Source organism: Heloderma suspectum, chromosome 4, assembly GCF_057233095.1.
Source record: "Heloderma suspectum isolate Gila_16-S chromosome 4, 16-S_ref, whole genome shotgun sequence".
Taxonomy (NCBI): Eukaryota; Metazoa; Chordata; class Lepidosauria; order Squamata; family Helodermatidae; genus Heloderma; species Heloderma suspectum.
The window spans coordinates 298,172,193-298,244,281 of record NC_139461.1 but is presented as its reverse complement, the minus strand read 5'-3'; positions in this window follow the sequence as shown (position 1 = coordinate 298,244,281).

Below are 72,089 nucleotides of genomic sequence, written 5' to 3'. Positions count from 1 at the left end.
AGCCATGATAGGCTACGTAAATGTTTACGTAGCCTATCACGTTTTTGTTTTTGTTTTTACACTTTACTTGGAAATGGCGGCAGCGGCAGCCAGTCGGAAGACCAGCTGCCGAACTGCCGCCGAACTGCCGCCGAACCGCCGCCGGGACCCGCCGCCGCAAGGGACATTTGCACGAGGTAAGTCCCATCCCAGGGGGGGCAGGGGGTGTTGGAGAATTTCCCTACCAATTTTGGGGGGCCGAATGCGTTGGCATTCAGCCTCCCGGAGATTCGTGGAGAAATTCTCCGACATCCCTAGTTCAGTCATCCTACCAACTAGACCCCCCCCACCCCAATGTACTTGAAACATTCTCCAGAGCTGCTTCTGACTCTGCAAAGAGGACGACTCTGCAAGGTCCATCTTCATACCAGGGATCAGTGATGGCAAGTAAACATCACATGACATCATCATATAGGCAGGCATCATCACATGACATCGTCATGTAGGCAGGCCACATGAAAACAACTAATCAGAAAGGGGGCATAATGTGGCAAAGCATGACATCATGCCTCACTATGCAATTCCAGACTACAGCTCCCAAGATGCACCTTGATATTGGGCATGCACAAAACCTTGTACTGATAGAATGAGAGCTCCTATTAAAGCAGAACTCTCATCTGAGCTCACATGGACAAATTCAACTCAGATTAAGTTCTGCCATCACTAGTTCTAATGAATGCATGTCAGGGAGATGGGGGGTGCAACTCAGCCCAACTTTGCATATGGGAACATCTGCAGAAAGCCTTTGGCAGATATTCCAGTGCAGCCTCCCCCTAATCTGGGGCCCTCCAAATGGCCATGCTGGCTGGAGTCGATGGGAGTTGTAGTCTGACATCTCAAGGCTGCCAGGCTGGGGGAAGCTGTTCTAGCACAGCCTTCCCCAATCTGGCACCTTCCAAATGTTTAGGACTATACCCCCCAGCATTCCTAACCATTGGTCATGCTGGCTGGGGCTGATGGGAACTGAAATCCCAAACATCTGGAGGGCTCCTGGTTGGGGAAATATGTTGTAGTGGATGTGCATAGTTCAGGGGCAGTGCCTTCCTCAGCAATCCTGCTCACACACACACACACACACACACACGCCTTAGAATGTCTCAAAGGGACTCCAGGGTTGCATGGAAGATGCACACCTATGTTTAAAGAAGGAAGATGCATATTCTGCACCAGTCTGGAAGGGACTGCTGTTGCCTGCCTTGAAATATATTTCTTCCAAGGGCAACATTTAAAGCAACAAAGAACCTGAAAGATTGGGAGCAACAAAACTGAAAGGCTCCTGGAGAGAATTTATGATTTGCCAGAGGTTCATTTTCCTGGCTAGTATTATAACAGCATCATTGTATATGGGGCTATTTGAGTAGCACCATATACTGCCATTCCAGCTGATGTTTCTGCACATTGCTGTGATAAAGCATTTTAGGCGCAGGGGACATCTATAGTGCACCGATTATTATGATATACCTATCTGGTAAAAAAAAAAAAACCTTCCTCAGTTTCATTATTTTGACAGGCAGATTCCGTTCAAACATTTACAATAGTCATGTGTGTTTGCTTGTTTGCTTGTTTAGAAGGATTTTTTAAGTTAAAGGAGGAGGAAATGATACATTGGAGAGACAATAGCTCCTTTTCCTGCCAAACGCTTTGTCTTTCCAATAGCTTCTGGCCAAGGATGTATCAAACTTTCAAACAGTGTGTGGGCAGGGGGAGAAACAGGACAAGTTTGTGGACTATACCACTTCAGACCACAGGTGGGGCTCATCACATCATGACAGAATTCCCCTCCATAACAGGGGGGAAAGTCCGTTCAGTAGATACTAGTGACAAGGACTGTAGTCTAAACCACTCTCTGACATGCTGTGTTTTAGATCTATACAGGGGCGTTGTTGTTTATTTTATTTTATTTCTATACCACACAACAGCCAAAGCTCTCTCAGGTTTACAAAAATTAAAACCCTAAAATAGCGCATGATAAAACATAATATAAGGTCCTATACAAAACTGTAAAACAATTTAAAATAGTTACAAGACAATTAACAATACAATATCAAGAGATGATAGGACAACTGACATTAAAAACCCAATCATATTCTGTCAAATGGCTGGGAGTAGAGAAAAGTCTTAACCTGGTACAAAAAGATGACAGTGTTGGCAGCTGGTGTAGGCATGTGCAAATCAACAAAACTCGAGGTTGTCTAAGTTCTCTGAGTTCCACCTCAAAGCTTGTTCTGGCTTGAGTCCATATAAGATAGCAAGCTTTGTGAATGAAAATGAAATAATTTTCAAGAATGAAAATCCATGCATAGTTTTCCAAATGTATGCATCATAGAATCATAGAATAGTGGGGTTGGAAGGGGCCTACAAGACCATTGAGTCCAACCCCTGCTCAGTGCAGGAATCCAAGTCAGAGCATCCTCGACAGATGGCTGTCCAGCCTCGTCTTGAATGCCTCCAGTGTGGGAGAGCCCACCACCTCCCTAGGTAAGTGGTTCCATTTTCGTATTGCTCTAACAGTCAGGAAGTTTTTCCTGATGTTCAGCTGGAATCTGGCTTCCTGTAACTTGAGCCCATTATTCTGTGTCCTGCATTCTGGGATGCTCAAGAAGAGATCCTGGCCTTCCTCTCTGTGACAACCTTTCAAGTACTTGAACAGCGCTATCCTATCTCCCCTCAGTCTTCTCTTCTCAAGGCTAAACATGCCCAGTTCTTTCAGTTTCTCTTCATAGGACTTTGTTTCCAGTCCCCTTATCATCAGTCATGCACATCTTTGAAATGTATGCATTCTTCTCCCATTGATTAAAGTGTATTTATGTGGATGTTTTTGTGTCCATTTTCCAAACATATGCATGCTGTCGAACCCTTTTTGGGAGGTTGAATCACATTGCAAGCCCAGGAAAGTACGGACTTCGACTGCAGATTGCATCTGAACCCATGTTCAGTCCCAAAGGTGCAAACTGAGTAAATCCTGATCAAAAATAAACCAAGCCAGGTGGACCTCACTGGGAAGAGCATTCCACAATAGGGGAGCCACCACCAAGAAAGCCCTCTCCCTCACTGCCGTGCTCCAAAACTCCCTTGAAGGTGGCACTTGGAGGAGGGCCTCAATCTCCTTGCATCACGAGTGCCATTTTTGAGAGAAACCTGGGATATTAAATAAATAAATAAATAAATAACTCATCCCCCCACCCCCATAAGTTGGATAAATGAATCAAGGTAAGCTGGAGGTGGTCAAACATGAGATGGCAAGACTGAACATCAACATCTTCGGAATCGGTGAACTAAAATGGACAAGCATGGGCGAATTTCATTCAGGTGACCATTATATCTACTACTGTGGGCAAGAATCCCTTAGAAGAAATGGAGTAGCACTCATAGTCAACAAAAGGGTGGGAAAAGCAGTACTGGAGTACAATCTCAAAAACAATAGAATGATCTCAGTACGAATCCAAGGCAAACCATTCAACATCACAGTAATTCAAGTCTATGTCACTGATGCCGAAGAAACTGAGGCTGATCGGTTCTATGAAGACCTACAACACCTTCTAGAACTAACACCAAAAAAAGATGTCCTCTTCATCATAGGGGATTCGAATGCTAAAGTAGGAAGTCAAGAAATCACCAGGATAACAGGCAGGCTTGGCCTTGGTGTACAAAATGAAGCAGGACAAAGGCTAATAGAGTTTTGTCAAGAGAACATGCTGATCATAGCAAACACTCTTTTCCAACAGCACAAGAGGCAACTCTACACATGGACATCACCAGATGGTCAATATCGAAATCAGATTGATTATGTCCTTTGCAGCCAAAGATGGAGAAGCTCTATAGAGTCAGTAAAAACAAGACCTGGAGCTGACTGTGGCTCAGATCATGAGCTGCTTGTTGCAAAATTTCGGCTTAAATTGAAGAATGTCAGGAAAACCACTAAACCATTCAGGTATGACCTAAATCATATCCCTTATACAGTGGAGGTGATGAATAGATTTCAGGGCTTAGACCTGATAGACAGAGTGCCTGAGGAACTATGGACGGAGGTCCGTAACATTGTTCAGGAGGCAGCAACTCAATCCATCCGAAAGAAAAAAAAATGCAAGAAAGCCAAGTGGCTGTCTGATGAGGCTTTACAAGTAGCTGAGGAAAGAAGGGAAGTGAAAAGCAAGGGAGAAAGGGGAAGATATATCCAACTGAATGCAGAGTTCCAGAGAATAGCAAGGAGAGACAAGAAGGCCTTCTTAAATGAACAATGCAAAGAAATCGAGGAAAACAGTAGAATGGGAAAGACTAGAAATCTCTTCAAGAAAATCGGAAATATGGCCATGAAATTAAAAGATGCTTGCTCCTTGGGAGGAAAGCTATGGCAAACCTAGACAGCATAGTAAGAAGCAGAGACATCACCTTGCCGACAAAGATTCATATAATCAAAGCTATGGTTTTCCCAATAGCAACGTATGGCTGTGAGAGCTGAACTATAAGGAAGGCTGAGTGTCGAAGAATTGATGCCTTCGAACTGTGGTGCTGGAGAAGACTCTGATGAGTCCCCTGTACTGCAAGGAGGTCAAATCAGTCAATCCTAAAGGAAATCAACCCTGAGTGCTCATTGGAAGGACAGATACTGAAGCTGAAGCTCAAATATTTTGGCCACCTAATGCGAAGAGAAAACTCCCTGGAAAAGACCCTGATGCTGGGAAAGACTGAAGGCAAAAGGAGAAGGGGACGGCAGAGGATGAGATGGCTAGATAGCATCACCGATGCAATGAATATGAACTTGAGCACACTCCGGGAGAGAGCGCAGGACAGGAAGGCCTGGCGTGCTATGGTCCATGGGGTCACGAAGAGTCGGACACGACTTAACGACTGAACAACAACAACAGGCCACAAACGGGTTTACCACCTCACCTGCTATTTGTGGGATCTGGGCTGAAAAGCAACATCAGGAGCCAACCCTGCTACCCTCAGTTTATTATTCCACACCCCAAAATCTTCTGCATGCAAAGTAGGAGCTCTGCCACTGAGCTAGGGCCCCTCCTGAGGGACCAGGCTGCACCCATTTTCCCCACCCTACCCAAAAAACTCAGCAACGGTGGAAATGTGTCGATACAGGGAACCTAAAAAGAACAACCAAAGGGCTCTTTAATTTCCTCCTCCTCTGTGCAAAAAAGCAAAGTTTGTCTTAGGGTGGCCATGTGTCCTACATTAGAGAGGACAGTCCTCTGTTTGAACAGCTCTCAGAGGACAGTCCTCTTTTTGAAACCATCCTCTTTTTGAAGGGCTGTCCCATCCAAGTCTTGTTTCAAGGTTAAGAACCATAGAAAGGGAGAGCAGGGGCACTGGAGTTGCCCATCAACAGTTAGCACCTGATCCTGGACTGTAGACTGAACAGGCAGTCACACAGTCACCTGGGTACAATCTTCCCCCATTTGGTGCAATGCATTTTATTTCTATTTAAAATATAGTCATTATTTCTAAATGTGCATCTCTACATATACATTAGGATGTGTCAATGCTATTCATATCTGTCTCTTCTTTTGTCCTCTTTTTTGGTGATGCATTTCCTCTCTCTCTTTGTTGGTGATGCTTAAGCCGCCACCCTATTTATTTCATGTGCTAACTTCCATTTCCCTGTGTCTTGGTTCGTGTACAGGTGGCAGCAGCTGAGATGCATAAGGGGATAATTCTTTCCCAACTATTCAGAGATTGGAGCCAGGGGTTAAAATATAGATGGCCCCCTGTGTTTCAGCATGAGCATCAGTTAACGTGCTCTGTCTCATGCACAATAAGTTTCTCCCTGAAAGCAAACAGACACATGTTTAACCAGACTGGTCAGGACTGCTCATAAGTAGGAGGAAGGAGTCTATGAATTGGCACTGACAGATAATAGCCACAAGCCTCAAGAAAAGAGAGATCAGAAGACGGACAGCCTGATGATCAGGTTGCTCATAAAGCCCACCTTGTAAACTAGGGAAAGTATGTCAGATCCCAGCAAAGCCACATAGATCACAAAGGGTGACTGCACCTCTTGACAGGACACTAATTAAATTGATCCCTACTTTGTGATTTACCTATTTGGAGCTGTTAATTTTGCAAGAGTTAAGACAAGCTGCCTTCATTTTCTCTAATGAAAAATAGAAACTGGAGAGTCGAGAGAGTGTCCTACATCTTCAAGGTAAAGATTGCCACCTACTGGACGGCCAGAAGTGTTTCCAACCAACAAACTAGTGTGCTGTGGTTTTTAATAATTTCATTTTTATTTGAATCTCCAGTGTGAAAAGAGTGCACTATAATGCTATTAATTGATGCTATAGCTCTGTGCAGCTAATGATCACCTTTAGACCTTTTAACATCCCAGTGTTCCATCTCCTATAGTGCTCTCCTTAGAAAAGACTGTTTCATACCTGAGTACATTCACATTATATCTCAAGAGCATCCAGCTTAAATACAGGGCATCATTACGCAAGGCTTCTATCATGCATTCGTGGTGCATCATTCCTGGAAGTTTGTGGGTCCTTTTCATGATGTTGTCAACCTCCAGGGCACATCCAGTGGTATTTCTGGACATTCCATGTTAAAAAGATCAGGGGATAATGAGCTATTTAAATATCCTGGATTTTCCCTACTGTGTACATTTGTTGTTGCACTATTGAAACAACCACTAGATAATGCTGTTTCAGTGAGATCTATGGAACATGGAAAATTAAAAACTTCCCCTTATCAGCAATCATATGGTCACTGTCTAGGAGCCTGCAGTAAATGTGGAAAGGCTTCAGAAGGGTGGGACTGCAGGTTTTCCTTTAATGTAGAGAAGCTCACAGTCACATCTTTAGTTAGAAGTATTATATCTGTAAATTCTTCCCACTTTATTCATTTCACCTTGATTGAATATGACAATTACCTTGTAATATAGATCAATATGTTAGACATGTCACTGTAAATATCCAAAATTTGGTGAACGTTGACATTCACACATGACTACTGAAGATCCCAGATTTATGTCATGAATGTCCAAATATATACCTAGATTTCAGACATAAACACTGGTAATAAATGCTAACAATGACATTTGGGTCACCGTCAACATTCACCATCGTTTTTGGACATTTACAAGATTGAGGACGGGCCACGGCTCAATGGTAGAGCACATGATTTGCATGTAAAAGGTCCTGGGGTCAATCTCTGGCATCTCTAGGTAGAAGACCTCTGCTGGAAACTGTTCAGAGCTACTGCCAGTCAATGCAAACAATGCAGAGTTGTTGTTGTTCTTGTATAGTCATTAAGTCGTGTCCGACTCTTCATGACCCCATGGACCATAGCACGCCAGGCCTTCCTGTCCTCCGCTCTTTCCTGGAGTGTGCTCAAATTTATATTCATTGCATCGGTTATGCTATCTAGCCATCTCATCCTCTGCTGTCCCCTTCTCCTTTTGCCTTCAATCTAGGGATGTCAGAGAATTCTGCGACGGATCTCGGTGCACTTGCATTTGGCCCCCCAAAATCCATCGCGGAACGAAGCCCCTGCCTCCCCCAACCCACAAAAGTCAGGCGGCATATGAAAATAGCGCAAAATGGAGCACTTACCTGCTCCCGTCGGCACCAACTTGCAAATGGCGGACACCCTGCCGCCACCATTCGCTTCCTCTTTCATGCTGTGATAGGCTACGTAAATACATACATAGCCTATCATGGCTAATGCAGGGACGTTAAAAAGGGATCTTTTGTGTCCCTGCGGAGGCCGTGATAGGCTACATAAGTATTTACGTAGCCTATCACGGCAGGCTAAAAAAAAAACAACGCGTACGCAAATAGCGGCGGCTACGGCCGCTGCCATTTGCGTTCCTTATTTTTGGCCATCTTAGTCTATGTAAATATTTACATAGACTATTACAGCCAAAAGAAATTGGAACGCAAATAGCGTAGCAGGCGCTATTTGCGTTCCCCTTTATTTTCGCTGTAGTAGTCTACGTAAATATTTACGTAGACTAAGACGGCCAAAACTAAGGAAATCAAATGGCGGCGGCCATAGCTGCCACCATTTGTGTACGTGGTTTTTGTTTGTTTGTTTGTTTACCCAGAGCCCTCCGCAGCCAGAAATCCGGCTGCGGACAGCTCTGGCCTGGGCCTGGCCGGCTGCTCCGCGGAACCGTCTTGGAGCACAGCCAGCCGGTCAAGGATTCCGGGGGGGAGGAATGGAGCACCTTCCCCCCGTTGAGGATTCCGGGGGGAGGGACGGAGTGCCTCCCCCACCACCATGAAGCAAATCCGTGAAATGGTAAGTGACTTCCGTACATCCCTACTTCAATCTTTCCCAGCATCAGGGTCTTTTCCAGGGATTTTTCTCTTCGCATTACGTGGCCAAAATATTTGAGCTTCAGCTTCAGTATCTGTCCTTCCAATGAGCACTCAGGGTTGATTTCCTTTAGGATTGACTGATTTGACCTCCTTGCAGTCCAGGGGACTCGTAAGAGTCTTCTCCAGCACCACAGTTTGAAAGCATCAATTCTTCGGCGCTCAGCCTTCCTTATAGTCCAGCTCTCACAGCCATACATTGCTACTGGGAAAACTATAGCTTTGATTATACAAACCTTTGTCAGCAAGGTGATGTTTCTGCTTCTTATTATGCTGTCTAGGTTTGCCATAACTTTCCTCCCAAGGAGCAAGCATCTTTTAATTTCATGGCTACAGTCACCGTCTGCGGTGATCTTGGAGCCCAAGAAAATAAAATCTGTCACTGCTTCCATTTCTTCCCCTTCTATATGCCAGGAAGTGATGGGGGCACATGCCATGATCTTAGTTTTTGTAATGTTGAGTTTCAAACCAGCTTTTGCACTCTCCACTTTCACCCTCAACAAGAGGCTCTTTAGATCCTCTTTGCTTTCTGCCATTAGGGTGGTATCATCTGCGTATCTGAGGTTGTTGATAATTCTCCCGGCAATCTTAATTCCGACCTGTGATTCATCCAACCGGCATTTCTCATGATGTACTCTGCATATAAGTTAAATAAGCAGGGCGACAATATGCAGCCTTGTCGTACTCCTTTCCCAATTTTGAACCAATCGGTTGTTCCATGTCCAGTTCTTACTGTTGCTTCTTGGCCCTCGTACAGGTTTCTCAGGAGACAGGTAAGGTGGTCTGGTACTCCCATCACTTTAAGAATTTGCCAGAGTTTGTTGTGATTCACACAATCAAAGGCTTTAGCATAGTCAATGAAGCAGAAATAGATGTTTTTCTGGATACAAAATACAGAGTTAGATAGACCAGTTTTCTGACTCAGTATAAGGTAGCTTCACATGTATGGAATTTGCCAACATTCATAAGTGAATGTTGACCTTCAGTAAATTTCAGACATTCACCATAGCATATATATTATTGGTAATTATTAACATTTTTACAAGGCCAGGAGGAGCGTATCAGAAAACGGTGATATTTAGGAGTAACTAGGGATGGGCGAACCCCCCGACATCCAGTTTGGGGGGTGGGCAGCTGCTGGGAAACCCAGGCTGTTTCAAACTTAACTGATTCCCTCAGAGCCCTGGCGCATCTGCCAGATTTTGTGGGGTGGTCCTCCAGGTTCAAAAAAGGCACAATACACTAATGGTGGCTGCCATTAGCCTATTGTGGGAAAATTACGGCCATAATTTGCATATTGTACAGCATTTGTGGCCGTAAAGCACTTACTTCTACATAAATTGCAGCTATGAAGCACTTACTTCTATGAAATTGTGGCCATAAAGCACTTATGGCTGTGATTTACGTAAAAGTAAGCACTTAGGGCCACAGTTTACATAGAAGTAAGTGCTTTACAGCTGCAAATGCCATAAAGTACACAAATTACAGCCATACGTTTCCCACGATAAGCTAAGAGCACCCTCCATTAGCACGTCATACCCTATTTAAACCCAAAAGACAGCCCTGTGTGAAATCCGGACACCACACGGGTAAGGGGGCCAGTCTGCTGCAGACTTCACAGGTCGGATTCTTGGGAGTCCGATCTCCTTGGAGTCTGCAGCAAATTTCTCCAGCATCCTTAGCAGCAACTCCCAAAACCATCAGTAAAACCTCAGCTGTCATTCTTATTTCCATCACTTACCAGTGAAAGATATTTTCCATGCCACAGATGTAAGTGTGAAAAGCAAGCTTTGTGATACAAACACTGGAAATGTTCCACTGGGCTATCTAGCTTGCAATCCTATATCTGTTTAACTGGGAATAAGCCTCGTGAATGCAATAGGACTTACTTCTGAGTGGACATGTATAGGGTTGCATTGCTGACGTCTTAAGAATTAACAGTAAAGGCCAACATTCAGAGACATTCTCAAAGGCCATTTTTGCTCCATGAGGTCTTTGACATATCCCCTTAATCTTCATCTCCAGCTGTTATCTAGTTAAAAAAATTGTAATTCCATTTACCTATATCCATTTCCTACAGTTCTTGTCTTGCCCTTTCTTCCTTATCTTGACTTCCCCACTGTGCAATTTAGATTTTATGCTCTTTAGGGGCAGTGACAGGTCTCCTCCAGCTCTCTGTCAAGCAGTAAAAAGTGTTGTGTACATGGTTGTTTAGGTGCTTTATTTATTTGTATTAAAATGTATAGGCTACCTTCCAATGGTATCTTGTCAACACCAAACACAGATGGAGGGGGACAACCTAATTGCTCATTGAAGACACATCTAAAAAGAATGAATTTTGTGAAGCACCGAAAGGTAAACAAAGCAGTGGCGGCTAATGGCTCTAATTTTGATGGGGCTGTGAATCCACACTGGGTTTCAGTCAGAACCAGCTAGAACTCTACAGGAGCTATCCAGGGTGCTGAACACACACACCCCGAAGTAGGTTCAGCACCTTGGATAGCTCCTTTAGAGTTCAGGCTGGTTCTTACTAAAACCCAAAATGGAATGACAACTCCACTGAAATTGGAGCCACCAGCCTCCACTGAAAGAAAGAAGGAGCCCGATGAGCCTTCCAGGGTACAGTGTTTCACAATCTGGGAGCTGCAACCAAGAAGGCCCTGTCCTGCATTCCCACTCCAAACACCCCTCTGAAGGTGCTAGGACATGGAGTTTGACCCTCCCATGACCTCAGCAGGCAGGTAGGATCCTGCGATGTTGCTTTATAAACTATAACAACAAGTAGCTGCTTTTGGCTCTCCCTCAAGTCTCACCTAGCTGCAGGTATTCCACCAGGATGCAGAACAGAGAGAGGGAACAGAAGCAGGGCTATCAATCGACTATGGAGAGACCAGCTCAGTATGACTGTTGCTCAACTGTCAACAGCAGCCATTCCATCTAGGGATGGCGGAGAATTCTGCCATGGACTCTGAGGGGGCTGGATTCTTAGAATCTGCCCCCCCCCGGAGTCTGTGGCGGAACAGACCACCCCACCCCGCCACCCCGCGAAGTCCGACCTGGCCAGATCCTACCTGGCACTGCTGGGTCCGAGTACGGTTGGGTCCATCTGTGACCGGTCTTCAGACACAAATGGCATCCTGCCTAGCAGATGCCATTTGCATCCCTTCACCTTCCCATGATAGGCTACATAAATCTTTACGTAGCCTATCACGGTAAAGACCAGGGATGTAAATGGCGTGTGCTATGCCATTTGCGTCCCTTCCCCTTATCGTGATAGGCTACGTAAAGATTTACATAGCCTATCACAGGAAGGGGAAGGGATGCAAATGGCATCCACTAGGCCAGACACCATTTGCGTCCAAAGACCAGCTGCGGCTGGAAGTCCGGCCGTGGCCGGCCCCAGCCGGCGGCTCCACTGAGTTGCCGCAGAGCGGAGCCAGCCGGGGAGGATTCCAGGGGGGAGGACCAGATCGCCCCCACACACACACAGAACCCCTGGGATACTCCAGCGGCCACCATTTGTGTAGCAGCCACCATTTGCATTCCTGCCTATTGCCGAGATAGGCTATGTAAGTATTTATGTAGCCTATCACGGCCTCCGCAGGGACGCAAATGGCATCCCTGTGTTAGCCGTGATAAGCTACGTAAATACTTACATAGCCTATCATGGCCATTCGTGGGAAGGCGAATGGTGGCCGCAGACACGGCAGCCATTCACAGAGCACTGGATGGCCGCAAACAGGTAGGCTCTGTTCCAGGCCCATTTTCAGGGATGGCAGGGGGGGTTGCTTCATTCCACCATGGATTCCGGAGTCCGTGGCAGAATTCTCCAACATCCCTACTTAAATTGACTTTTTCCTTAAATTGTTTTATACAACCTACATTGCTGCTGGCTGAAAACACTGAAGTTTACTGTACTGTACTGCATGGCAAGGCAGTGGGGACTGGTGGCTCCAATGCCAGTGGGCGGTGAATCCGCTCCAGGTTTCAGTAACAGCCTTTCAGAACTCTGCTTCCCCCACCCACCCAGATAGCTCCTTCTGACTGATTCTGACTGAAACCTGGAGTGGATTCACCACCTCACTGACAACAGAGTCACCAGCCTCCGCCTTTACCAGTAATGTACATCAGTTTCCCATCTGTGCCGTATCCTGCAAGAATGGCATTCACATACACCGCAAATAGCATAAGATTGGCCCGGAGGATTTTTTTAGTATCTGATGTGAAAACAGTCTTTGGCTACAATCATATGGTCCCAAGGATGGCATCCCAGGGGCCATCGGATAGACTGGATCTTCCCCTCCGAGGCAGAGCTCTATCTCCGACTGTGGAGGGCAAGATCAGATTTTGGAGCCCACCTTCTTGTCCCAATGGAAAGACCTGCAGCTCTTACCCAGTGTAAGCCCTCTCAGCTTTCTGCCACACTCCCAACATGGTGGAATGTTTAGAGAAGCCCAGGAGCTCCCAATGGGAGACAAATGGTTTGCTTGTTTTTTAATGGAAATGTCGGCGTCACTGGCTTAGCAATGGGATTGCCCTGCCTAGGTTGCCATCCTACACACACTTATGGGAGAGGAAGGGCTTCTTCACATGGACCTTTTATCCTGCTATAGAGACTGGTTACTCAATGAAGTTTGCAGGTCCTTTAGATGATGTCATTAACTTCCAGGGGGTCTCCTGCACTAAATGCCAGCATGATGTAGTGGCTAGAGTGTTGGACTGGGAGCCAGGAGATCCAGGTTCTAGTCCGCCCTCAGCCATGGAAGCTCACTGGGTGACTTTGGGCCAGTCACAGACTCTCAGCCCAACCTACCTCACAGGGTTGTTGTTGTGAGGATAAAATGGAGAGGAGGAGGAGGATTATGTACACGACCTTGGGTTCCTTGCAAGAGGAAAAAAAGCGGGATATAAATGCAATAAATAATCAAACCTTATTCCATTTTTTAAAATATCAGAGATAATGAGCTATGAAATTACCACACTTGAGTTCCGCTTGAGTTCCCTCCATGAAAAAGGAAAAGCCACAATAAGAGGAGCTAGGCCAGAGCGCCATCTAGTGACTGTATAATGAAACATATGGAAGACTCAGATAAGAGGGGAAAGCGGGGAGGAAACACGTGTAAAGGGAGTCCATCGTGATCTTGCATTTAAAATGGAAGCAGAACGCCCCATTTTAGGCTGGTGTAGAGATGCTCTACAGATGCTGGTGTAGAGATCCCACTGCACTCAGCAGGGTCTACCTCTGATCAAACATGCTGTGGATGCTCTGCCAAGCTGTGAAACTACCACCTCTCCAGAATCATCCAGTGACTCGGTGGTTGAGCTCCACCTGGAACCCAAGCCCAGCCATCCCTTCCTCTATTAGCTCATAGGTGATTGCACTGCATTTGAAGGAGTTGGAGGTGAAGGTTAATTTGCACATAAGAAGAATTTCTCTTTCAAGTAACAGTTCTTCAGTGATTAATGTCACTACACTGTGCTGATTTTGCCACCTCATAATTAAGCAGGAGGTATTCAGCTGTACAGCAGTTGAGCATTATAATGGGTTTTGCATTAGGTCTTTTACCCTGCAATTTCCTGCCCTATTTTTCCCACTCTTGTTGTTGTTGGGGAACATAATGCAATGATCTTTTTGATAGCGAGGACTCGAGTCATGACCTCTAAACGTTCCTGGAGGAAGGAAACTCTGTCGCCACTGATGGTTGCCTCTGTCTACCTGCTCAACTGAAATCATGCTCTGGAAGTAAAATTTTCAGTAGAGCATTATCTGTGCAATCCCCATTAACAATAATAATTTTAAAGAAGAAACTGTGAACTTCTCTTCCTGCATCCCCTGCCCCAGTTTTGATAAATGGTGCTGAAAATTGCCCAAGTCTTCACATGAGTAACAAAAACTACAGTAAAAAGGTATGCTGAGGGAAAGAATGGAACGTAAAGGAGCTGATAAGAGTCTGTCTTACGGTGTCTGCCATTCTAATCATTTATTTGCTGGTGGCTTCTGCACTGAACCTAGGGTAGGGATGGACGAAAGTCCCTTACCTGTTCTCGAAGCTTGCTTCGCGGTGGGGGGGAGGCACTTCTGTTCTCCCCCCGAAGTTCAGGTGAGGGAGGGGAGGCACCCCGCCTCGCCTAGCCGAAATTCAGGCCGGGGGGAGGCGCCCCATCCCTCGCCGGTGAAATTCAGGCCAGGTAGAAGCGCCCCGTCTACCCGTCCGCGAAAAAAAAAGTAAAACACACACACACCCGTGATAGGCTACGTAAAGATTTACGTAGCCTATCACGGCTAGATTTCCAAAGTCAGCCGTGATAGGCTACATAAATCGTCACGTAGCCTATCACGGGTGACTTTGAAAAAAAAAATGTCCCTATATATATCGCAAATAGCGTTCCCTTATTTTCGCCGTAGTCTATGTAAATCTTTACGTAGACTAGACATGCCAAAATAAGGAATGCAAATGGCGGCGCCCATGGTCCGCTGCCATTTGCGTACGCGCTTTTTTTTTTTTTCAAAGTCACCCGTGATAGGCTACGTGACGATTTACGTAGCCTATCACGGCTGACTTTGGAAATCTAGCTGTGATAGGCTACATAAATTGTTAGGTAGCCTATCACGGGGGTGTTACTTTACTTTACTTTTTTACTTTACTTTTTTTTTTTTGCAATGGCGGCGGCGGCAGCCGGTCGGGAGACTGGCCGCCGCCCCCACCCCCGCCGAACCGCCGCCAAACCGCCGCCGGGACCCGCCACCGAGAGGGACATTCAGCCACGGTAAGTCCCATCCCGGGGGGGGGCGGGGGGCCGGTGGAGAATTTCCCCACCAATTTCAGGGGGCCGAATGTGTTGGCACTCGGCCCCCCAAAGTTTAGGGGAGAAATTCTCGGCCATCCCTAACCTAGGGATGTACGAAACACTTACCTGGTTTCACCCAGGAATATCCACGGTGGGGGGGAGGCACTCCGTCCCTCCCACTGAAATTCTCCCTGGCTGGCTCCGCTCTGCAGTGACTCCGCAGAGCCTCCGGTTGGGGCCGCCCACAGTCAGCCATCTGGCCGCTGGGCTGCACAGGCAAGCAAATGGCAGACGCCATAGCTAGGGATGGCAGAGAATTCCGCCACAGATCTCGGTGAGGCCGAATACCAGTGCATTCAGCCCCCCGAAATCTGTAGCAGAATGGCCTGCCACCCCCCCGCCCCCTGCGGATCCCCCCCGGGATGAGACTTACCTGGGGCAGATCTTCCGGGTGGCGGCCGCTCCGGCAGCAGCTTCGGCAGCAGCGGCTGCGGCGCCTGGTCTTCCAACTGGCTGCCGCCACCGCCATTTGCAGTCTTGTCATTTTGTTTTTTGTGTTTTTTTACAAGACATGATAGACTACGTAAAGACTTACGAAGCCTATCACATCTGGCTTTAAAAAAACGCGTACGCAAATGGCAGCGGCTACTAGAGAGCTTCGGCTATTGGGCGGTATAGAAATGAAATAAATAAATAAATAAATACTAGGGATGTCAGAGAATTTCGCCACGAATCTCAGGGAGGCCGAATGCCAGTGCATTCAGGCCCCCGAAATCGGTGGCAAAATTGTCTGCCCCCTACCCCCTCCCCGGGATGGGACTTACCTTCGGCGAACCTTCCTGGCGGCGGCGGCTCCAGTGGCGGCTCCAGCGGCAGTTCGGCGGCAGTTCAGCGGTGGTGGAGGCCGATCTTCCGACCGGCTGCCACCGCTGCCATTTCCAAGTTTAAAAAAAAAAATGTGATAGGCTACATAAAGATTTACGTAGCCTATCATGGCTAAATTTTTAAAAAACACTGTGATAGGCTACGTAAATGTTTAAATATTTACATAGACTAAGACGGCCAAAAATAAGGAATGCAAATGGCGGCGGCCGTAGCCGCTAGGGATGTACAAAAGTCATTTACCTTTTAACGAAATTGATTCGAGGTGGGGGGGAGGCGCTCCGTCCCTCCCCCCAAAATCAATTTCGCCTCCCCCCCACCTCAAATCAATTTCGTTAAAAGGTAAGTGATTTTCGTACATCCCTAGCGGCTACGGCCGCCGCCATTTGCATTCCTTATTTTTGACCGTCTTAGTCTACGTAAATATTTACGTAGACTAAGACGGCAAAAATAAGGGGGAACGCAAATAGCATCCGCTACGCTATTTGCGTTCCCCTTATTTTCGCCGTAGTCTACGTAAATGTTTACATAGACTACACGTGCCAAAATAAGGAACGCAAATGGTGGCGCCCATGGGCGCCACCATTTGCGTACGTGCGCTTTTTTTTTTTCAAAGTCAGCCGTGATGGGCTACGTAAACATTTACGTAGCCTATCACGGTGTTTTTTAAACATCTAGCAGTGATAGGCTATGTAAATCTTTACGTAGCCTATCACGTTTGTTTGTTTTTGTTTTCTTTTTACTTGGAAATGGCGGCAGCAGCAGCCGGTCAGAAGACCCGCCACCGCAGCCGCTGCCGCCGAACCGCAGCCGCTGCCGCCGAACCGCCGCCGCAGCCGCCGCCGCCAGGGACATTCGAACAAGCTAAGTCCCATCCCAGGGGGGGCGGGGGGGCACATCATTTCTCCACCAATTTCGGGGGGCCGAATGCCCTGGCATTCGGCCTCCCTGAGATCAGTGGAGAAATTCTCTGACATCCCTAATCCCCCCTCCTGAATATTTGGTGTCTTCCCAGCTATTGTGCAGTTTCTTCCCCATTCTAAAATGTTGAAATTCTTAGTGACTGGCAGTAAGAGCTAAATTTAAGCTAAATTTAAGCTCCTAAGACTCCTACATTTAAGCTCCCAAGTCTCCTAAATGTAAGCTCCTAAGGGCACAAGCCTATCTAAATAGGCGGCCACCTCCGAACTCAGAGGCGACCACCTATCCAAAGCAAGGCAGGAGAAGCATAGGGTAGATCGTTCCTTCCGCACCTCTCTTGCCCTGTTTTTTTCTGCTAGACAGCTGTTTTTGGCTGTCTAGCGGGGGGGCAAGTGGGAGAGAAGGATAGGACATGTTGTACAGACAGATCTGCTCTCCCCGCCCCACAATGCCCCCAGCCCCGCCCCTTTTCAGCCACTCCACGCTCCTCTTCCAAGTGCGGAGTATGGGGCTTCTCCGCTCTGTCTCGGAGGCAACATGGACCTGGTGGGAGGTCAGTTTTCCTGGAACCGACCTCAAAGCGTGAGCTCTGAGGATGGTTCCCGGAAACATGCATATCCTATGGCCGTCTAGCTGCTGTCTAGCAGCCGTAGGATTGTTCCCAAAGGCTCCTAAAAGTAAGCTCTTAAGGCTCCTAAATGTAAGCTCCTAAGGCAGTAAGAGATAAATTTAAGCTAAATTATGCTGGGTTTGGGGTGAGGGGTTTGTTTGATTGTTTGTTTGTTTGTTTGTATGTTTGTTGTTTTAGACCTCCCCCATTTTGCCTTTGACCCCACCCACAACCAGAATGTGGTTCCTCAGAGCATCCCAGAAACTGAATTCAGCCCTTAGGCCAAAAGAGGTTGTGTGTCCCTGCTTAACACTTGTTCCTGGATGGCAGCCGCCACTGTGCCACTGTGGCAATTCTTGCTGATGCTGTTGCCTCCCCACAGCAGCTGCAATGGGGGGTTTCTGGGGGTGGGAAGATCTGGCAGAGGCACTGAATGGAGCTTCTTGTGCACATGCCTAAGCTCACCAGTGCCACCATCTTAATTGCATTGGCCCTGGCCCCAGAATGTGTTCATCAGGGCAGAGGCGGTATAATTAAGATGGTGGTGCATGTGAGTTCAGGCATAGGGGCCCAGAGATCTGCTCAGCACAACCGCCATTGGCAGGAAGCCTGCCCACAACTAGTAACCCATGGAGATGGATACTGGTATCCATACTCCACCAACCCTGAGGGAGGCCTGAATACTAGAAGTGGTCTGCATAATGTACAGCAGCCTTCTCCAACCTGGTGTCCTCCAGCTGTGTAGGACTACAGTTCCTGTCATCCCCAGCCAGCATGGCCATTGCCAATCAGATGTGGCTCAGTGATGATGTCGCAGAGCAGCATACATCATTGTGAAGATTTTCAAATTGGCAGTCAACACAGAAAATGTTCACAAAATGTAGCTTTAGACCAGCTCTGTTCAATACCAATAGCACATTACACAGCAGATGAGGGGAAAGATATGTGGACAGAAGGTGTAACATAGCAGAATGTTCTAAGAAAATATGCGCCCAAGTCTATAAAGCTGGATCCTGCGATGTGCATTTGTTTGTTTGTTTACTTATTTGTACATTTGATCTAATAAATAACTACTATAAAGAGCTGGTGTGGAAGGATATTCTTCCTTTGCTAGCATGGCTCTTCAGTCCAGCAGTAATGATGGCACTGAATTTCAGAAAGGGGGTGGGCTTGGAATATAAATGCATATATTCTGGACACTGAGCCAATTCTGAACTAATCCCAGGGCCCTCCAAATTTCGAACCTTCTGCAAAATGAGCTGGGCCTGTATTATCCCTCCCGTCAAGCTGCCAGTCACACAATTCCCTTTCCCGTCAAAATTTAACAGGTGATGTTTCAATGGCAGCAGAGAGGGCTTGTTGTCAGGCCTCCATTACAAATCCAGAACTGCCATGGCAGCATCCCAGGCACATGTATCCACGGGAAATGTGGTTCCCATGAATCCCATCCTTGATCCCCTGCTCTGGCTCAGAGGAAAGGCACGGAAGAGTCAAATGCAAAGTAGCAGGGCAGAGCTATACTGGCTGGAGCTCACTCAGGAAGAGCTGTTGCCTCAGCAACATGTAGGGAAGGACGGACTCACCTGCTGAGCATGGGCATTTGCCAAGTCACCGCTGCCACCCATTCTCCCCTTGCTGGGCTGCCTGAGCCCTGGAGGGCTCAGCGAACAGTCTGGGAGTGCCTCACAGCTTCCCGCTCCTCACTGCAAGCCTCCATTTTTACGCAAGATGGGGGCTCCGACTCCGTAACTTCTGTACTTCTGTACGATGGCGGCCATGCAGGGCCATTTCCACAACATTAGAGGTGTAAGAGGCCCCCAAATGATGTTTTGGCCTTGCATACTACTTTCACCCTCTGAGGGAGCCCAAGAACATGGTGGGATGCTAATCCTGTATGTCTCAGTCAGGCAAGCACACAGCAACAACAACTCACCAACATGTTGGTGTTTCAAGTGAATAAGGGTAGCAGGACTGAACTGCAGGGTGATAATGGAGTAGGACGGTAATTGCTATAATTCAAATGTCAGGAAACTACTCAACCTATTGTGTCCGCTTCCCTTTCCCTCCTTGTTCGTTTGTGCTTCTCCACCTGCTGTAACCCTGCCTCATTCTAACGGCAGCGTCTTAGCACCCTCTCTTGTTAAAATAAGACCATTTTTCCCCTCACCTCTTACATTCAGAGAGAATGGCAGATCCAAAGAATAATGTTAAAAACAGACTTTCAAATACATTTTCAGCATGGCAAAAAAAAAAATCCCAGCAAACTTTTACTTCCATTTAAGTGTGTGTGTGTGTGTGTGTGTGTATTCCATTCAAAGGAGAAATGACATTAAACACAATCGATGGAGCATTTTAGGGGTTGTTCACAAATGCCAAATTCACCTCCGCAATCCACAGATGCCGGTGTCAGGCTGGTATTGTCACTTTTGTCTCTGATTTTCAACTTCAGATACCTGTCTATTAAGTTAACTCAGGTGATTTTCTGTAGCATCCTTAAGGCACTGGTGGCATACATAAATACTTACAATTTTACATTGTTAAAAGAGGGGAGGAAAAAGAACACGGAGAGAAGATTTTCCCTGAAGTACAGCCCCAGAAACTGTAATGCCATCCCTGTTGATCCCCTGAGATCTAGTCATGGCAAGAAAATCTATGGCACTGCCATGGCTCTTCCTTGGGATCTAGGCCATAGGAGCATAGGAAGCTGCCTTCTACTGAGTCACACTGTGACTAAGATAGCTAGGTCTTATCTATTGTGGATCTGCAGTGTGTTTCCCAGCCCCACGTGGAGATGGCTGTGATTGAACTCTGACTCCTGCCTGCAAAACAGGTGCTCTGCCACTTAGCTATGGGCCTTCCCTTTGCAAGGGGAACAAGGACTGGATCATCATTGCATGCACTGGTTCCTGCTGATTCTAGGTGATTCTTGCTGAAAGGAAGGGAGGTCAAATTCCAGCTCTCCTTTCCTTCACTCCTGTAGCCATTTTTCTTCTACTTAGGGGCAATCACCAATGCAGTGGTGGTGTTAGAAAAAATATAGGAAGGAGGGGGCAGAAGCGGTAACATGCATTTTAATGTGTGTGGTGCAGGAAGATTTCCCCAATATGTTACATTTCCAAAAAAGAAATAATGGTGTATTTCACATTTGTGCTCCTAATACCCTAAAATGTTTTCTCTTCAGCAAGTCCTATTGATGTTGATGAAGTTAACTTGTGACTCCTTTACTAAGGGAACTGCACTGGCTGGCTGTCCATTCGCTACTGGGCCAGGTTTAAGGTTTTGTTACTAGTTTGGGACTAGTTTTGTTACAACAATTTGGGAACAAGATACCTGAGAGAGCACCTTCTCCCTTACCAACCTGCCTGATCACTAAGGTCATGAAAGGGCATGCTCCTGGTGGTTCCACATGGACCTATAGCCCAACTGGAGTCCACCCAGAGAAGAGCCTTCAGTGTGGTGGCCCCCTTCCTATGGAACTCCCTGCCTCTGGAGGTCAGACAGGCTCCAACACTGGATTGTTTTCAGTGCTTCCTGAAAACAGCTCTTTTCCAGGAAGACTTCCTTGGTTAACCAGCCTTGGTTTTATTGGCACTCTGTTTTTTAAAGAATAATTTTGATATCATGTTTCATTCTTTTAATCTTTTGTTCATTTTTTCTCTTGTTGTTCACTGCTGTGGAATCTGTTTAGATGTGGAGCGGTATACAAACATTGTCAATAAATAAATAAATAAATAAGCAAGCTTGCTTACGACTTCAGACTTACTTTAATTTACACTGTTTGAGTCACTTATCATTTGTATGTGCAAAAAAATGCCTTTCTTCCAAGTACCCATGGGGGCGGGGTGAGTTACTCCTCTGGGGCCAACAGTGTTTTTGCCTCCTTTGTCCATCCTCTGGGTCCATCTTTGCACCAGTGGCTTCATTCTAAACAAATCCTTGTCCACACTGTCCTTTTCACAGCATCCAAGCAACCATGGAGAAATAGGCCAGGGGGGAAGGCAGGAGGTGATCTCTAGCTGTTTCTTATACTATCTTCCCTGTAAACTGTGCAAAGTATCCTGAGAGATCACAAAGGGTTACTGTGTGGGCAGATGTCCCACTATATTGCACCAGATCCTGGGCTTATCTGGATGGCAAATAAATGGATAAAGTCACAAGAACACCCTGGGGGCCTTTGCTATAGCTTTAGCGATAAGATGCTCATCATGGCTGAGCCAAAGTCTGTACAAATAAGAGCTTGAAATGTTAGGGCTTGAACAATTAGAATAATAGCATTTAGGGTCGAGGTAGCACCAACTCCTCATCTCCTTGTACAATTCCATGTTCTCATCTCTTCAAATAGTGTATCTCCTTAGCAACAGGCAACACATTTCTTCTTTCCCTAAGGTCATCTTGTTCCCAAATGATACAGAAATGCCCCGTTCAAATCTGAAGGGCTGTTAATATCGCTGTAACTATTTCTCAATATGTGAGGCAGATGAACTATCCTTGAACTCCGTGGTCTGCCTACGGATGCTATTCAAAACGGATGAAATTCCATCCACTGAGAAGCCAGGGCCAAAGCTCACTGAAGTCAATAGAGCCAGATCCATCATAACACGACACTTATTTGATCCTCATGATTCTCAGTGCGGTTTGGTGAGTTGGAGGAGAGATTCGATTCTTGCAGGACTGGCTCAGCACCACATTATTTGGGAACATTTTTATACCAGATTCTCTGCTGTTATGAGAAACCATAATGAACCGGTCATTCTGGACACTTCCTTCTGGCAGCTGGTGCGGGTAAAAAGTGGCATAAAATGAAAGCCTTTTTCATTTAAAGTGTGAATTCATTATTCTCCCTGGGTGACATTTCACTGTAAAGCCCATTTTCCTAGCCCGGGTAGATGAATTTTCAGAGCTCCATTGCTCAGTTCAGTTGTAAGTTCTGGATAATAAATAAAGGATCTGGATGTTTTCGCACAAACACACACACACACACACACACACTGGTGCAGCTAAGTCATTTTAGACTTTGGATTTAATGGTCTAATGGGGCTTCTTCAGATGACCATGTTCATGACTTGAGTTGCGACGCACTCAACTCACATTTCTCTTTGTCCCCAGCCACCATTCCATGCAGCTTGAATTTGCGTCTACTGCCCTCATCACCTGCCACTCTCTCCATCTTCCATTGGGTAGCCCCTGAGCTCCAGGGCTCTGGTCCACTCCTAGCTGTACCACGGTGTGCACACACACATATATGCACACGGTTCATTTCATTTATTGTATTTCTATACTACCCCATGGCCGAAGCTTGAGGAGGACAGTTTTCAGATGTTCCCAAGGAACACAGCAGGCTGGGGGTCTTCTGACACTATACGCCTTTATTAAGCAGATCCTGAGTAGAGCATACTAGTATGGGTGGGTTGCACACACACACAGGAGGACCACACCCCTAAAGCAGATCAACGAAACTTTATATACTCATTACTTTCTTGCTGTGCCACAGGGGCGCAGCCAAAATGTCAGCCATTTAGCCGGTCATGCACTAGACCTTGTATTTGTTTCTGGAGAAGTGGGGAGTGATCTGGAACTCCCAGATCTGGTATATCCACCACCCCCTTGTCATGGTCAGATCACTATCTGGTGACGTTGGACTTTTCGGTTCCACAACCCATCGACAGGGGTGGAGGACCCATTAAAATGGTCCACACCAGGCGCCTTATGGATCCGAATGGATTCCTGAACATGCTTGGGGATTCTCTGGAGCACGCAAATGGCCGCTCGGTCGAGGCCCTGGTGGGTGGCTGGGATGCTGCAATCACTGGGGCATTAGATTGGGTGGCTCCAAAATGCCCTCTCCCCCTGAACAGGGCTCGGACTGCACCATGGTTCAATCCATGGTTATGAGCCCTAAAACAGGAGGTGAGACATCTAGAGTGTCGGTGGCAGAAGTCTCGCTCTGAAGACAATCAGACATGAGCTAGAGCTGTATCTTCAGCCTATCATGTGGCGGTGAAGGCAGCAAAAAAGGAAAACCATGCTGCCTCTATCGCATCTGCAGAGTGCTGTCCCAGGAGGCTGTTCCAAGCCTGGTCAGTCCAGTTGCTCCGGAACCACTGGATCATTCTAAGGCCTCCTGTGATGCCTTGGCAAGGCACTTTGCAGATACAATTGATCAAATTAGGCGTGTTATTCCATGCGCTGTGGATACAGTTAGTGAGCAAGAGGCGGTCTGTGGCAAACCGGTTTTGTGGGATCGGTTCCAGCTTCTTCCTTCTCATAGAATCATAGAATCATAGAATAGTAGGGTTGGAAGGGGCCTACAAGGCCATCGAGTCCAACCCCCTGCTCAATACAATTCTGATGAAGTGGACAAAGTGCTTTCATCTGTAAAGCCGACCACCTGCTTATTTGATCCTTGCCCATCTTGGCTCATTATGAGCTGCAGAGAGGGATTGGGTGAGGGGATCAGGGCGGTGGTGAATGCCTCCCTTGAGGAGGGAGTGATGCCATCAGCCCTCAAGGAGGCAGTGATAAGACTGCTCTTAAAGAACCCCTCCTTGGATCCCCAAGTTTTGAACCACTTTCGCCTAGGGATGGGGGAGAATTTCTCCCCAAAACTTCGGGGGGCCGAGTGCCAACGCATTCGGTCCTCCGAAGGTTGTTCGGGGAGAAATTCTCCACCCCCCTGCCCCCCCCCCCGGGATGGGACTTACCTTTCACGAATGTCCCTCCCGGCGGTGGGTCCCGGCGGCGGTTCGGCAGGTCTTCGTCAGGGGCGGGGGCATCCGCTACGCTATTTGCGTTGCCCTTATTTTCGCCGTAGTCTACGTAAATCTTTATGTAGACTACAGGGACCAAATAAGGAACGCGAATGGCGGCTCCCTATGGGGGCCGCCATTTGCGTACGCGCTTTTTTTTTTTTCAAAGTCACCCGTGATAGGCTACATGACGATTAACGTAGCCTATCACGGCTGACTTTGCAGATCTAGCCGTGATAGGCTACATTAATCGTTACGTAGCCTATTGTTTGTCTTTTCTTTTGAAGTTCGCGGCCAGGGAGACGGCGTGCTTCTCCCTGGCCTGAATTTTGGCCGGGTGAGGCGGGAAGCCTCCCCCCCCCCGGCCTGAACTTCGGGGGGAGCAGTGAAGCGCCTCCCCCCCACTGCCAAGCAAGCTGCGAGACCAGGTAAGTGACTTTCGTACATCCCTACTTTTGCCCAGTCTCGAATCTGCCATTTTGGGGCAAGATCATTGAACGGGTGGTGGTGATGCAGTTGAAGGCTCACTTGGAAGAAGCCGATTATCTAGATCCATTTCAATCGGGCTTCAGGCCTGGGCATGGGACAGAAACGGACTTGGTCGCCTTGGTGGATGATATGAGGAGGGCTTTGGATAGGGGTGAATGCTCCTTCCTTGTTCTCCTCGATGTCTCAGCGGCTTTTGATACCATTGACCATGGTATCCTCCTGGACCGCCTGGAGGGGTTGGGCATTGGAGACACCATGTTACAGTGGTTCTGGTCCCTCCTCTCCAGCAGGTACCAGAGGTTAGCACTGGAAGAGGAGGTGTCGGACCTGTGGCCGCTCACGTGTGGGGTGCCACAGGGTTCCATCCTCTCCCCGATGCTATTTAACATCTATGTGAAGCCACTGTCAGCTATCATCAGGAGGTTTGGGGTGCAGTGTCATCAATATGTGGATGACACGCAGCTCTACCTCTCATTCAAATCTTTACCAGGGTTGGCCATGGAATCCCTGTCTAAATGTCTGGAGACAGTGAGTGGCTGGATGGGGAGGAATAAGCTGAGGCTGAACCCTGACAAGACCAAGGTACTTCTGGTGGGAGACAAGAGGAGGTTGGGGGATGTTGACATGGTGTTGAATGGGGTGCGGCTACCTTTGAAAGACCAGGTCCGCAGCCTGGGGGTAATTTTAGACTCCCAGCTGTCCATGGAGGCTCAGGTGTCAGCCGTGAGCCGGACAGCGTTGTACCAACTCTATCTGATACGGTGGCTGAGCCCCTATCTTCCTGACCATCTACTCCCATCACTAGTACATGCCCTGGTCTCCTCTCATCTAGACTACTGTAATGAGCTCTATGTGGGGTTACCCTTGAAGACGGTTCAGAAGCTGCAGCTGGTGCAGAATGTGGCGGCTCGCCTGATTAAAGGCAGCCGCCGGCGTGATCACATCACTCCAGTGCTGAAGGAGTTGCACTGGTTACCAGTTGTTTCCTGGTCCAAATTCAAGGTGTTGCTTTTGACCTTTAAAACCCTATGCGGTTCTGGCCCAGTCTGTCTCAAGGAGCGCCTCCAGCAACACCAGACAGGCCGCTTAACAAGATCAGCCTCAGATGGCCTTCTCTCTGTCCCATCAGCCAGGACAGCTAGGCTGGTGAGGACGAGGGAGAGGGCCTTCTCTGTGGTGGCCCCCACTCTGTGGAACTCCCTCCCTAGGGAACGCTTCCATTCCCCCTCTTTAATGAGCTTCTGCCACGTACTGAAAACTTGGTTATTCAGGCAGGCATTTGGGGTGGGTTAGGGTATTTTTAAATAATGTTTTAATGTATAATTTTACTGTTTTAAATTGTACCATTGTACATCTCCCAGAGTGGCCAGGTGACCAGCCAGATGGGCAATTAAGAAATTTAATAAATAAAATAAAAATAAAAAATAAAATAAGTAAATAAAAATTCACCCTGCCTTTTCTGGTATATATACCTTCTCAAGGTGCCTTACATATACAACAACAATGCCACACAATTTCAGATTTTTAAAGTAACATTAAAATAGCACAAAACACCAGCCTTAAGCAACAATAAACCATCGCAGCAGATAAATATTTGCTAAAAAGAGAGCTCCATAAAATTGTCCAACTGCAGACTAGAATAAGACTGGCTCCTATGCATGCACGCTCTCTTCAAAGTCTCCAAAGTCACAGTGCATCTTGGGATTTTGTAGCCTTAATGCTCCATGAACTATACAGCACTTCAGCAGATCAGTCAAAACAACGTGGAGATCACTCAGTTGTAGAATGCAAACCCCAAATATTGTTCTGCATTCCATCTTAGGTTGAATTTGGGAGCAACACACTAATTTATGTTTGTGGATCTGAATAATAAACATCAATTGACTCACAAAATGATTTTAAGGAAATAACATGAAAAAAAATGATATATTGCCAGTTTACAGTGAGGGGTTTAAGCCTAGGGCAGAGCCGAGAGAAGGACAGATTTTTGCACTGAAAAGCCCCCCCTTTAATAGGTTTAACAGGAATGTCTTTGAAAGGGGTTTGCTCATTCAAAGTGAGGGCAGTGCTTCCTGGATTGGCCTTGTTTGTCTTTACACATAGCTAACTGGTTATGTAACAGCATCACTACGATGTCCTCCCATTCACTATGTGATCCCTAATTGCTTGGAGTTGTCGAAGTGACTGATGTAAGAAGCATTGCACTGATTCTTCATTGGCATCCTTAGCCCTCAGTGACATCAGTGGATCAGAGGGCATGCTCCTGGTGGTTCCACATGGTCCTATGGCCCAAGTGGAGTCCACCAGGAGAAGCGCTTTCACTGTGGTAGCCCCCTTTCTTTGGAACTTCTTGCCCATGGAGGTCAGGCAGCCGCCAATGCTGTGTTGCTTCTGGTGCCTCCCGAAAACAGCACTGTTCCAAGAGGCATTCCTTAACTGACCAGCCATGTAGGGATGTCAGAGAATTCCACCACGGACATCTGCCCTCCCGGAATCTGTGGCAGAACAGTCTCCCCCCCCCCCCGCCACCCCGTGGAATCCTCCCGGGACAGAGGTTACCTGGCGGTGGATGTGGCGACGACGGTGGAGGAGGGGACGGTGGCGGATGCGGCGGCGGATGCAGTGGCAGCGGCAGCCCCAGCTGGTCTCCGGGCTGCTGCTGGGCTGCTGCAGCCACAAATGGCGGCCGTCGTAGCGGCCACCATTTGTGTGGCTGCCTTTTGCCATGATATTACAGCAAACAGCAGGGGCGCAAATTGTGTAGCAGCCACCATTTGCGTGGCTGCCTTTTGATGTGATAGGCTATGTAAATACTTACGTAGCTTATCACGGCTTGGCAGCCACGCAAATGGTGGCCGGCGCAGCAGCCGCCATTTGCGGCCACAGCAGCCTGGCAGCAGCTGGAATTCTAGCTGTGGCTGGCCCCGGCCGGCAGCTCTTTGGAGTTGCCATGGAGCCGGCTGGGGAAGATTCCGGGGGGACGAATGGAGCACCTCCCCCCACCGCTGATGCCCCGGAATGGATGGGTGAGTGGGATTCGTACATCCCTACAGCCATGGCTTTATTGGTATTTGGTTTTCAAATCATCGTTTTAATATGGCATTTTAATCTTTTTATAATTTTACTATTTTACCTTTTATGTTCACTGCTCTGAAATTGGTTTTAGATATGGAGCAGCATACAGATATTGGAAATAAATAAATGCATACATTTACCGTGGTGAAGAAGGCAAGTAGAATTGTCAAAGGCAAGACAGGAGATGTGATCACAGATGTCTGACATCACATGTGTTTCAGCCCTGACATTCACTGTAGCAGGCCTGTTGTTCCTTGAAGTCAAAGCTTCGTCCAGAATATGTTCTGAAAGCAAGGCAAGATTCTTTTGCTTTAGAACTGCCCCTTGGTCTGTGGGAAACAAAGAAGTTAGGGATGAGATATAGATATCCTGTGTGCATTAGCTAAAAACGTGCTCTTACGTGTTCTGACCCTTCGGGATGGGGCTCAAAAGAGATCAAACCAAACTGAGCAAGTTGAATTTTTAACCACAGTCCTACGGTCTCTCTTCATGAGATTTTCTTTCCTCCCATCCACTCGGTAAGGAATAGACAGCCTTCCCGTCCCTCTCCCTCAGCAACCAGCCACAGACATTTCTGCATGAAAAAGCAGAGCATATCAAATCAGGTGTTTTTAAGTCTAAAAAAAGCCCACGTCCTTAATATTTATTCATCTCTTTGAAAGAGAGAGAGAGAGAAATGAAACTTCAGTGCTTGGTTTTATTTGATTCATAAACATCAATATGCTAGGAACATCGAAAATCCATACTTCAGCCTCACGTTTGCACAGCACGTTACTGTGTCGGGAGGCACCCTGAGGTGTGTGTGGTTGCTAGGAGACGAACAGGCTTCTCTCTGACCCCAGCACCAGGAACCTGCCTTGACTAGGCCGTGAGTGTACACACGGCGGGCAAGAGCTGGAGGAAGCCCCTCGCCTGCCATCGACAGACGAGGAAGCTTTGTATTAAGCATCTGGTTGGCTGCTGTGTGTGAAACAGCACGCTGCACTTGAGACGCCTTCAGTCAGGTCCGGCAGGGCTGCTGTGCCCATCTTCTAACTATATAAGAAACGTAAGTGAACCCTGACACTGTGTTAGTGAAAAGCAGCGTCGGAAAAGGGGTATTTCTAGCAGAAAAGCAGCAGGGCTAGCAGGGTGAAAGCAAGGTCTATAAATGTTTCTCTGACTGCCATTTCCCTGCTCTAAGGGCACAGTCCTATGCATGTTTAGACAGAAAAAAGTCCTACAACTCCCTGCATTCCCCAGCCAGCCATGTTTATTCCTACTCTCTGCTTCCTAGTCTTTCACCCATTACCAACCCATTACCAGTCTTATCCCATGACTATGAGGAATGTTTGGTGAATCCTAGAGTTGGAGGGAGCCTTGTAGGCTATTTATAATCCAACCCCCAGCTTGATGAAAGAAATCCAGAGCTAGGGCATCTGCAAGAGACAGCTGCCCAGCCTCTGTTGGAAGGCCTCCAGCAATTCCCTCTCTAGGTAACTGATAGCACTGTTGAACTGCTCTTTCCATTACAAAGTTTCTCCTGTCCTTCAACCAACATCTACATTCCTGTGACGTAAGCTCATTAGATCTTGTCCTTCCTCTGGGGGAAGCAGAGATCAAGTCTCGACTTTCTTTGACAGCCTTTCAGGTATTTGAAGAATACTATCACGTTCTACCTCAGTCTTCTCTTCTTCAGGCTAATCAGACCTTCAAACTTCCTTCATATGATTCATTCTCCATATCCCGATCATCTAGTTCAGGTGTGTGGAACCTCAGACTCGGTGGCCAAATCTAGACCTCCTAGAGTACCAATCTAGGCCTCTGGGGTTCCTCAGATAGCCACGCCCCCTTTCCCCCATCCACCAATCATTTGGTGGTTTTCCAGGTCATGTGCAGTTTCCCCCCCTTCTAAAAGGTTGAAATGCTTCCCCTAAGGCTTAGTTACTGGCAGTAACAGCTTTAAAATGTGCTACTATTTTTTGATACGTTCCATGGGGTTTTCTTGGCAAGAATACTGGAGTGGGTTGCCATTTCCTTCTCCAGTGGACCACATTTTGTCAGAACTCTCTGCCATGACCTGTCCGTCTTGGGTGGCCCTGCACGGCATAGCTTATGGCTTCATTGAGTTACGCAAGCCCCTTCGCCACAACAAGGCAGTGATCCATGAAGGGATCACTGAAGCTCCAATATTTTGGCCACCTAATGTGAAGAGAAAACTCCCTGGAAAAGACCCTGATGCTGGGAAAGACTGAAGGCAAAAGGAGAAGGGGACGGCAGAGGATGAGATGGCTAGATAGCATCACCGATGCAATGAATATGGACTTGAGCACGCTCCGGGAGAGAGCGCAGGACAGGAAGGCCTGGCGTGCTATGGTCCATGGGGTCACGAAGAGTCGGACACGACTGAACGACTGAACAACTATTTTTTGAACTTTTGGCACCCTCCCCTTTTGCCTTTGACTTGTCTCTGTTTCACGCCCACCTGCCACTGGAATGCAGCCCCCAAGGTCTTCTCTGAAATTGAATTTTTCACATACACACACACACACACACACACACACCCCGGCTGAAAGAGGTTCACACCCTGATCTACCTGGTGGACCCACTCTGAGTCCGTTCCAGTTTGTCTCTAGCCCTACTCAGGCATTATAAATTTGAGTAGAGTAAATGCATGAGGAGGGGAAGCGTGCTAGCCCTGCCCCCCTCCCATGTTTCCATCATCCTCTACTCATGGAGGATGACTTTTAGAAGAGGAGAGCCTCCCATATCTGTGAAAGCTCGTCACACAATTTTGGATAGTGGAAATCACACATTTACTCTGTCCAGATTTATAACACCTGAATAGGGATTATATCATTCTGAAATTGCAGTACCCAGAAGAGGCCATAGACCTCCAGATGAGGTTTGAGTAGCACAGAATAAAGTGGAACTATTACTTCCTGGTTCTGTTCATGTAGCCTAAAATGGCATTAGCCTTTTTTGCAGCTGCATCACACTGCTGACTCATGTTCAGTTTATGATCAACTACAATCCCAAAATCCTTTTCACATATACTACTGCCAAACCAAGTATCTCCCATCCTATACCCATTCATCTGATTGGGCAGGGAGACCTAAAAAAAAAACAAAAACACCTTTCAACTAAAGGCTTGGATAAAGCCTTATAGAAGCAGCCATCTTTTTCTCCAATGTAAGTACACTTGAAAGTGCAGAAACGTGTGCCTCACATGAACAACCGCAACAGCAGTACCACCACCCCTCCCCCAAGGCCAAGTATTTCAGCCCAGCACTAGTATCTTGCAATGTTATTTTGTGATAAATGTAATTGTTGTGAACCGCCCAGGAAGCTTTGCCTATTGAGTGATATAGAAATGTAATCAATCAATCAATAACATTAGTTCAATACAAGGTTTTTTTTTTCTTTTGAAAAACAATGTGTTTCAAAGCTCTATCCGGTCACCACCCTGCCTCCACCAATATACAGCCCAAATCACAAAAGCCCTGTTTGTCCCCAGCTTCTGCTAAACAGAGGTTTACAGCCCCTAAACATGGATCCTTTATTTGCAGCTGTCTTATCTAATAGCCATTGACAGATCTGCCCTCCATGAATGCACCTGTGGGTTGCTGTGTGTGTTTTTTAAATCATAGCATAGTTTTTTGGTGGACAGGTAGCAAACCTGTCAGGTATTTCACACAGCCATGTCTCCCCTGTATCTTTATGGGGGGTGAAGAGGAGCAGGGATGAGAAAAGCATCAAGAATTAGGGATGCGCAAAGCCTTTTGTTCCCATGGATACTTCTGCCTTCCCACCTTTGGGCACTGCATGTTCAAATCCTTGTTGCGCATTGCATGCATAACATTATCAACAGATCACTTACAAGAGCATCCGCTCGGGCTTCCCATTGTCAAGGAGAGCATGAGTTGTTTTGCTTTGCTTTCTGTGTGTGGATCCAATGATGGAAAGATTGTTAAATGTGAAGCCTGCTTAGGACACTTAGCTGCAACAATCCTTATGCAATGTGCTCAACAGAAGTGGAAAATCATATATTTGTGGCTTGCCTAGCTAGTAGCTACAAAAGAAAGAGGCGTGAGATTTTTCCTCTGCTCCTTTTCTTTTTTAAACTGAACAAGTGGGTGCAAATACATTCATACCCCAATTCACATGGTGCAGGGCTGAGCCTTAGCATTGCAGATGGGCCCCACGAGCATCCAAGAGTGAACCCCAGCTTATATTAACATCCTGACCTTCTAGTTCCAGCTCTCCGCATACTGCTGGAAAAGCAATGTTTGAGTAGGTAGCTGCTGTCTGTGTCATTTCATATGCTTCTAAGCCATATAGCTCCCAGAGCTGGGGCATCAGCTTCCCACCCAGTTTCATGGCCCACAGCATGAGAGCTGCATTGGGCTCTGCCAAGCTAGCTAGAATTTAGCTGCCCGCACTGCACAGGAAATAAGAAACCTGAATTAAACAAACACCTCCTGGGGGATTGAGGGTTCAAATCCCAATTAAGCCACCAGTGAAAATGAGCTCAGTGGGGCCATCGTAGCCTCTTCGGCGATTTACTACAATTCATCGTAATTGGCAGCCAGCACCTGAGCAGAGAGGCTAAGGAATGGATTAGCGCATTTGCTGCAGGTCAGGATTGAGTCGCTTTGGCAAAGCCAGGTGGAGAGGTGTGCAATCCATCCACACTGCAGCCGTCACGTTTCTCAGGGCTGATCACGTTCCGAAAGAGAGAGGAAAAGATATGAGACAAGGGATTGCAAGGGATACAGAGGGTTTAAATGGCAGGGGAAGAGAAAGTATTAAAGCAAACAGCTGACTTTGCCCAGTTTGGCTTAGATCCCGTACTGTGAAGATAACACAATCTCTCTTTTTGCCCAACGGCTCCAGAAAATAGCAAACATAAAAGTCAAGTTAGCTGATGTTTAGGGAACCAGCCCAGGAAACAACTCCTGCATCCAGCAGGGGGGAGGAATGTGGATTTGTAGACCATTTGCTCCAAACGTACGCCTTGATCACCAATAACTAAAAATCATTCATTTTCTCACTGTGAAAACAAAGAAATTGCATGCACTGGGGTGGAGTTGGGGGATACGAACATACACTCTTCCCTCTCTCACACTCTGCTTTAAGTAATGAATCAGCCTGGCAAAGTAAGAAGATGTTGCCATTCAGAGGATGGGGGCAGGAATACCTCAAACAAGTAGAGCTGGAGGGCCATGAAGGAAGTTTTATTTTTATTTGAATTCTTCACCTTTCTACCCAGAAATGGCACTCCAGTTGGCCAGCAACAATAAAAGCCAAAAATTAAAATAAAAACATAATTAAAACAATCGTGAAATAAATACATTATAAGAATAAGAGTATGAAAGCAGCACCCAACCCAGCAGATCAGCTTCTATGGTCAAAAGCTTCCTTCTATAAAAACGTATTTGCCTGCCTGCAGAAGGACAGCAGAGAGGGAGCCATCCCAGCCTCCCTCAGCATGGAGTTCCAAAGCTCGGGAGCAGCTTTGAGAAGTAGGGATGTCAGAGGAATCCAGTTAGGGGGTGGACCTTGATGAGCTGGTGTTGGCTTGCCCCCCCGCCCAGACCCCATTCCATCTTCTGCCAGCTGGTCTGATTTCTGATTTAGCATGCAGTGAGTCAGGCCAGCTGGTAGAATTTCTGTAAATATATATTCGTGTGAAAAGACCATTGCACAAATTATGGCTGTAAATTAAGTAATCTGAGCAAATTACAGCTGTAAATTGTGCAATTTGCACAAATTGTGGCCACAATTTGTGCAAATTACACAATTTATGCCCATAATTTGCACAGATCAAGCAAATTCGTAAAATTTGCTGTCATAATTTGCACAAATTGCCATTTTTTTTACCAAAACCAAAAAAAAACACATACAAAGCCCCTGGAACCTGGGGAAACTGTGTGGCTCAGCTCACTAAAGGAGGCCAAATCGACAACACCACAGAAGTCGAGCCAGATTTCCTGGTGACCAACATCCCTCCTGAGAAGGCCCTCCAAGAAGTTCATATTTCCATCCACAAAAACAGCAGTTCCTGCTGCAAAGAATGTGAGCTAAATGTGACTCATAACACATGCCAATGGAGTCATGTCGCTCCAATTTTGATGGGACTATGTATCTATTCCGGGTTTCAGTCAGAACCAGCCAGAACCCTAAGGAAGTAGGGATGTACGAAAGTCACTTACCTTTTCGAAGGGTGACATTTGCGGTGGGGGGGGACACTCTCTGTCCCTCCCCCAAAAAATTCTGGCCGGGGGGAAGGCGCTCCATCCCTCCCCCCCGAATCCTGCCCGGCCGGCTCCGCAAATGGTGGCAGCCGTAGCCACCGCCGTTTGCGTCCCTGCAGTCAGCCGTGATAGGCTACGTAAATGTTTACGTAGCCTATCACGGCTGATTTAAAAGAAAAAAAATGCGCATATGCATGGGTGCCGCCATTTGCGTTCCTTATTTTGACACGTCTTAGTCTATGTAAACATTTACGTAGACTAAGACAGCGAAAATAAGGGGAACGCAAATAGCGTAGATGCTTTTTCTTTTTTTCTTTTAAATCAGCCGTGATAGGCTATGTAAACATTTACGTAGCCTATCACAGTGTTTTTTAAAAATCTAGCCGTGATAGGCTACGTAAATCTTTATGTAGCCTATCACTTTTTTTGTTGTTGGTTTTTTTTTACTGGAAATGGCGGCGGCAGCCAGTCGGAAGACCGGCCAACGACGACGACAATGAACCGCCGACGAACCGCCGCCGGAGCCGCCACCACCAGGAAGATTCACCCAAGGTAAGTCCCGTCCCGGGGGTGCGGAGGGGCAGACCGTTCCGCCACCGATTTCGGGGGGGCGAATGCGCTGGCATTTGGCCTCCCCGAGATTCGTGGCAAAATTCTCTGACATCCCTATAAGGAAGCTATCCAAGGTGTTGAACCATATCCCTGAAATAGGCTCAGTACCTTGGATAGTTCCTTTAGAGTTCTGGCTGGTCCTGACTGAAACCCAAAATGGATTTATAGCCCCATCAAAATCAGAGCCACCAGCCTCCACTGACATATGCCACAGCCTTGTACTGAATAGGTTCATCCGTCCATTTAGACCAGTGTTGTCTACTCCATTGGACTTCAACTGGTTGGGTCAGGACCCACGTTGCAGGCTGATCTAAGGTGGGTTGCAACTGTCAGGATTGACTCTGGGTGCAGGGAGATAGTTAGCAGCTCAGATTCAGAAGAGGAGCAGCCAGAACTGGGGGAGGCCTTTTCACAACACAGTTCAGATATGGGTAGGCGTGCTTCTCAGGTTACCAGCTCCCAGATGGCTCGGCATGAAGCTTCCTCCTTGCCCCCCTCTGTGAGAAGCAGCGAGAAGGAGGAGGAGGGGATTGAGGACTGTGACCTAAGAGACACGAGGCGGTGGCGCAGAGCTAAGAGGGAAGTGTCAGGGGTGGAGCTGAGATGGTCAAGCTGGTTAGCAATGCATGAAAGGCTACGCAGGGAAGCAGCATGTGAGAGGCAGGACCTCCCTCCCTAAGTTAGCCTAGCCAGACAGCCGCCCTTTCAAACTGCAGGCAACTTTCGGTGATCCCATTTGAATCCCCTGGAGGCATTCCTTTGTAGCCAGAGAGTCTTCGAGGATTTGCATCTGTAATGGACCTGTGAACAATGAATTAAAGGCGTGAGACTGAAGCCTCTCCTTTTGTGTGTGTGAGAGTGCTTAAGAATAGAGGGGGCCAAGGGAATCATGACAGCAACAGCCGCATGAGCGCCATAAAGAGATATAGTCAAACACTACAACATGTACATAGTCAAACACTACAACCAGGTGGGTCCCAGGTCTGAAGAGGTTGACAATTACTAGACTCTGACTGGCAGCAGCTCTCCAAAGTCTCAGACAGAAGGAGATCTTTGCCAGCACCCATGACCAGAAACCTAAGAGGCGGAGATGCTGGGGATTGAACCAGGAATCTCAGCTTAAGTCAAGAAGCCAAGGATAGGAATGGGAGAGAAATGTGTTCCTTTTGCATTTTTAGGGGAGCTTCCCTAATTTCCCAGTTTTGAACCAATACATGAACTAAATCTCAGTTATCCTTTGAAAGTCACACTTCTCCAAATTTTGCAGTAGAATTTTTAGGGATGTACGAAAGTCACTTACCTTTTCAACAGGGTGATTTGCGGTCGGGGGGAGGTGCTCCACACCTCCCCCAGAATTCCTAACCTGGCCGGCTCCGCTCCGCGGAAATTCTGCAGAGCCGCCGGCTGGGGCCGCCAGCAGCCGGACATCCGGCTGCTAGGCAGCCTGCAGCCAAAAAAAAAACAGTGTACGCAAATGGCGGCTATGGCGGCCGCCATTTGCGTTCCCTTTTTTTCTCTGTTTTAGCCTACGTAAATATTTACATAAGCTATTACAGCAAAACAAAAAGGGGGGAACACAAATAGTGTAGTGGGTGCATTTGAGTTCCTTTTTTTCCCGCCGTTTTAGCCTACATAAATATTTACGTAAGCTATTACAGCAGGGGAAAAAAGGAACAAAAATAGCGCCCACTACTAGGGATGGCAGAGAATTTCGCCATGGATTTCAGTGAGGCCGAATGCACTGGCATTTGGCCCCCTGAAATCCGTGGGGGAATGGCCTGCTCCCTGCCCCCCCCCGCGGATTCCCCCCCGGGACGAGGCTTACCTGGGGCAGATGTTCCGGACAGTTGTGGCTCCAGCGGCAGGTCCGGCAGCAGCAGCGGTGGCTGGTCTTTCGACGGGCTGCCGCGGCCGCCATTTCCATCCTGGTCTTTGCCGTGATAGGCTATGTAAGTATTTACATAGCCTATCACGGCAAGCCAAGCAAAAAAAAAAGCGTACGCAAATGGCGGCGGCTATGGCAGCCACCATTTGCGTTCCCTATTTTTCGCCGTTTTAGTCTGTGTAAATATTTACGTAGGCTACTACGGTGAAAAAAAGGGGAACACAAATAGCGTAGTGGGCGCTATTTGCGTTCCTTTTTTTTTGCCGCAATAGCCTACGTAAATATTTACGTAGGCTAAAATGGCGAAAAATAGGGAACGCAAATGGCGGCCACCGTAGCCGTCACCATTTGCGTACGCCGTTGGGTTTTTGTGGGGGGTTTGCCCAGCTGTGATAGGCTACGTAAAGACTTACGTAGCCTAACACGACTGCCTGGCTGGATGCAAATGGTGGCCGCTACGGCGGCCACCATTTGCATCCACACCACCCATTCCGTGGCCAGAGCTCCGGCTGAGGACGGCCCTGGCCGGCTGCTCCATGGAGCCACCGTGGAGCAGAGCCAGCCGGGCAGGATTCCAGTGGGGAGGACCAGATCGCCTCCCCCCCGTCAAGGATTCTGGGGGGAGGGACGGAGCGCTTCCCCCCCACTGCGAACATAATCCGTGAAAAGGTAAGTGACTTTCATACATCCTTACTACGCTATTTGTGTTCCTCTTTTTTTTGCTGTAATAGCTTACGTAAATATGTACGTAGGCTAAAACAGCAGAAAAAAGGGAACGCAAATTGCGGCTGCCATAGCCGCCACCATTTCCGTACACTGTTGTTGTTTTTTTAGCTTGCCGTGATAGGCTACGTAAATACTTACGTAGCCTATCACGGCCTCCGCAGGGACGCAAATGGTGTCCCTGCGTTAGCCGTGATAAGCTACGTAATTATTTACATAGCCTATCACAGCTATGATGAGGAAGCGAATGGCGGCTCCGTTTCGCACACCTTTCATGGGTGGTGGCGGGGGCTTTGTTCGCCACGGATTTCGGGGGATCACCTAGATCCGTGGCGGAATTCTCTGAGAATTTTCCAATCCAAAAAGATGTATCAAAATGAGGGCTGTGTGTCAAGGGCTCCTTGGAGGGCTCTTTCAGTCTAATCCAGTAGCCAAGTCCAGACACAGACAAAGGGATTCTTTTCAAAGCTTTATTCTTCTTTTACAACTTACAGCTCTACAGGTAGCAACTAGATCTGAGCAGCAGCATCCCTATGCCCTAAGTTGGAACAGTTGGTCCCCGTTTGAAAGGCAATTACTGGCAGACCCCTGAATATAAGGACTAGGGAGAATCCCTCCCCTTTTCCCTTGGGTCCTCTGGGCGCAACCGTTCTTTGAGCGCCAACCAGGCGCTACGCCTCCTTTCCACACTCTCCATTTGGCGCCGCTCTCTGCGTCTGCGCCGCGCATCCAACCAGTCTGCTATCGGTGCTGGGTCACCCCCTGGACTGCTTTCTAATCTAGGAATGTTGGTGGGAGGAATCTCTGTCAGCTGCGGGCCCTGGGAAAAAGGGGCACGCTCCTCTCCCAGGAGCGACTGCTCTTCCTCCGAATCAGAACTACTCTGGGATTCTATGGGCTCAGTGTCCACCCTGACACTTTGCACCGCTTCAGTCCAACCCCAGATAACAAGGTAAAGCGGGCTGATTCGGAAATGCCCCATCTTGCTATGAAGCAGATCAGAACAGCACCAAGGCACCCCAAACTAGGGATTTATTTATTTATTTTATTTCATTTCATTTCTATACCGCCCAATAGCCGAAGCTCTCTGGGCGGTTCACAAAAACTAAAACCAAACAACACACAATAATGTGTTATTGTATACAGGGATGTATGAAAGTCACTTACCTTTTCGCAGGTGTGATTCGTGGGGGGGGAGGTGCTCCGTCCCTCCCCCCAGAATCCTCCCTGGCCAGCTCTGCTCCTCGGCGGCTCCACGGAGCCGCCGGCCAGGGCCATCCGCAGCTGCAGTTCCGCAGCATAGTGGCCGCCATTTGCATGGCTGCCTTTACCGTGATAGGCTACGTAAATACTTACGTAGCCTATCACAGAAAGAGCAGTGGCGCAAACGGTGTAAATACTTACGTAGCCTATCATGGCAGCCTGGCAGGACGCAAATGATGGCCGCTACGGCGGCCGCCATTTGGGTCCGCAGCAGCCCGGCCGAAAGACCAGCTGCCGCCGCCGGAGCTGCCACCGCCGCTGCCCCAGGTAAGTTTTGTTCCAGGGGGATTCCGTGGGGTGGCAGGGGGTGGGAGGCTGTTCCGCCACGGGTTTCAGGGGGCCAAATGCCAGTGCATTCGGCCTCACTGAAATCCGTGACAGAATTCTCCTCCATCCCTACCCCAAACTGAAGTGGCTTCACCTACAAGGTGCCTTGATCCACCTTGTATATTCAGAGCTCTTCTTATGCCTTCAGAGCAGCCCAGACAGGCTGTCTCCAGAATGTATCAACTTCTGAAAAAGGATGGCACGAGTGTCCAGTTGGGACTTGAAGCCCAGCGAGAAGTTGCTGGTTTGACCCCCCGGATGCCAGTTCATGGACCTGAGCTCTTGCCCAACACGTGGTGTGCTGAGTCAGTCAAGAGCTCGGGCACCCGCTCCCTCTGCAAGGAGAGGGGAAGAAGGTGGCATCTCTCCTCCTTCCCCCATCCTTGCTACAGCAGCAGGGGGACAGGTCAGGCTGGCCGTTTTCCACAAGTTTTCCTGGCCTTACAGAAAATGACCAGCTTGTCCCTTGCCGCCGCCACTGTAGTAGGTGGGGGTGGAGGGAAGAAGGAGGCACCTATCCTCTTCTCCCCTGCCCCACTGGCTGGAGGCCAGGGTGAGAGGCTGGGGGCTGGCCGCTGAGGCCCTTTTTCCCCACGCTAGCCCTTGACACCTGGCACAAGGAAGAAGGGTGACAGCGGCACCCCAGCACTTTTGCCCAAGCCTGCTCTAGACAAGGCCAGGACGAGAGGCTGGGGGCTGGCCACCAAGCCCCGTTTTCCCCACACTGGCCCTCAACAGCCAGCATGAGGAAGAGAGATGGCTTGTATGGCTCACGGGCAGGTGGGGCAAGCAGAGAAGCTTGTCAAGTAGGTCCGGGCTGTGTGAGCTGCGGGGGGCAGTTCATCAAGCTTGCCCCGGATTGAGATGGGCTCATTCGTCCCTACTTCTGAAAGTTCATGCGGACAGGGAGGGAGAGGGGGAGGAGGGAGGGGGACGGGGAAGGGGAGAGGATGCGGAGGTGCCCAATGTATCAATTTGAGAGATATCCAGCCACCCAGAGGGGCAGGGGAAGGGAAGAGGAGACAGAGGAAGAGGAGGAGGGAGGGAGGGAGCTTTGCTGTGAGTCAGCCTCAATTTGCTCATTGTGAGAGAGGTGGTGTTACTGGAGAGGAGAGGACTGTCTGAATGCCATTTGGCTAGAGCAGTGGTCTCCAAAGTGGGTGCATGCACCCCAAGGGAGAGGCAAGATGATCCATTGGGGAGCGCGAGCCGCCTGATAATTGAGCAGCCTCCCGCTGCCCTGACAAGCTGCCATTGTGTGCAGTGATGGTGGTGGCGGCAGTGGCAGCAGCAGGATGGGACAGGAGCCGAGGGGGAAGCTCCATGGCATTTCTCTCTCGGCTCCAGTCCTATCCTGCCTCTGCTGCAGCCCCTGGGAGCAACTGTGCCAGTCCCTGCCAGACATAGCAGAGGAAGCCCTAACCCTTCCCACTCTCCTTTGGCAGAATGACGCCGAGAAGAAAGCACGTGCTATGACAACTATGTATCTCCTCACCCTTCTGTAAAAGGTTTACCTATCCTTCATGTTGTTTATTCATTTAAAAATCCAGAAAATTTCACTGTAGTTGCTTATCTTCCCCCTCCCCTCCCTGCACATGCACACGCACACCTTTTCAATTCTGTCTCAACCATTAGATTGCCCTTTGATTCTGTCTAGAGATAGATAGATAGATAGATAGATAGATAGATAGATAGATAGATAGATGATTGATAGATAGATAGATAGATAGATAGATAGATAGATAGATAGATAGACAGATAGACAGATAGACAGATAGACAGACAATAGATGGATGGATGGATGGATGGATGGATGGATAGATAGATAGATAGATAGATAGATAATGATGATACATGATAGATAGATAGATAGATAGATAGATAGATAGATAGATAGATAGATAGATAGATAGATAGATAGATGGATGATAGATTCTGGGCTCCCCTCCACCTCCCCTTCTCAGTTCCTGTATTCCTTCCCTTCCCATTTTTTATCTCTTTTCCCTAAATAAATAAATACATAAATAAATCCTTCCTTTTCAGTTAGGAAGTTAGTCCCTTGGCTTGTACTTTAGTGTTTGCTTTTCTTTTGCTTGTGTGTGTGTGTGTGTGTGTGTGTGCGTGTGTGCGTGTGCATGTGCTTGTGCTGTGTGGACAAGCAAACAGTGTGTGAGTACACACAGTCCACATTTTCAAAAACAGTGGGCAAAGGTCTACACACATTAAAAGCTATTATCTAAATAATATACTACACCGTGTGTTGCAAAGCAAGCAAGCACAACATGAGGCATCTTCGGGGTCTTGGCAGGGGCAGAAGTGGGCGAGATGCTGCTGTGCCCTCCTGGCAGGGTTGCTGTGTTGCTTCCTGCCTCTGCCAGCCCAGCAGACAACTGTTGTTGCTCTTCGTTCAAGTCAATGTGCCCACCTGGCAGGGTTGCTGTTTCTGTTTGCTCCCTGTTCACCAGCCAGTGTTTTCCCAGGCAATTCAGCCAAAGGGACTCTGAGGTACTGACTGTGAATAGGAAAGGAAAATACACGGATTGAGAAAAAGGTGCACAAAACTGTGTCTGAATGTTCATGCAAACTTTAAAAAAAAACCAAAGTTTGGTACAAATTGAACTTAAGATAGGAAAAAATGAGAAACTGTGAGAAACCAATATAAACAGATTTGTCCTATCCTGGCTAAGAATGGGCTCTGGGCCTTTCTGCATACAAAATAGGTGCTCCACCACTGAGCTATTGCTCCATCGTGCTTAAATCTTTTCCCCATGGTGTCAATTATCTAAAACCATGTTCTTATTTCTTCTGAAACTATGCGCTCCCCTTCTCAGGTGCTGGAGCACATCTCCATGTGATGACCTTCCACCCCTAACAAATCTCTCCCCATCTTTCATTGGGTGTCAACAGGAGACAATGCAATGGGCAGTAGATGGAACCAACGTGGGTACAGTGCTTTGAAAATGAGTATCATTTAGAAGTAGACAAAGAGAAAGATGTTGAACCTGAGCAAAACAGTCCCCTTATCCCCTCTTTTTCATTCTGTACCAAGCTAATGAGTGCCATCTTCTGGCCCATTTGTAGAATGATCTGTACTGATAGCATTGAGCCATTAATGTTTTCACACACTCAACTGCATCTATTCAATAAATCTAGCCTGATTTTTTCTAATTTCGTGTACCAGTTGTTGCTGTGTATGTAACTAATACTGGAGTACATTCTCCAGCTGTAAATATTTGCTTCATAAACGACCAAGTGTCCTCCTGCCTGAGCACTAACTCTAACAGCCTTTCTTACATCTGCTGTGTTTGAGCATTCTGAATGTCAGGGCTGTATTTGTATAAAATGCTGTACCTATACCTGTGTGGGCACACACCCACAGAGATCAATGGCATCTTATACCGAAATTGAACTGCCTGGCCCAGGCATTAACTCCCTATCCCAGGGGTGGGAGACCTGTGGCCCTCCAGAAGTTGTTGGACTGCACTTCCCATCATCCCTGACCATTGGTCGTCGTCACTGGGGCTGATGGGAGTTGGAGTCCAACACACTTGGAGGGCCCCAAGGTTCTCATCATACCAGAACTCAGCCCCTCTGTGTGGTTGCCCATTGACCTGCCCCGTACTTGGACCTTTAATAGCAACATGATCTAAAGATACCAGCAGATGAGGCTTTTCATAGCACGGAGCTTGCGAAGGGAGGGAGTGGGTTTCCCTAACTCCTAGCCATGTATGCAGGAACAAAAGCTCACTTGGGCTGAATACCACCCCTTATGTCCAACTCAGCCTGAGCCAGGGGACTCTCAGACCTCACAGGACACCCCTAGAGTTTATGAAATAAGGGCCCAAGCTGGCACCCTCTGTTTAAAAGTCCTAGATCCAAAACTTTAAATGGTAGCATTAACCACTCCTGGCTGCAACCCCTGCGGGAGCTGGGGCATAAAACCCAGGCTTCTGCTGACTTGGGGCTCTTTCCATCACTGCTGGAAGGAGAGGAAGCAAGGCAGGTGTGATCCGGTGCTTCTGCTGCTTCTGCCTTGCTGGAACTCTAACTCTACCTGGGGGTAGGGATGTACAGATTCCCCACCGTCCGTTCCAGTGGGGAATCTGTGGGGGGGGGAGATCCGTTCCTCCTCCCTCCCCGGAATCCTCACGGAGCGGTTCTGCTCCATGAGGATTCTGCAGAGCCGAGGGCCACCCTGTTCCACCATCCGCATGCCCCGGATTCCCCCAGGGGGGTTTCAGCTCCTCGAACTTACATAAATAATTCTGTAAGTACCACCGAAAAATCCTTTCCGCACGCCCACCATCAGTCTCTGAAAGCCTCGGGTCATAGGGAAAATGCCTATCTATTTTCGTTAAAAGGGTAAAGCCCTTCACGGGGATTCCCCACATAACTTTCGGTCACCTGACCTCACCGGAACTGTCCTGACCTCACCTCACCTGTCCTGACCTCACCTCACCGGACCTCACCTCACCGGAACTCACCTCCACAGACAATAAACAGAAAAGATGGAGGATTTCCGTGGACTTCAAGACTCAACCCCAGTGAAAGAAAGCCTTGGGTCACAGGGAAAATGCCTCTTAAAAGGGGTAAAGCCATTCCCGTTCTTCTTCCTCCATTTCCGATTTATGGATTTTTTTTCCTAATTATTTTCATAGAATCCACCGTTTGGTGGACAAAAAAAAAAGGGTCCATGTGAGCTCCGGTCCTGGTTGACCAGGCCGTCCCATTCCGAGGAGGATTCAGCGGACCGGATTTGTCAGAATTCGATCCCATTTAAAATTTGTGTGGAATTCTCTGACATCCCTACCTGGGGGACTTCTACTCTGCCTCCTTGCAGACCCAGGTCCAGCCAAGCACCACCCCACTCCCAGCTGCAACCCCTATGGGAGCTGGGGCATAAAACCCGGCCGCTGCTGACCTGGGGCTCTTTCCATCACTGCTGCAAGGAGAGGAAGGCAGGCGTCATCCGGTGCTCTTGCTGCTGCTGCCTTGCTGGAGCTCTATCTCCACCTGGGGACCGGGGTACTTCTACTCTGCCCCCTTGCAGATCCAGGTCCAGCCAAGCAAAATCCAGACCCTGGCGGGGGCGGGGCCACCCCTGGCAGGTGTAAGGATGGACGAAAGTCCCTTACCTGGTCCCGCAGCTTGCTTCGCGGGGGGGGGAGGCGCTTCGGTTCTCCCCCTGAAGTTCATGGCGGGGGGGAGGCACCCCACCCCACCCGGCCGAAATTCAGGATGGGGGGGAGGTGCCCCATCTCTCGCCACCGAAATTCAGGCCAGGGGGGAGCGCCCCGTCTCCCCAGCCGCGAAATAAAAAAAATAAAGTAAAAAAAAATGTGATAGGCTAGATTTTCAAAGTCAGCCGTGATCGGCTACGTAAATCTTTACGTAGCCTATCACGGGTGACTTTGAAAAAAAAAGCACGTACGCAAATGGCGGCGCCCATAGGCGCCGCCATTTGCATTCCTTGTTTTGGCAGGGGTAGTCTACGTAAAGATTTACATAGACTTCGGCGAAAATAAGGGCAACGCAAATAGCGTTGCCCTTATTTTCGCCGTTGTCTACGTAAATCTTTACATAGACTACTGCTGCCCAAATAAGGATGCAAATCCTTATTTGGGCATTTGCGTACGCGCTTTTTTTTTTTTTTTTCAAAGTCACCCGTGATAGGCTACGTAAAGATTTACGTAGCCTATCACAGCTGACTTTGAAAATCTAGCCGTGATAGGCTACGTAAATCGTTACGTAGCCTATCACGTGTTGTTGTTGTTTTTTTTACTTTACTGTGTAATGGCGGCGGCAGCGGCCGGTCAGAAGACCGGCCGCCGCCCCCGCCCCCACCAAAATGCCACCGAACCGCCACCAGGACCCACCGCCGAGAGGGACATTCGCACGAGGTAAGTCCCATCCCGGGGGGCGTGGGGGGCGGAGAATTTCACCACCAATTTCGGGGATCCAAATGCGTTGGCATTCGGCCTCCCAGAGATTCTTGGAGAAATTCTCTGCCATCCCTAGGCAGGTGTGACATAACACCAAAGGGCATAACACCAAAGGGGGTCACCCCTTTTGGGGAGCCACTTTGGGGGAACATGAGGGTGAGGGCCTGTCCCCCTGCTTGAAAGAAGGGAGGGGACTGTTTGCCTCAGTGTGGCCTGCTGGACTGCCTGCATTAAATATGTGTTTCCCAATGAAGGGGGGAGGTGTTGGGAGCCAGGAAACGGCCATTACGGTTCTACAGGGCAGAGGGAGAGATGGAGGGGGGAGACAGTCACACTCTAAAGGCAGAGTGTGTAACGATAGGGTGCTGACTGTCCCTGAACTGTCCCCCAACTCAAATAACCTGGATGGCCCTGGCAACAGACCCCCGGGTTGAAAATGCTGCTGCTGAATGCCAGGTTGATGAATGGTAAAACAACTGCTATCCAGGACTTGATCCTGGATGAGCACACCAACCTGTCCTGTATTACAGAGACCTGGCTGGATGAAGCTGGTGGCATTAACCTCTCTCAGCTCTGCCCTCCAGGGTTCTCTGTCCAACAGCAGGCAAGACCTGGGGGGTGGGGAGATGGAGTGGCAGTGGTCTATCTGAATTCATTCCCACTGACCAGGTGCCCTATCCCACAGTCTGCTGGGTTCAAGTGTATGTATTTGAAGGTGGGCGCCCAGGACAGAATAGGGATTCTGTTGGTGTACCGTCCACCCTGCTGCTCAACAGTCTCCCTTCCTGAGCTAGCCGGGGTAGTCTCGCAATTGGTGTTGGAGACCTCTCGGCCTGTTTTGCTGGGAGATTTCAACACCCATGCTGCGGCTGCCCTGTCGGGAGAGGCTCAGGACTTCATGTCTGCCATGAAAACCATGGGTCTGTCCTAGAAGGTATCTGGCCCCACCCATGCTGCTGGACACACTCTGGACCTCATTTTCTGTGCTGGATGGGGTGACAGTGATCTGAGACTGGAGGAACTCTCCATAGCTCCATTGTCATGGACAGATAACTACCTGGTGGGGTTTAGGCTTGCTGGCACTCGGAACCTCTGCAGGGGTGGAGGGCCAATTAAGATGGTCCACCCCAGGAGGCTGATGGATCCGAATGGTTTCCTGACAACTCTTGGGGATTTTCCTGTTGCCTCAGCAGGTGATTCTGTTGAAGTTCCGGCTGATCTCTGGAATGGAGAAATGACCAGGGCTGTGGACACAATCACTCCTGAGCATCCTTTCTCATGAAGTGGAACTGCACCAGCACCCTGGTTTTCTAGGGAGCTTACGCTGATTAAACAAGTGAGAAGATGACTGGAGCGACGTTGGCAGAAAACTTGGAGTGAATCCGATTGAACATGCTCTAGAGCCTATTAGAAGGCCTACTCTGTGGCAATACGGGCAGCAAAGAAAATACTTTTTTCTGCCACTTTTGCATCTGCAAAGAGCTGTCCAGCAGAGCTGTTTCGAGTGGTTAAGGGTGTTTTACACACCAGCCCACAAGAGGATAATTTAAACCTCTCAATAGCCCACTGTAAACAATTTGTTCAGCACTTTGCAGACAAAATTTCTTGGATCCACTCTGACTTGGATGCTATAGTTGATACAGACCCAGTGGATGTAAATTTGGCCCCACTTGTCCAGTGTTGTTGGATACTTTTCAATTTGTACAGCCTGAGGATGTGGACAGGATCCTGGGAGAGGTGAGAGCCACCTCATGTGTTCTAGATCCTTGCCCTTCCTGGCCCATAAAAGCAGCCAGAGGTGGACTGGTTGAGTGGGTAAGGGGGGTGGTTAATGCCTCCCTTAGGCAAGGCAGAGTTCCAGCCTGCCTGAAGGAGGTGGTGGTGAGACCTTTGTTAAAAAAGCCCTCCCTGAACCCCACCATATTGGATAATTCTCAGCCAGTCTCCAATATTCCATTTCTGGGCAAGATATTGGAGCATGTGGTGGCCTCCCAACTCCAGGGATTCCTGGATGAGACAGATTATCTAGATCCATTTCAATCTGGCTTCAGACCCAGTTATGGGACAGAAACAGCTTTGGTCACCTTGGTGGATGACCTATGCTGGGTACTAGACAGGGGGAGTATGTCCCTGTTGGTTCTGCTGGACCTCTTGATGGCTTTCGATACCATCAACCATGGTATCCTTCTGTGCTGCCTCACTGGGATGGGACTTGGAGGCACTGTTGTACAGTGGCTCCATTCCTTCTTGGAGGGGCAGACCTGGAAGGTGCTGCTGGTGGACTCCTGTTCAATTCCCTGGCCTTTGGCTTGTGGAGTCCCTCGGGGTTCTGTTTTGTCCCCCATGCTATTTAACATATACATGAAACCACTGGGAGAGGTTGTCTGGAGTTTGGGGGTTCGGTGTCACCAGTACGCTGATGTCACACAACTCTACTTTTCCTTTCCATCTAATTCCAAGGAAGCTGTTGCTGTGCTGAACTAGGGATGTCAGAGAATTCCGCCACAGATTCTAATGAATCCGGCCCCCCAGAATCCGTGGCAGAATGGCCTCCCGCCCCCTCGCAAAATCCCCCCACAACGGAACTTACCTGGGGTGGATGCAGCGGCGGCAGCTGGTCTTCCGGTGTCAAGGGCTCCTTGGAGGGCTCTCTCAGTCTAATCCAGTAGCCAAGTCCAGACACAGACAAAGGGATTCTTTTCAAAGCTTTATTCTTCTTTTACAATTTAATAACTCTACAGGTAGCAACTAGATCTGAGCAGCAGCATCCCTATGCTCTAAGTTGGAACAGTTGGTCCCCGTTCGAAAGGCAATTACTGGCAGACCCCTGAATATAAGGACTAGGGAGAATCCCTCCCCTTTTCCCTTGGATCCTCTGGGCACAACCGTTCTTTGAGCGTGAACCATTTGGCGCTGCTCTCTGCATCTGCGCCGCGCATCCCCCCCAGTCTGCTATCTGTGCTGAGTCACTCCCTGGACTGCTTTCTAAACTAGGAATGTGGGTGGGAGGAATCTCCGTCAGCTCTTGGTCCTGGGAAAAAAGGAGCGCGCTCCTCTCCCGAAGGAGCGACTGCTCTTCCTCAGCATCAGAACTACTCTGGGATTCTATGGGCTCAGTGTCCACCCTGACATCCGGCCGGCCGCAGCCGGGCTACTGCGGCTGCCGTTTGCGCTACGCCATTTGCACCCCTGCTCTTTGCCGTGATAGGCTATGTAAATACTTACATAGCCTATCACGGCTGCTTGCAAGGATGCAAATGGCGGCTGCTATGATGGCCACCATTTGCTGCTGCAGCAGCCCATCCGCGGCCAGAACTGCGGCTGCAGATGGCCCTGGCCGGCGGCTCCATGGAGCCACCACGGAGCGGAGCCAGCCAGGGAGGATTCCGGGAGGAGGGATGGAGTGCCTCCTCCCAACTGTGGATGCCCCTGCGAAGAGCCAGGTAAGGGATTCGCACATTCCTATGATGAACCGGTGTCTGTCAACAGTAATGGACTGGATGACAGCAAACAAATTGAAGCTTAATCCAAACAAGACAGAGGTGCTCCTGGTCAATCGAAAGGTAGATCAGGGAATGGGGATACAGCTTGTGCTAGATGGGGTTACACTCCCCCTAAAGACACAGGTTCCCAGCTTGGGTGTACTTCTGGATTCAGCCCTGAGCCTGGATGCCCAGGTTTCATTGGTGGCCAGGAGTGCATTTGCACAGGTAAAGCTAGTGCGCCAGCTGTGCCCGTTCCTTGAGATGTCTGACTTGGCCACAGTGACACATGCCTTAGTTACATCCCGTTGGGATTACTGTAATGCACTCTACATGGGGCTGCCTCAGAAGAGTGTTCGGAAACTTCAGCTGGTTCAAAGAGCTGCTGCCAGACTGCTGACTGGGGCTGGGTACAGGGAGCATACAACTACTGTTAAAACAGCTTCACTGGCTCCCAGTCTGTTTCTGGGCACAATTCAAAGTGCTGGTCATGTCCTATAAAGCGCTATAAAGCCTATATTCTCCCCTATGAGCCTACTCATTCCCTGAGATCTTCAGGGGAAGCCCTTCTCACTGTCCTGCCACCATCACAGGCACGCCTGGTGGGAACGCAGGGCCTTCTCGGGGGCTGCCCCAAGGCTCTGGAACACCCTTCCCAGGGAGGCAAGAGTGGCACCCTCCTTGGTATGCTTTCATAGGCATGTAAAAACTTTTTTGTTCAAGCAGGCCTTTGGGGATAACTAGTCTGGACCTGTGAAAATATGGTGGATCGATACTATTTGTCTTTCAACGTTTTGATATTTTTACAATTTTAATATTGAAGATTTAATTATATTTTTAACTTTTGTACACTTTATTTCTATTTATAGGTTTTAATTGTACAAGTTTTAATGTTGTAAAGCCGTCTTGAGTCCCAGTATTGGGGGAAAGGCGGGATATAAATAAATATAACAACAACAACAACCACCAAGAGGAAAGCTCTGGTCTTAGTATCAAGGCTAACTGGGATAAAGCAGACACATTTACTTTTGAGAGGTGGTAAATTTATTTTATTTACAAAAGGGAAAAGGGGTAACAGACAACAAAACAGGGCACTCTTTCGAAACAATACTTCAAGGCAAAAACAACAAAGCTTACCTAAACCTGCCTACACACACCTAAGCATGGGTCTTCAAATAGGTCAGGGCCCCATCTGTGACACTGAGAGTCACAAGCCAAAAGTAAAATGGAAATGAAAACAAACGAAACAAAATGAAGATGAAGGACATCCTTAGCCGCCCCCCCCCCCGGTTTAATACTCAAAAGTAAAACAAAATGTGAGGTGAGCCTCCTTAGACAATCACCAGCTGGCTGAATAGTGTTCCTTGGCTTTCTGCTGGAGGTGGAACACTCACAGCTGAAATCATAATTTGGAAAGCGTTTTGCTTCAGTTTGAAGGACCTTGAAGCCAGAACAGCATGAGATAACAAAGACAGATGGTTTAATGAGTGTGTGCTAGAATGGAAACAGAAAATGGATTTCTTGACAGAGATAAAAATGATCCCTTGCTAGTAATAACTACCTACTTAGTTGCAGTTAAAGGCATTTCTACAGTGACCAACTGAAAGAATCCATATGGCTTCTGGAAAGATCAGTCCTGTCTGAATAATCTTTAGAGTTCTTTGAGAGTCTCTACAATTATGTGGACAGGTGTGATCTGGTAGACATTGTCTATTTGGACTTCCAAATGGCTTTTGACAAAGTCCCTCACCAAAGGCTCCTGAGCAAACTTAGCAGTCATGGAATAAGATAAGAGGTCCATGTATGGGTCAGAAACTGGTCAATGACGAGAAAGCAGGGAGTAGGGATAAATGGACCGTTCTCACAGTGAATGGGATGTAAATAATGGGGTGCCCCAAGGACCTGTATTGGGATTGGTGCTTTTAAACTTGTTCATAAATGATCCAGAAAGGGTCAGTGGCCATGTTTGAGGACAACACCAAATTATTTAGGGTGGTGAAAACAAAACAAAAAAATCCTAACTTCACAAATGGGATCTGGGCTGGCAGTGACTGACCAAGAGAGAGATCTTGGGGTTGTGATGGATAGCCCAGTGAAAATGTCACCCCAGTTTGTAGCTTGTATGACAAAGGCAAATTCCATGTTAGGGGTGATTAGGAAAACAATAAAGACTGCAACTGCCAATATCATAATCCCTTATACAAATATACATATGGTGGACAACACTTGGAATACCGTATATGGTTCTGGTTGCCACATCTCAAAAAAGATATTGTAGAGCTAGGGAGGGTGCAGAAGAGGTCAACTAAAATGATCAAGGGGCTGGAGAAACTCCCCTATGAGGAGAGGATGGAATGTTTAGAAAAAAGGCAGGCATAAGGGGGATGTGATAGAAGTACATAAAATGGTGTTGAAAAAGTGGTGTGGAGAAAGTGGATAGACAGAAGCTTTTCTCCCTCTCTCATCATACCAGAACCTGGGGTCATTTAATGAAGCTGAATGGTGGGAGATTCAGGACAGATAAAAGGAAGGACTTCTTCACCCAGCACATAGTATTTCTTTGCACAGTACGTAGTTAAACTATGAAATTCACAACCACAAGTCGTGGTGATGATCACCAATTTATAGTGATTTTAAAAGGGACTAGACAAACTCTTGGAGGATATGGCTATTGATGGCTAATTGTCATGATGGCTATATATACTGCCTCCAGTATCAGAGGCAATCTGTCTTGAATACCAGCTCCTAGTAAACCAAGAGCAGCAAAGGAGGGTTTGCTCCCCATGACCTGATTGATGGGAAGAGAGCTTTGGCTATTGGGCAATATATAAATAAATAAATAAATAAATAAGATGGCTTCCCACAGGCATTTGGTTGGCCATCATGGGAAACAACATATGAAGCATTTTCTGTATCCACCTGACAAAGGTCGGATAGCAGATATGTTTGTTTTACTCTTTTAGGCATTCTCTCAGATTTAATGCAAGCAGTATACCACCTGGCCTAATTGGATTCCCTTTATGGTCAGCATGGATTAGGGAAGAAACTAGACCCCTGTTTATGCAAGTCCTCTTGGTGTAGTTTAGCCTACAATCTACTTGATTCTTATGGATGTGTAAATATGGTGTAGTCTATGCATTGGTTTTTAGATCTTCATGCTTTTATCATTTGTGTACACCACTCTGAGATCTGTAGATGCACGTGGTTCATAGATATCAGTAGGGATGTTTTGGGCTCTCGACTGGGTCCAGGAGTCTGTTGGACACCCCCCCCCCCGCGACCCTTGGACTGCTCCCGCTGAGACACTGTCCTTGCTCACCCCCTGCTGATGCCCACTTGCCCCCCTTTCACCCCCTCCCAGACTTACCGTAATCTGTCTGGTGAGTGCCTACCATTTTCCCACCTTTGTTGTCTTAACAAAACATAAGTTTTTTTAAAAAAATGCATATTTAAATATGTATAATGCCACTAATATTGCATGTATTAAGCTTTTCTGGCCCCAAAGTTTTTTGAAAAACTTACTTTTTGTGCAGACAACAAAGGCAGAAAAATGGATGGTGCTCACTGGATGGGATCACAGTGAGTCCGGGCAACTCACCGAGCTCATGGGCAGGTCTGGGGGGAGGCGAGCAGTAGGGATGGTGGAGAATTCCGCCACGGATTTCAGTGAGGCCGAATGCACTGGCATTCAGCCCCCTGAAACCCGTGGCGGAACAGCCTCCCACCCCCTGCCACCCCGTGGAATCCCCCCCGGGACAAAGCTTACCTCAGGCAGATGTTCCAGCGGCGGCAGCTCCGGCGGCGGCTCCAGCGGCGGCTCCGGCGGCGGCCGCAGCAGCTGGTCTCTCAACCAGCTGCTGCAGCCGCCATTTGCATCCTGCCAGGCTGCCGTGATATTCTACGGAGCAGGGCTGGCCCAGGGAGGATTCCGGGGGGAGGGACGGAGCGCCTCCCCCCCTACAAATCAAAGCTGTGAAAAGGTAAGTGACTTTCGTACATCCCTAGTGAGCAGAGGCTCCTCGTCCGTGGGCGCCCAGAGAACCCAAGCTGGGATGGGTTCTCAGATCCCAAAGTATCAGTAAATAAATAAATAAGAATCTTCTTTGAAAGAGGGATGAGCTATGTCGCATGATCCTGCAAATGCTTACTCAGGCGTAATCTCCACAGTGTTCATGGAGGCTTACAACCAGGTAGGGATGTGCGAACTCACCCCCATCCAGGTTCTCTCGACGGCCGCCCAGCCCTTACCCCACTCACCAGTCCCCGGACTGCACTCGACCCCCTCCCACGCTTGGTGAGCAGCCTGCACTCACCCCAGCGGCCTCATCAAGCTTTGCAGTTGCCATTTTTGTGAAAAATAAAATTGCGAACACAAAAATGTGCCAGTTTTTGTATGCATGAAGATGGGCATTTTTGTGAATGCACATATTCTCATGTGCAAAATGAGACGCACATTAGAGTGTGTGCAGAAATGTGCAGGGTTTTGGAAAATGTGCATTTTCCTGTATACGCAAATATGTGCATTCGTGAAATGCATATTTTCGCATACACAAATATGCGCACTTGCAAAAATGCGCTTTTTCATGTGTGGGCAAATATGTACATTTTTGCAATCGCTGTTTCATTTCTCAAAGAATTGCGACCGCCAAGCTCAATGAGGCCACTGGGGTGAGTGAAGGCCATTCGCCGAGCATGGACAGGGGGCGAGCAGGGCCAAGGGCTCAACGAGTAGGGCTTGGGCCTCTGCGGACAGGAACAGGTTTGCTGGGTTCCCAGACTGAATCAGACATCCATGCCATCCCTACCACCAGGGAAATGTGCAGAGGACTGCAAGCCTTTCAACTACCCAGCCTCAATGCATTGACTTGAAAATCAGTTCCACTTATTTCAATGAGTAGGGCATTAAACTTATGAGTTCAGGCAACACATGAGTAGCCCCACCCCAACACTGTGCATGCCAAGCAACCCCCCTCCCCTTGGCATCTGTGGGTACAGTTATAACACCTGCTTAGGGTTGCAACCATACAACCTGACACTATGCAGAGACAGGAGTTCCTCCAAGCTGATCAGCGTTGATGGGTTTAGGGATGTCTACCTCCAGTGGAGGCTGGTGGTTCTGATTTCCGTGGGATGGTGAATCCACTCGGGGTTTCAGTCAGAACTGCTTTGCACCTTGGAGAGCTCCTTTAGAGTTCTGACTGGTTCTGACTGAATCCCGGAGCAGATTTACCACCCCACTGATATTGTTGCCACCAGCCTCCACTGCCTATCTCCGCAAAGTATTGCGGACTTAATTGTGGCCTCCATGTGCTTGATATTGTGCCTCCTCCCCTCACTCATTTTGCAGGACATTAATTAAATCCCCTGGGGAGACACCATGAATAGCTTATGGTTGCTCTTGCCTCAATGGATCATGTGGACAGATGTGGTACTCTTCCCTTACAAGGCTCTGGGCATGTCAGCCTGAAACCTGGGTTTGGAATGATACTCCAGTGGGTAAAGCTGACTAGCTGAGTCAGTAGAAAAGACCACCACCAACTCTGAATTGTAACTGAAGCAAATTAAATGGGTTATCAACACACAATGCTCAACAGAGGGACAGTAGAAAAGTAATAATGTGACTAAATAACTACATAAGGAAAGAAGGGGGAAACGATAAATGCATACTAGACCAAGGGATGAAGGAATACTAAAGCAATAAAGAAACACAGCGATGATAATAAAATAGGGAAAAAATAAAAATAAAGAAAATAAAGCCAAACTCTTCTTCATACTATGCTCCATCATACTAAATTCTCTCCAGCACAGCAACATAAAGGCTAAATCAGTCTAACCAATCTCAGTTTCACAGCATTATAAGTTTCCAAGTGGTTCATATCTACCAGTCCAATGTGTCTGGTGGTCCTTCATCAGTCACCCCTCAAAAGAGGTAGGGGAGTAGGCTGGTGGTCCTTCATCAGTCACCCCTCAAAAGAGGTAGGGGAGTAGGCTGGTGGTCCTTCATCAGTCACCCCTCAAAAGAGGTAGGGGAGTAGGCTGTGCCAACTCTCCCATCCTGACCTATTATATTGAGCAGAGGTAGGGCCAGACCTTTCTACATTCCTTATAGGTGGGCACAAAATGTTTTCCTTCTCCATGTTTACCAAAATTTTAGCAGGGGAAGGCTTAACCAGTGTTCCTGTAAGTTTTCCATTGTCTCCCCATTGTCTCGTAAACACATTCCATCTCAACATCTTCTCTCAACTAAGGAATCTCCAGCATCTTACAGCTACCAATGGCACAGGCACCCAACTGGGTCCAGGAATCCATTAGACTCCCCCTGTGCTCCCCCCTCCCCCCAAATTCAGCTTGGTGAGCTGCCACCTCTGCCCGTTGAGCTGCACGAGGGGCCGGGACTTACTGACTGGACCCATCCACTCACCGCCGGCAGCCGCCCAGCCTCCTTTCAAGCCGCCCGGCCTCCTTTCAAGCCGCCCGGCCTCCTTTCAAGCCGCCAGCCTTTACGCAAGAGGGGGGTCTATATTTTTGTACTTTTACTGTTTTGCACAACGGCAGCCATAAAATGTCATTTCCACAACATTAGAGACCTCTAATGTTGTGGAAATGGTCCTTTACAGCCCCCATTGTGCGCAACAGTAAGTAGATGAAAATATAATGCCCCATCTTGTGTAAAAGATGGTGTCTTGCATGGAGGCATGGGCAGCTGAGTTGTGCTCCCAGACAACTCTCCGAGCACTCCAGGGGCTCACGCAGCCTGGCTCACATGGGAGAGCAGCAGCGGCTGCTCAAGCACCTGCTGAGCACAGACTCCTGTGAGTCCATCCACCCCTAGTTATGGCTTCACTATCTGCTGTGCTGCCTGATGTAGACTCCTTTTCAGCCTTGTTTCAAATAGCCATGCCTTTCCCATCCTTATTATCAACCAAGGTGCCAAGACCTCACACAGGCAGTTCCTTTGCCTCTGCAAAAGCCACTTTGATCCACAAGCAGTTTCTTTCTCCCCCTGCAAGGTCTGTGCTCAGCATCTCTGCAGGAGCATCTCGGAAGGGAATGGGAACAGACTCAGAGTCTGATGAGGAAGAGGGCAAAGCAGTGGGGGAGTTACAGGGGTTTCAGGAGATAAAGTAGGGAGACAGTGGAAGAGAGGAATCTTTCCAGATATTTATTTATTTATTTATTTATTGCATTTCTATCCTTCCTTTTTTCCTCTTGCAAGGAACTCAAGGCAGCTTACATTATCCTCCTCCTCCTCCATTTTATCCTCACAACAACAGCCCTGTGAGGTAGGTTGGGCTGAGAGTATGTGACCGGCCCAAAGTCACCCAGTTCTCCCAGCTCCCAGTCCAACACTCTCGCCACTACACCATACCACAGATGCCGATTAGTCAGTTGGTTCTAAGCCAAACCGACACTTTGCCATCTGTGGGAGTACAAGATCTTATGGGGACAGAGGAGTTGGGAGTGACGTATGCCATAATCAGATGTTGGGTCAAGAGGGATGAGCAACTTTGCAAAGTAAGGCAGTCTACAAGGTTGGCCCATCAAAAGAGGTCCTAAGGGGGAGACCCTCCCTGAGGACGAAACTAGGAAAGCCACTCAGGTTTCATACTGCTGGATGGAGCCAACTTTTTTGCAGCTCTTCTAGCAATAGTGCATCCATCAAAGGGATCCTTGGGTAGTCTATGTAGTATTATGCAAAGCTAATGAGAGATCTTAGCTTTCAGTTGCTGGAGGCTGAAAATGTAACATGAAGTGCTGTTGATCTGGCTGATTCGCATAATAAAGGCTATTTACTAAGAGATCAACTTCTTTGTTTGACTACAAACACAGCACGCAGTTTGGCACATAACACCCCATCCCCACCCCTACAAAGGTTACAAAGGTTACACTGAGCTGAACATTTCCACTGCTGGCATCCATTTTATTCCATTATTGCTGCCCTGGGATTTGCAGGATCCTATGGGCCTGGCAGGGCTGGATGGACAAGCCTTAGTAAGCTCCACATGCATGACATCTCTTCTTTGAAAAGCAGGCAAGACTCCGCACAGCAGGTCAGGGTCAAACATCTGTGCAGCGAATAGCAAGCAGAAGCCAGCATGACTTCCAGCTGATTTGCATGCAGTCTAGTAAGTCCTTCCTAACTGGGTCCAGAGTCTGTGGTGCCAAAGCAACCATCCAACCAATAAGAATGCAATCCCACAGCCAAGCATTTTCCTAGTGGTCTCCATCGGAACGGTCAGTGGTCACACCAGTTTGCAATTGCCAGCCCAATCAGCCTCAATCACATTCTTTGGACTTGCATCTCCAGTTGCATATTGATATCAAAAACCAACAGTGCAAAATGCGGATGGAAATAGACCAGCTGTCCTGTGTGTGTGGCCAGGCTCCCTGATTTGCCTGCCTGTCAGCTCTCCAATCAGCCTGCAATTACAGGCCAAGCCAAGAAGCCCTGTTCAAAATAATGCTCTCATTATTCTCAATGTGTGCCCCAGCAGCACACGTGCAAACAAACAAACAAAAAAACCCAATTTCTTTAGGATGGTGTTGGTAGCTTTTGTGCTGTTCCAGTGCATTGGGTACAAAGCTTGCCAGCTGCTTGGCAAAAGGCTTCCAGCCTTAATAGAAAGAAACACTTGTAGGGCACCTGGAACCTGTTTCAGCTACTGCATTAAACAAACAGAACCCTCAACTGTCTTTTGTGTATCTGGTGTGCAATTGCTGAGGAAGTAGCAGCATCTTAAGAGAAACAGAACATTCAAGTTGGAGGGGAGCCAAGGGATGAAAATGGATGCAGACAACCCACTGAAACCCTCACTCGTCTGCGGATTGCATGAGTGCCCTGAGAAAGGCCTTACCCTTAAAAGGGAGCCAAAAAATAATTTTAAATAAATAAATAAGACAAAGAGCAACTGCTCTTGTGGTGGAACAAATTAACATCGACTGCAGTGGGGTCATCACTAAGTTATCCATGGTGGAAATATTCACTCCTTGGCTTGATTCAGAACAAACAAGGGCTTTAAATCCCCACCAGAACTAAAATGGCTAGTCGTTGGAAAGGGTACAAAGCTGACAGTGTTGACAGTAGGAGGAACCAGCTCCCTCCTCCCACCTTTCAATGCTGCACTTTCTATTCCCACCCAGCCTGCTTTATGGGGAAACAGTAGGACCCAGGCTAGGTCCTGCTGTGTTACCTAGTTGCGCCCTCTGATCACTTGCATGCTTGAATTCATCACATCCTCCACATCGGCGAATGGGGAAGACACAGCAGATGAATTGGAGAGAAGCACTAAAAGAGTTAATTTCCCGAAGCTCCGTTGGTTGATACATTTTGCTTTTCACTTAGGTTTTATAAATGAGGCAAAGCCAAGATGGAGGCCTCGATGATAAACACCAGCACTACTGGAACTCCCTCTGGCTTCAGCACAGCAGGAACCAAGAGTTTTGCAGACATCACTCTTGCTGGGAGCAGGTAACCGAAATACTATAGCCCATCAAAAACGCTTAGCAAACTGCCAGCCAAGAAAGTGCTTAGTTAATGCAGGGTTTGAGTGAAACATTTCTTTCTCCATGCCTCTGCCACACATACACACACAACACACAACTTATATTGCCACCTGCTATGTATGTGTAAACACACAGAGACACATAGCTAGTGTTGCTGGAATGGCACATAGGAACATAGGAAGCTGCCTTAGACTGAGTCAGAGCATAGCCCAGTATTGTCAGCACTGACTGGCAGCAGCTCTCTAGGGTTTCAGGCAGAACTCCTCATATCTTTGTATACAACTCCTCATAAATTTTACTCCTCCACAGGCCCAGCCCAATGTGTCTTGCCACCTGAAGTGAGGCTGCCACTGCCACTGCACCCAGCCACAGCCCCTTTCCAGCTCAGCCGAACTCTCATGAGATCTTGGCCAAATCATTGTGAGAAGTCAGCCAAACCCACACAAGACCCTGCAGCTACAGGCCCCCATGGCCATGCTAAGGAGAAGTAGCAGCACAGCCAGTGGTTGCTCTAGAGAGCCCCGCCAGCTGCTCTCTTGCTATGGCAAATTCCACAGCAGAAGAGCATCTGGCAGGGCTCTCCAGAATAGTTGCTAGAGGTGGTGGGGAGGCAGTGGCAGGCCCTCCTGGTAGGGGTGGGGGGAGAGCATTGCAATTTGTCACTCTTCCTGTCCTACCACCTGATGCGGGCGCATGAGCCTGCATAATGGTAGAGTCGGCTTTACTCCTAAATAAATTCCATGCCATGCAGGGCTCAAAAGGAACCTGAGGCTTGTCAGTCAGTGTCTGTGTTCCTGCATCACAACCATTTTCCTGTATGTCCATAGACGATAAGTTTCATCTTGTTATCAAAAAGTTAAGATGTTTTAGAGCTAGGGAGGTTGGAGAAATCCACAAATGGATTCAAATGAGTTCAGATTTCTGTGAATCTGACCTGTGGATTCCACAGCGGACTGGCTTTTTCCAAGTCCAGTGGATTTTGTGAATTTGTGGACTGAATTTTTTATTTCTGGGGGTGGGTGGGTAGAGTATTTGCACTGATTTGCATTAGCACTAATTCATATGAACTAATGCAAAGGCCTCCTCCTGATGTCAGGGTCAGGGCTACTCAGCACAGCCCTGTTCCTGCTCATGTGGTGAGTTTCACCGCTTTTCATTAGGGATGTATGAAAGTCACTTACCTTTTCGACGGGGTGATTCGCGGTGGGGGGGAGGCGCTCCACACCTCTCTCCAAAATCCTAACCTGGCCAGCTCCGCTCCACGGACATTCTGTGGAGCCGCCGGCTGGGGCCGCCTGCAGCCGGACATCCGGCTGCTGGGCAGCCTGCAGGCAAAAAAACCAACAGCGTATGCAAATGGTGGTGGCTACAGCTGCCGCCATTTGTGTTCCCTTTTTTTCGCTGTTTTAGCCTACGTAAATATTTACGTAAGCTATTACAGCGGGGGGGAAAGGAACGCAAATAGCGCCCACTACGCCATTTGCGTACGCTGTTTTCTTTTTTTAGCTTGCCGTGATAGGCTACGTAAATACTTATGTAGCCTATCACGGCCTCCGCAGGGATGCAAATGGCGTCCCTGCGTTAGCCGTGATAGGCTACGTAATTATTTACGTAGCCTATCACAGCTATGATGAGGAAGCGAATGGCGGCCGCAGCGCGGTCACCATTCGCGAGTCAGCGCGGACGGCAGCAGGTAAGTGCTCCGTTTTGCGAGCCTTTCATGGGAGGGGGCTTCGTTCCGCCACAGATTTCGGGGGGCCAAATGCACTGGCATTCGGCCTCACTGAGATCTGTGGCGGAATTCTCTGACATCCCTACTTTTCATAATGCCTCAACGGGGCTAGTCATTGTGCTCACATGTGCGTCTTTTCCAGATGCTTTGTGGATTGGTTCTGAGTCTGACCAGTAGGTGGCAGCAGAGTACATATTGCACACACAATGTGTTACTTACAGGCCACTGCAGCACATCCAGAAAGCGCATCTAGGTAGCTAAGCAAGCATGCAGACAGGCTTTATCCATTAGAGTTCAGTGGCAGGCTACGAGGTACCATTCTGGATTGGGTGTTGTGTCCTCTGGCATTTAGCACCCGCCACACACACCCATGTAGGGAAGGGCCATAGCTCAGTAACAGAGAGAATGCTTTTCATGCAAGAGGGTTCCAGGTTCAATGTCCGACACCTATGGATAGGGCAGGGAACATCTCCTGCCCAAAACTCTGAAGAGCTGCCACCAGTTATGACTGAGTTATGATTTTTACATGGGGAGTCAACAAAACTACAATCAAATTCCAGCACGCATCTGTGGACACAGAGGTGACCTACGATTTGATGGGGGTTGGGAGGGGAGTTCCTTTGGTAAAAATCACAAGGACCCATTAGGATCATTGTTTCAGTACCATGACGGTGCTAGGAAACACCAAATCTGTGATTTTTAGTGTGGAGTCTATAGATACCAATGTATGTTTTATGTGATGGGAGGGGGGTTGGGGAGGGGGGAGGATCCCACGTACAAACCATGGAAATTTAAGAGGCTCCATTTTACTTGATCTGACTTCTACCCAAACCCCTTGGGAAAGCAGAGAGCGGGGTGCTTTCTCTCTCTTTCTGTGTGTGGGCATTTCTGTGCATGTGTGTGCATGCACGTGTGATGCTTTTTCTTTCTGTGTGTGGGGGGGGATGGGGTCTGCTGGTCATAGGGCAAGCAGCTGCAGCTCAGTGGTAGAGAGCCAGTGTAGTGTAGTGGTGAGAGTGATGGACTGGGAGCCGGGAGATCCGGGTTCTAGTCCCCACTCGGCCATGGAAGCTCACTGGGTGACTTTGGGCCAGTCACAGACTCTCAGCCCAACCTACCTCACAGGGTTGTTGTTGTGAGGATACAACGGTGAGGAGGAGGATAATGTAAGCCGCCTTGAGTTCCTTGCGAGAGGGAGAAAGGCAGGGTATAAACGCAATAAATAAATAAATAAATAGAGCACCTGCTTTGCAAGCGGAAGGACCCAGCTTCAATCCCCACCATCTCCAGTAGGCTAGGAATGAATCCTGCCTGAAACCCTGGAGAGCTGCTGCTGCCAGTCAGTGTCGACAATACTGGGCTGGATGGACCAGTGGTCTGAGTCAGTATGAGGCAGCTTCCTTGTTCCTATGTCGGGCAGGGGGAATCTTTCTCTGTGTGCGGTGGGGATGCTTCCTCCCATATAGAAGTACTGCAGGCCACCCAGGTGAGGACAGAGGGAGCAAGAGCCTCACAGGCATCCAGCATGGCCTATTGGCATTGCCAGGTCAGGGAAGGATGGAAGAGTAGTCAGCCCTGAGCTAGGTGAAGCAATGGCTTGATTTGATATTTTATTTATTTATTGCATTTATATCCCTCCTTTTTCCCTCAAGGAACCCAAGGAAGCGTACATGATCCTCCTCCTCTCCATTTTATCCTCACAACAACAACCCTGTGAGGTAGATTGGGCTGAGAGTCTGTGACTGGCCCAAAGTCCCCCAGTGAGCCTCCCTGGCCGAGTGGGGACTAGAACCCGGATCTCCCGACTCCCAGTCCAGCACTCTAGCCACTACACCACGCTGATATGAAGCAGCTCCCTGTATTCAGATGCCAGTCTGCTTTGCAATGCAGAAACTGTTGTGCCGGTGCAAACCCAAATGCGTGGGGGGTTGTTAGTTGTTGCTAATACTGGTAAAAATAAAATAAAACAGCACTATTCCTTTGTAAAAGATAAAGTATTTTTTTAAAAAAAAAGATAAAAGATAAAAAGATAAAATAAAAAAGATAAAATATAAAATAAAACAGCACCATGTCTTTGTAAAATGAAACAGCACCATTTCTTTGTAAGAGCAAACTGAAAATAGGACACCAAACTGCAGATTTCAGGGAGAACTTCTCAGTTTGCTGCTTTGGGACACAGATTTAGAATCGGGAGACTAGGAGCACAGGAGAAGATTTCATCAGGAGCAAAACAGCAGATGTCCTGAAGATGTTGCTCCACAGGAAGTACATGACATATGAGGACTGAAGAGAAGACAGTGATTTATTTATTTTTTTGAAGTAGAGTCATTTGATAGAACCTTAGGCTTGAATGGTAACCTATTATAGCCCTTGGGTTTTGCACCAGTGATCCGTTCAGGGTTTCAGTCAGAGCCAGCCAGAACTCTAAAGGAGCTATCCAAGGCGCAGAACCTATTTTGGGGCTAGGGTTCAGCACCTTGGGCAGCTCCTTTAGAGTTCTGCCTACAGTTTTGTGGGGACAACGTTTGAAGAGGAAGTTGCACAGCATTAGGTCCATGAAAATGGCAGGTGCCTCTCTGTCCTTGGTTCATAACCATGCCTAAAACACAATAAGTAATAACTGAGGTATCAAACCTCCTGTGTCAGGGCTATACCACTGCAGGAGAGCTCCTCCCTACCAAAATAGGGATGAAAACAGTGCCAAAGCCATCTCCCTTCTTTCACATTTGGGAGGCTGCAGATTTCAGGGGTGGGTGGATGGGGCAGGGTGAATGGAGCGAGGAGGTTTAGCGGATCTCTTGACATCATGTTTTTTGTGCAAGTCACCATCTTTTCCCCTAAATGCTCCTCTGAACGGAGCATTCTGGGAACTGCAGCTGCCAGCATAACAGAGCTCAAAACAGCTTAGGTATGTTTCCTTTCCCTCCCTTCTGCCCCACCTCCACTCCTGCCCAATGTCCAAGGTGTCCTCCTACATTTGCACCATGCAAAAGGCAGGGAGCATTTTCACTTACCTCTAGCAGTTTAGCCCAGGCACAGGCTTGTCACCTCAGTGAGAACTAGTCAAAAGCACAACTTGTCACCTATCACCCTGAATGCAGCTGATCAGGCATACACCCCCTTGTCTTCGGAGCCGCAGGAAAGCAGAAAACATCGGAAGCACATTAAGCCTGTGATAGACTAACATATGGAACAAGTGAGCTGCATTGAGCTTAATGGATCACAGATTGTGCATGCTGGAGATATAGTACCAGAGTTGTCCAGGGTGCAGCTCCCATGAAGTTCATTGGGTGATTATGGGTAGGCATGTTGGAGGAATCCAGTTGTGGGGGTTGAGCTCAGTGAGCTTTCAACGGCTCAGCCCCCAGATTTTGGTTCGTCTTCCACTAGCTAGGCCAGTTCAGTCTGCAGCAAGTCAGGCCAGCTAGCGGATTTTCAGTAGGAGTTTTTTTTATTTGCCTGAATTATTTATTTGCTTGCTTGCTTGCTTGCTTGCTTGCTTGCTTGCTTGCTTGCTTGCTTACTTATTTCTATACTGCCCAATAACAGAAGCACAACAAATATTGGGCACAATTTGCACAAATTATGCAAATTTCAGCCATAATTTGTGCAAATTATGCAACTTTGCTCAAATTGCAGCCATGATTTGCACAAATCTCAAGTCCCTGGAGTTTGGGGAAAATCCACAGTTCTGCTCATAAATGCAAGTTGAGTAGAACATGGCCCAAAAGAGTCGGATTTCCCTGAGACAGACATCCCTAGTTGTGGCCAGTCACTTTTTCCTACCACACAATGTTCTTGTGAGGGTTACATGGGAGAAGGAATCATCTGATATGATCCCACTCTGAATTTCATCTTTTCATCCAGCTAGGTTACCTGGAACCTCTCCATTTCCAGCATTATGGAACTGTCTTCCCAGGGAAGTTAGTACTAGGGATGTCAGAGAATTCTGCCATGGACTGAAATGGGATCGAATTCCCTTCAGTCCATGCCATGGAATCCTCTGCGGAACGGCATCACGAGGTCCTGCGGAGCCAGCAGTCATACGGCTTTTTTTGTTCATCATCTGCAAAGAGTTGCAAAATGTTTGTAAATAAAAATGCAGTGTCGTATATTCCGATAATAAATACGTAAGTTTTTTAAAAAATGAATTGTGATCACCGCCTTGTTTGTGGGTGTTCTTTTTAAATTGAAATCCTCCGTCTCTGTTTATTTTCAGCCAAAACACTTCCTCTTCCTAGGGGCTTCCCAAAAGAAGGCTGTCTTAGGTGTGCCTGAGTGATAAACTTTTTGTTTAAAGCAACACTGTTTTAAAGAAAGAAAAAAACTTTTAAAATGACCATGCCACTCTAGAACTGGCTTTTGGGAAGCCCTTAGGAAGAGGAAGTGTTTTGGCTGAAAGTAAACGGAGACGGAGGATTTCAATTTTATTTTTTTTTAAGTAAATATTTACGAAAAATAGCTATTCTTACAGAAGTTATGCAGACTCACGGAGATGGCTGGGCACTGGAATTACGGTTGTCGGTACAGATTTATCTTCGTAATTTTCAGAGCAGAAAAAAAAAGAGGAGAATTCCAGCGGTATGAACGGCGGTATGGAGCACTGGCCACAGACTGCGGAAGTCAAGCAGCACAGAAGGTACACAATTCGTACATCCCTAGTTAGTACTGCCTCCTCCTTACTAACTTTCTAACACTGAGCAAAAAAAGTCTTGTTTCAGTTGGCCTTCAAAACTGAGTGCTGTATTCCTTGCTTTATATTGGTTTGCTCCATTTTTTTCATGGAAATTGTCTTCTAGTTTGATGTACTGCATTATTGTTGTTTCAGTATTTCTTTTAATTTTGTAAACTGCTGTGATATGTCTACTGTTACTCATATTTTAACATTAAATGTAATTAATTAAAAACAAATCCATGCTGCCCTGGGCTCCTTTGGGGAAGGGCAGAGCAAACATCACTCCTCCTAATAGCGAAATCAGGTGGTGAGCGCAGATAGGATGGGAACCAATATGGGGCCACTGAGAGGGAAGGAAGAGGCATCAGCAAGCTCATGGGAACCCAGGGATCTGCAGATCTATCACACACACAAAAGATGAAAAACAAAGGGAATCCCTTCCTCTCAAAACACAGCCCAATGAAGACTGACTGTGCTCAGCGGCTACAGAATGTTCAGTGGAATAAATGTGGGAAATTGGTGTAGAGAGTGGAATGACCAGCTTTAGCCTCTTGCACCTGACTGGCAGCTTGAACACTAAGCAGAAGCATATCCTGATAGGGAAGATGCTATACTGCAGAGGTGGGAAACGTGCGGCCTTCCAGCTATTGTTGGACTGCAAATCCCATCATCCCTGGCCACTGGCTATGCTAGCTAGGGCTAATGGGAGTTGCAGTCCTACAATATCTGGAGGGCCACATGTTGTCCCACCCCTGCTATTTTTGCTGACTTTGGGCATCATTTTCAACTGTAGGTCCTTTGCAGAAAATGATGCAGTCGCTTCCACCATGTTCCGAACTTTGCTTTCTGGAGACATACACACACTCAGAGATGCTGAGTTCACTCCAGGAAAGTGCATTTTTAGGTAAGCTGTAGCCTTACTTCTGCCACTTTATATGCCAAGTATTAATCACCTTGAAAGCTTCTAAATAGCTTGTTTTGATTGTGGGTGTCTGCTGGCGAGCACAGAACTCATCAATCTGGGCTCCCCGGAGCCAGGCTCCGCTGGAAAAGCCACAGGGTAGGAACAGATGTTCCTTGTTTCTTTGTCCACTTGAGATTAATGGTCTTATTTTCAGTCGCTCTTGAGACCAGATGCCAACTTAGTCAAAATGCACATACTGATTGGCAATGAATAGAAGACGCACTGCTAGATTGCCCAAGACAAAAGACTCACAGCCAGAAGACAAGAATAATAATCTTCACTGCATGATCTAAACACATCACTTCAGGCTATCATGACACTGAAGCACACAGAAATCTTTGGAACACATCCAAACTCCTGCGGAGAGTTTCTGCATTTGGGCAGAATGCTGTATACACATTAAGAGCGCAATCCTATGCATGTTTAGACAGGGAAAAGGCCTACAACTCCCAGCATTCCCCAGCCAGCCTTGCTGGTTGGGAAATGCCGGGAATTTTAGGCCTTTTCCTTGTCTAAACATGCATAGGATTGTGCCCTAAAAATCCCCTATGTAAGGTGCCCCTGATCAAGCCCACTATCTTAAACTCCCATATTAAGTTGGCACAAGTGAGACCTACAACAACAAAAAGATGCCTAAATGCTGAACAGTAAAGAAATAACAGTCAAAATAAAAAACAATAAAACCATGTAAAAAATCATGTTATATTGATAAAACCATTGCTGGTCATTCAGGAAAAGCTTGTTTGAATAAAAATGTCTTAGCAGACACTAAAAATAAAGCAATGTTGCCATATGAGTGACTTAAACTGGCAGAGAATTCCACAGAGAAATGGGGGCGGGGGCACCAGTACACTAAAAGTTCTACTCCAAGTGTACCTCATATCCATGCAGAACCACCAGGAGAGCCTCATCTGATGTCCTCAGTGACTGGGCAGGCTGATAAGGGAGAAGGCGCTCTCCCAGGTTTCATGGTTCCTTGTTCTGCAGGGTTATACACCAAGAACAAAACCTTAAAACTGGCCCAGTTGTGTGTCCAGTTCACAATGAATATTCTGTGACTCCCAGAGGCTGCAAGGCATGCTGTGCCCTCATTCGGTTGTTGGGGGGAGGGTGCAGTTGCCACCTCTGTTTTTTAAAAAATGCTTTCTACATCTGCATGCTTTGGGTTCACCTGAGCATGCCAATATCTCCATCTTGTTTCTCAGCGGCTCAGCAATCAACCACCTGTGGTGTTTCTAGACGGAGGGATCCTAACACTACAAATCAAAAGGTATTGGGCTTTTTACATGAAGCTGTTAATCTACTGTATCTGCTTTCAGTTTCATCACAGAATTGAGAACTGAGCACTACACAAGGAGTGTATTCTTTTCTGTTTTTCTTCTATATAACCTCTAGGTGGCAGAATAGAGTAAATACACAAGTAGAAACTGCATTTTCTTTTCACTATCAGAAATAATACTCCATTTTCCCTGCTCTAAAAAAAAACTCACTGAAAGTTCTTTTTACAAACAGAAGCAAAACTGGAGGGTCACAACATCATTGAATGAACCTGTAAACAACCATGAGTAGAATCATAGAATCATGGAATAGTAGGGTTGGAAGGGGCCTACAAGGCCATCGAGTCCAACCCCCTGCTCAATGCAGGAATCCAAGTCAGAGCATCCCTGACAAATGGCTGTCCAGCCTCGTCTTGAAGGCCTCCAGTGTGGGAGAGCCCACCACCTCCCCAGGTAATTGGTTCCATTGTCGTATTGCTCTGACACTCAGGAAGTTTTTCCTGATGTTCAGCTGGAATCTGGCTTCCTGTAACTTGAGCCCATTATTCTGTGTCCTGCACTCTGGGATGATCAAGAAGAGATCCTGGCCTTCTTCTCTGTGACAACCTTTCAAGTACTTGAAGAGTGCTATCTTATCTCCCCTCAGTCTTCTCTTCTCAAGGCTAAACATGCCCAGTTCTTTCAGTCTCTCTTTATAGGGAATAATGAGTACACAATAAATGCCTCATGTAGAAAGGCTCACTGTGTACCTATTCCATCTTTTCTTCCATAACAGGTGTTGTTTGTTTTTTGGTAAGAAAAAAGAAGAACTTGTGGGAAAACACAGGAGGTTTACAAATGGATGATGACCACACCTGGGGAGGCCTGTACACTTCTGTGTTTGAGGCAGGGTGGTTGCAGGATAAAGCCTCATCTGGAAGCACCATGGACTTTGCTATTAGAATATAAGAACATAAGAAGAGCCATGCTGAATCGGACCAAGGGACCATCTAGTCCAGCATTCTGTTCACACAGTGGCCAACGACTTGTTGACCAGGAAGCCACAAGCAGGACATGAGCACAACAGCACCCTCCCACCCATGTTCCCCAGCAACTGGTGAACATAGGCTCACTGCCTCTGATACTGGAGGTAGCACACAGCCATCAGGACCAGCAGCCATTGATAGCCTTTTCCTCCAGGAATTTGTCCAACCCCCTTTTAAAGCCATCCAAATTGGTGGCCATCAACACATCCTGTGGTAGAGAATTCCATAGTTTAACTCTGTGTTGTGTGAAGAAGTCCTTCCTTTTATCTGTCCTGAATCTCCCACCAATCAGCTTCATCGGATGACCCCGGGTTCTAGTATTTTGAGAGAGGGAGAAAATGTCTCCCTATCCACATTCTCCACACCATGTATAATTTTGTACGCCTCTATCACGTCTCCCCTTACCCTCCTTTTTTCCAAGCTAAACAATCCCAGCTGTTGTAACCTTCTCTCACAGGGGAGATGCTCCAGACTCTTGATCATTTTAGTTGCCCTTTTCTGCACTTTTTCCAGCTCTCTAATATCTTTTTTTAGGTGTGGTGACCAGAACTGTACACAGTATTCCAAGTGTGGTCGCACCATAGATTTGTATAGGGGCGGTATGATATTGGCAGTTTTATTCTCAATTCCTTTTCTAATTATGCCTAACATGGAGTTTGCCTTTTCTTTACAGTGGCCACACACTGGGTTGACATCTTCACTGAGCTGTCCACCACAACCCCAAGATCTCTTTCCTGGTTGGTCACCACTAGCTCAGATCCCCTCAGGCTATACTTGAAGTTGGGATATTTTGCCCCAGCGTGCATTGCTTTACATTTGCTTACATTGAACCACATTTGCCATTTAGATGTCCATTCTCCCAGTTTGGAGAGATCCTTTTCAATCTCTCCAAAGGGGGAGAAATGCCTACTACTTAAAGGGGGAGAAATGCCTACTACTTACATAGTTCACATGTACAGGATCAGGACTTATTAAAATATTAGCAGCAGTCATTTTTTAGGAGGGTGGACATGACTTAAAAATTATGAGTGCTTTGGAGACAGCAGAGGACAACTTTAAAAACTACTGCTCTAATGCAAAGCACACCATCCATCTGCAAAGGTGTATTACCTAAAGTGGCCACAAGGAGATGGTATAACACAATGCCAAGTCAAGAGAGTTGCATTTTAGTTGCTACTAAAAGTTCAAGATTACTGCATCTGTTTTTTCTATTCCAACTTCGGCAAAGGGAAAGGGGCTACAAGTGAGATGTGTCTGACACCTTCCTAAATGTAACAAAGTCAGGTGTTATTAATGATATATTTCTTTTTTAAACAATCCATTCAAGAATGTATAAAAATCATGCATTTGGTGAAAACTTTAAGTAACAAAAGATGATGATGTATCAAGAGCCCAACAAATGATAGGTCCAGAGAACTAGCCTTTTTCTTAACTAGAAAAGAATAGGTGCACTTTCTATATGTCATAGGTAAGTGACAGTGGACATGCTTTACAACTAAACTAGGGAGAACCCAACTTGAGGAAAAGAACCGGACTTTAAGCAGAATCAGGAAATCCAGTTTTTCCTTGCTAAGTTCTGGGGCGGCTGCTGGATGGCCACAACATCAAGTACCCCTAACGACCTCAACATGCAGCCGGCTCAGAGTAAATCGCTGGTGGAACCACCACCCAGAATCCCAGACCTACTTCAGACAGCAAATTTTTCCTTCTAAAAGTCCCACATTTTTAAGCCCTCCTCTCCCCAGATATGCCTTTTTCCCACAGTTGTTTTCAAAGACAAATTAATGCACTCCTCAGAACTTCAGAGCTAATACTAGTAAGACTGAGGGATAAACCCCATACCACATTAAATACAAAGTGTGCAGCTGAGCCTTTTTTACCTCCATGATTTTTTTCTTTTTCTTTTTTGTCCCCATGGAGCATGGGGGGGCGGGATTTTGGGGAGAAGTGGCTGAGTGGGAATGTGTAAAGCTCCCTTACCCACATGTGGTGGTCCTGATCTGGATGGGGACCCACATGCTTAGTTGGAGCTAGAAAAAAGAGAGGCTCAGCTGCGTGCTATGTATTTAATGTAGTGTGTCATTAAATACACTACACTAGAACGTCATCTGAGTGGCAGGGGCTGCTCAGCCAATCGGAGAGGCTCCCCACCCCTCCAGGCTCCATAAGGAAAGTGTGAAGTACTCACTTCCCCTTGTGCACATTTGTAAGACAAGCCTCCCAATGGTCGTTGTGCTTGATGGGGGTAGCAGAGGGGAGAAAGAAGCACTGCCCAATGTGCGCATTTGTAAGACAAGCCTCCCCAAAAGCCCTTGGAACCACTTGTCCTGAGTTGTTAGAGCAAGATCAGTGTTGCTAAGTATTTCTTTTTTCCTTTCCGGAGAAAAATCAATACTGCGATCTGTTATGCCTGTACAATTGCTGTGGTCTTGAGGGAGAGGAGGTGAGAGGTGAGCTTAATACACTCTGGTGGTACAGTACAATATGATGATCATGTTTAAACTCCGCTGCCAACTAAACACACTCTGGCATTAATGAGAAAATGTGTAAAAATGAATAGCTCTGTCCTCTGGAAGAGGATGATAACACAGCTACAAGGAGCAGAGAAACGTTGGGATAGGATATTTGATGGCCTGGTGAGGTATGGTTGAACACACAAGAGAATGAATGATTATTACACAGAGGAACCAAAGCTGGAACTTGCCACATCCTAATCATTGGAACAAACTCTATTTCAAGAAAAAGAGGGAAGGAGACAGACTCCCAAAGACCCACAAGCACTTGGAAAGCTCAAGAGGGAACTCGACAAGGGACCGGAAGACTGAAACTAGTGACTTGTTCTGTTCCCTCAAAAGGAGCTCATTTCCTCCCAAAAGGAAACATTAGGTATGCTCTTAGATATGAAATTGGAAGGATCCTAGCTGTTCATCTGAAAATAGCACAGTCATCACTTCCTGCAGATATTGCCAAGAGTGGTAAACACAGGGCCCAGCGTATCCAACAAGTCAGGGGCTAGGCTATTGTTGTCATCATCTGCAACAGGGGGGCACCGAAAGGGTACATTTTCCTCCAAGTCTCCCTCCTCTGCATAAACATGAGGTTGGTAAGAGACCACATTGTCCATTAGACTGGTGATGCAATAACATTTCTGAGAAGAGAGAAGAAGATTCAGATAGCTAAACAAATTAATCTTCTTGCCTTTATTTATATTTATTTAGCTACTTTTATATACCCACTTTTCAGGGCCGAAACAACCCTCTCAATACAGTTCACAACATAAAATAATCATAAAGCAAGTTGTCAAATGAACAATTAAATCATCACCTTACCTAAAAACAATTCATTACAAAATCAGCAGTAATGGTAAAAATTACAACTTAAGAGCACAGACCAGGATCATTATCAATTAAAAGTAGGTGTAGACAGCAAGAACTTTAGAGCCCATTTAACACCAGACAACAAGCAAGCCCTTCCCATGGGATGGAGTTCCACATTAAGGGGGCCACCACTGAGAAGGCACTGCCTCTCATGCCCATCAGCCTGATGGGCCTTTAGTGGAATAGTGTTTTTTGTTTTTGTTTTAACTCCACCAGGTCCATGGGGGAGGGATATAGCTCAGTGGTAGAGTACCAACTTTGCATTCAAGAGGCCCCTAAGTGCAATCCCTGGTCTTTACAGTTAATATTCTGGTGGCAAGGAAAGACCTTTGTCCCAAACTCTGGAAAGCCACTGTCACCCATAAGGGGCTAGATGTGCCAGCACTCTGACCTGGGATAAAGCACCTTCGCATATATATGGCGGAGTGAGAACCACTTCTGCTGCCTGGCATCAAATAGCACCAAAGGAAGTGGATGCCTCTATGAATGAAGCAAGCATGTACAGAAGGCCAGTTGTGTTGCCTGTGCTGCAAGGGTATTGAGGAAGGACCCAAAATATGGGCCTGTTAAGATAAAAATAAATAAGAGAACACCACAGAAAAACCTTTGGTGACTAAACGAAAATATATAACTTCAAGAAAAAGATCAGCTCCAATAGGTTTTCAGGATGAAAAGGATTCCAGAAAAAAATCAATCTCTGTGTTTTCATTTGACACATGGGATAAAGACACCTTGAAGATCATAACGAGCATTATTTAATTAATTAATACAATTACTTAAGAGTCACCTTTTAGCCTGAAACAAAGGTGACATATAACTTTAAAACAATATCATATAAACAAGTTAAGAGCTGGAGATAACTATCTTTAAAAACAAAGGCTGACTTGGGCCAACTCTATGGAATGGTATAGCTATAGCCAATTAAGATGTTGCAAAGAAAAACCATAACCTATAAGGCTCAGACCATCATTAAGGAGATGGACATGGTCTACATCTCCTAAAATTTCTGAATAGTCTTCAAGGGCCAATAAGTTGTATGTATTTAGATATAGCTCAGCCCTGAAATTGGGGAGGCAAGAATAAGTGACGGTGCATCTGATACAGTGATGAGACCTTGCATTCAGAGGGAGTTGACCAAAGTGTTCCCAGCTTCCACCACAGCTTAGAGATCCAGAAGACAA